The sequence below is a fragment of the Poecile atricapillus genome, chromosome 3 (assembly GCF_030490865.1).
Source record: "Poecile atricapillus isolate bPoeAtr1 chromosome 3, bPoeAtr1.hap1, whole genome shotgun sequence".
Classification (NCBI taxonomy): domain Eukaryota; kingdom Metazoa; phylum Chordata; class Aves; order Passeriformes; family Paridae; genus Poecile; species Poecile atricapillus.
This window is the reverse complement of record NC_081251.1, coordinates 65,474,633-65,546,721: the sequence shown is the minus strand read 5'-3', so window position 1 is coordinate 65,546,721 and position 72,089 is coordinate 65,474,633. Positions and strand designations below refer to the sequence as shown.

Here is a 72,089-nt window from a genome sequence, read left to right as displayed (position 1 = left end):
AGCCTGTGTCGGGAGCTGGGATTAAGCCGTGGCCTGAAGCGTGAGCCTCGGGGCTTTGCTTTCCTGTTTTCTGACACCTCTGGCAGGAGAGACTTTTTGATGTTGTTCCCCATGATCCACTACGTGGGTATTTCCTAGCCACATTTGACAGTGCTCGGCCCTGGATTCCAGGTGCATTGATCAGTATCAAAGCCGTGTCTTTGCTTTACAAGTTGACGGCAGGCTGGAGGTTTTACACCGAGGCTCTGTTGAGCATCTGCCTCGATCTGAGGCGCAGCCCTGCAGCCGTGCTCAGAATTCAAATCTGATCTGGAGCCAGCCCTCTGCTACGTGCTTTAAAAGAACCCTGCGTTACAGATGCCGGCCCGGCCTTGTAACTACCTCTTGCTTTACTACGAATTAGCCAACTGACATGATCACACCGGCAGTAAACCATTTTATTACGGGATCAATAGTTTGCTACGCCAGGGCCCGCCCCCGCCGGGCGGGGTGGAGAGACTACAGCTCCCGGCAGGCTCTTCTCGGCGCGCTCCCGTCGGGCACTGCGGCAGGAAAAGCGGCGGGAAGCGCTGCTGCGGCCGCCGGAAAAGGTCCCGGCGCCGAGATCCGTCCTTCGTCGCCGCCCGCCCAGGCCCTTCGTCGCCGCCCGCCCAGGCCCGTCCGCGCCGCCCGCCATCCCGCGCTCCGCCCGCCCGCCGCGCCATGACGGACCGCTACACCATCCACAGCCAGCTGGAGCACCTGCAGTCCAAGTACATCGGCACGGGGCACGCCGACACCACCAAGTGGGAGTGGCTGGTGAACCAGCACCGCGACTCGTACTGCTCCTACATGGGCCACTTCGACCTGCTCAACTACTTCGCCATCGCCGAGAACGAGAGCAAGGCGCGCGTCCGCTTCAACCTGATGGAGAAGATGCTGCAGCCCTGCGGGCCGCCCGCCGACAAGCCCGACGAGTCCTGACCCCCCGTCCTCCTGGTGCCGGCCCTCTCTCCTGTGTGGTTCCCGCGAAGGACTGACCGGGAGAAGCCTCGCAAAATGCCTGCTTCTGGACTCTGACTGTGCAGTCGTTCGCCCTTTTTCAGGTGGAATATAATAAAGCTTCCTGATCGTTCCTAATGTTTGGTTTGGTAGCCTCCTAGTACGAGCTTTTTGTTCCCAGAGGAGGGCTGGTGCTCGGTATTGAGCGTTTCAGTGCGACCATCCGAGGTGAAAGTCTCGGATATCCCAGACAGCATTTTCCCGACCGGGCAGATTGATGCCTTCTTACAAAACTCGGTCTTGGGGGGAGAGAGATGAAGTCTGTTGGTACTCAAAAGCTTTGATTTCTTGGTAGCAATATTATGTGGGGTGGTTTGTGGTATAGCGTAAGTCAGTTCCTCTAGTACTTAAAAATCCCAAAACGGCTTTTCTTTAAAGACTATTTTCTTGTCTCATCTTCCTCTTTCCCTTGTGTTTGAGTTTTTCGAACTTCGATTCTTTCTGATACAAATTAGCTACTTTTTTCTCCTCCTTATGCTTATCTAGTAACCTAGCATTCCGAGTTTTTTCTACCTTACATCAAACAAAGATACTAATATTGGGTTGGGCTCTGTTAATACGGAGTAAGAATATAAGGGTAACTCACTACTACATAGAAGTAAAATGCAGTCTTAGATCAGATTGCATACTGAACAGATGTTGATTCTGATTTGTCACTTAAAATAGGATGTTTGCTTACAGTAAAAATAAGTTTTGAGTTCTAAAAGATGGAAACAGCTCAGCCCAAAACTCTTCAGATATGTTGCCTGGTGAAATAAAATGCTCTAATTTTTGGCATGTTTGTTTGTATTAACATTGGAGGGGAAAGTCCAGTGTTTTGTGATCCTATTAAGACACTGTGCAAGCTTATAAATGATTTTTTTTCTGAAACCAACGATCTCAAGTAGGTACATCCATCTTCTGAAGAATTCAAAGATGCCGTTTTTCAAACTTTGTTGCACATAGTAAGATGAAGGCATGGGTGAAGTGGTTGGAAAGACATTTTACCTGCAAGTTTTTTGGGAACTATTTCAGTTCATCCAATAAATAAGGGGAATATGTAGAAAACTGGTTTTCAGTTTGCCTGCAAGCTGGTGCAGGTAATTTGAAAAGCATCTGTTCCTCACATGCTGGGGAGTAGGGCCGAAAGGTAAGTTGAGTTCAAGTACTTAGGCATAGGTGTGCAAGGCAGTCTTGTAAAAAACTGGGCAAAATTTGCATCTATACAAAACAGGTTTCCTGTTAAGTTTAACAGTTCCTGTTAAAAGTCTGCTCTAGTGCCAAATCTTAGAAACTTGCCTTCCATAAGGTGTCTCTGCTGGCAGCCAGCAGGCAGTTGGTGTGTGCAAGAGGGGGTGGCAGAGGGGCTTGAGCCTTAGTGCTGGGCCAGCAGTTGGAAAAGCTGGACTGAGGATAACAGGTGCTTTTGTAATGGTTTGCAAGCTGAACTTGAAACCTCTTGTGAACAGGTTATCCTACAGTAAGGATAAACAGCAAGCGTGCAATTTAATCACTCCTGCATAGATTAAAACTATTTCACAGGAGATTTATCTTAGGCTAAAATAACAGTTAGCTCTATCTGTGGATATTCTACATTTTGAAATGTGAGCAACAAATATGTGACACATAAGGTTAACACTTCTTTGTGGGCCAGCTCTTCACTATAAAAGCCAACAGCCCTCAGGGACAAGTCAAGATTCATGTGGTGAATGAACTTGCTGGTTCTGGGTATATTTGCTTGGATCCCAGTTGGCCATGTTTTAGCATTATTGGAAGATGTTTTCAGCATGTCTGTACTAAATAATGATTATGAAACATTATAAACACTTCCTTAAGAAATTGAGAAAACCAAAGGGAAGCTATAATTCCTAAGAATTCTAAATAAACTTGAAGGGAATTGGGAGACACTGAAGAGTTTGTTTCTGGAGTATGTATTTTGCCTAAATCCCAAATAATTTTAAAAACCAACAAAGGCAGTGATTTCTTTTACATTTTATTACTGAGAGGGTAAAGCCTACAAAGAGCAGAGTTGATTACCTGTCCTATTGGGATGCATCTGATTTTTACCTCTATCCTGATTGAAAACTGACAGATACTGTTAATAAATTGGCTTGATATTTGCATTATGTTCTTTTTACATCTAAGCAATATGGCTTTAATTGAAAAAAAACCAGCCAGATACTTAAAAAAACTGATAAAGCTTTCCAACAGGAAAAAGTCAATAGCTTTTGTCAGTGGGGTAGTTCTATGGTTCCAAGTGTGTATTTCACCTTTTTTTCATAATGGGTGAATAGAACATTGTGGGAATCCCAGCACAATACCATCACTTTATTACTCGGAATACCTTGATCTTTTTTATTTTCTGATTTATCATAGCATGATAGCAGGATATTAGTTAATATTTGAACAGTGCAGCAATTGCACTAGTAAACTGTTTTCTGCAAACTGTGAGTCTCGGGCCAATTCCTTCATTTTAGCCATGTTCAGCATAAAACTCAGTTGCTTTTTAAGATCATTTGCATATATTAAATTTTCATAGATGTTGCACTGTATTAGGAATGGCGAAAGTGCCGACGTAGACTCTCTAGCTTTAAATGCAAAAGAGAGCATTTTTTATTCTTCCAGATCTTCTTTTGTAGACAGTTCTGAGGTCTAAAAAGGTAAAGCTTTCATTGGTCATCAAACCAACACATCACCATCACTGGACAGTTGGGAACAACACCCCTTGACCGTTTCTTGCAAGTATACAACAAGGAGATAAACAACACCTGCAAAAGTTGTTTTCCTTCTCCAAGGACTGTTTGGATTCCTCCTTGGGATTTCTCAGCCCAGAGTGAGAAAGTTGTGCACCTGACTTTCCCACAGGCTCAAGCTAGTGCCTGGAGCCTAAAAATCTCTTATTTGACCACTGTCAGTTCACACACATAGATGATAACATTTGTAGTCTGTTTTAGCATCAGGATTTTACTTCAGCACATGAGATAATTCCTTTCTAAAGCTGAGCTTTAAGCAACACTGATTTTTTTTCCCCTTCATCACAAATCAATTAATGCAAAACCAGCACAACAATCCTCATCAGAGCTCCATTGATTCTTTGATGTTGCACTACTAACTCCATAGGTTTTTTTGTAGTAAAATAAAAAAAAACCAAAAAACCCAAACATCATCCCCTTTCTCTTGCCCCTACAAGATCTATTTGGTTTCATGGTACACAAAGGGGTTGTTTCTTGGTTGTTAAAATTTAATCATGCAGTATTTCATTTTAGAACTGCTGTTATAACACATCCGTAAATACAGGCTCTGTGTGCTTTTTACTGCCCTGATGCTAGCTTAATTGCCCCAAAGAACTTAATTACTTTTAAAATGGATTAAACTGTGGCACATTGCTGCAAGTTAGCCATTCTTGTTTGAAAATCATATTGTTTCTTTATTCCTTGTGTATTTGCCATTTTCCTTCTATATTCATCTCTTTGTTAATTTCAATCATATTTGATTTAGGAAAAAATCCCTGGGAGTGTAATACAGTTCAGTGTATTCTTTGTTGGAGTTTGAAACTGCCATCATTGTATGTTATCATGAAGAAATGTATCAGGAGGCTGACATACCTGAATGCTTCTGACTGCTCTAGAAGTAGAACTAGAATAACATTTTTTCTTGGGTTCAGAACTTCACCATTTTTCTTTCTCATTTTTATGCCAACTTGGTAATTACTTTTTATTGCAAAAATTACAAAATATATTGGAATTCCCCTTATAGCATGTAACAGAATGGTCTCTGCCACAGATAGTTCACAACTAGAATTTACTTTGAAACCCCCATCAAATGGCTGGAATAGTTTACCTCATATGTCTACTCAGACTTTCTGATTTTTGTGAAAAAGATATTTAATCCAAATAATTGATACTCTGATCATGGATGAATAACTGTTTAAACTTCTTGTAAGTTGCAAAAAAAAAAAAAAAATCCATTTTGAGGTGATACATGTGAAATTAGACTTTTAAGCAGGTGAATGACAACAGCATTTACTCAGATTCAAGAGAGGCATGGTTGCCCCATGTTTTTTTCCTGCTAGACAGCTGGCTTAGAAGCTCTCAGAATCTGATGCATCACAGGTAACGTTGATATCGGTGCTTGTGGGGCTGCGGTGTAAATCTCATTGCTGAAGTGGAGTTAAGATTAAATTTGCAAAGTTAAGGTTTGTAAACATCCTACAAAACCCTGTGGTTACATTTAATGTTTCTCTTCTCCCATCAGGTTTATAGCTTGACTACATGTGGCACTGGCATAATTGAGCCATGAGTTGCTGAGGACAGACTAGAAATAAACAACTGGATGTGAAAATGTCTTCAGCTGCCTTTTCCCAAAAACCTGTGTGTTTTAGATTCTGAGCCAGAAATCATTACGATCTGTGCAGAAACTATGGGGTAATAACCTGCTGGCTGCTACCTGATTTGCTACATGAGCAACGTGTAAAGCTGAGCGCACATATAAAGCCCAGAGAATCAGAACTGAACATGATCACAGTGCACAACTGAGCAGACGTCAGCTGGCATAGGCAAACAAGTTTTGCATTTCCTCACGCTTGAGGAGCGTGTGAGTGATGTTCTTTTCATACAGCATTAAAAGAAATTGAATCTGCTTTCTAGGTTTTTTAAAAGGGAAATTCTAATAGTTACTAGCCTACCAATCTTCCCTACACTCAGTCCTCAGATTTTTAGTATGCATCACAGACTGAAATTTTATTACTTTGATTACTGTCTGAGCTATAGAAATAATGGAGAAGCCAAGGGTATTTTGAGGAGGTAGAATGTTTTTGTTAAATACAGTTTTCCAAAAACAAGCAGTGAGCTTCCAATGTCACGTTCAGGATGAAGACAAAATTAAATTTGAAGCATGTTTCTTCACATACTACCTTTTCCAGTGATAGCATGGCCCCAGTGTTTTAAGTATTCATCTTAACCTTGCTGTTCTGATAAGATTTCCTGGAGGAACAAGGAACATTAGGAAACGGGTGACTCAAACGGTTCCTGTCCTAATAACAAATGAAAAGTCAAGGAAGAAAATGAAGCAGGCTCTTTAATTCTGTGCTGATCCATGTTTGCGGGGAAAGAGAAGCTAAAGGAACTTATAAGAAAGATAGGGACAAACTGAAAATAGGGTCTGTTGTGATAGAACAATGGTTTTAAACTGAAAGAAAGTATATTCAGACCAGGTTTAAGGAAGAATTTTTTTTTTTTATGAGAATGGCAAAACACTGTAACAGGTTTCTCAGAGAGGTTGTAGATGCTCTGTCTCTGGAAGGGTGCAAGGCCAGGCTGGATGGGGCTCTGAGCAGCCTGGTCTAGGTGAAGATGTCCCTGCTTATTGCAAGAGGGTCGGACTGGATGACTTTTAAAGGTCCCTTCCAGCCCAACCACTTTCTGATTCTATGATTCTAATGTGAGTGGGAAAAAAATCTCATCTATCAAAGTGTCGTAGTTGGTACCTTTCAAGCTGAGTGAAATAAAGAGTACTTTGTTTTGCTCTGGAAAGGATCAAAGCTATTGCTAAGGTTGTGGAAGTGCTCTCAGTATCTCTCACGTCTTTCCAGTGCAGGGCATGTGACAATGTCACTTGTCAAATGTAAAACCCACAGGCTTTTATGTCATTGTGCTGAAGGATACAGCTTTTTTTCAAATGTCCTTCTGCTGGATCACTGACAAGGCAACATTGCATCTAAAACTTTCAGGCCTTTAGCTTTTACTTCTCTGATGCCCATTTCACAGAACAACCATAGCATGAAATTAATAAAACAAGTTAAAAAAGACAGAGGATGAAAGAATATGTGGCACCTGCCCCCCCTCATCTCTTTGTGGAAATTGTCTTCACAAGATAAGACTCAGAAAGCTCTTGTTCGATCTGTGGAGTAACAAACCCAATGAGAACTAGAAGGAAATGTATTTCTTTGGAATTCCTTTAATCTTTTTGGTGTGTCTGTAAAGCAACCATCTGGTGAAAACCAAAATAAGCTCTTTTCTGCCATCTTAGCATGATACCGTGATTTCCTGACACACTGATGATTGCAGATGAGGCTGAGCTGAGACTGGTGCAGGAATTTTCTGAACTTTGCAGCATTTGTGTTTTATGTCCTATTGGATAAATAAATAAATCAGATAAATAAATAAATATGAAATATTTATTATATATGTATTTAATTATATAAATATTTGAAAAAAACAAATATGCTGATGAATGGAGAATAAGAAATGCTTGTGTTTTCTGTTTACTGATGATAGGGTATAAATGCTGATTAGCATAATTCACTTCCCACTTGGACATCTTGAGTGATACACATGCAGATTCAGTACTTCATATTTTAAAAGCGTAAGAGTGCCTTTGGCATTATCAGACCACTGTTTGTGATGGTTTAAGAGATGACAATAACTTGGACAGCTCACTGCTCACCTGTAAGTGCTCCACAGTGCCTTTTGGGGCACATTTCCACTCATGAGACTGGACTTTGCAACGTATCAGTGGGTCACACTTGGTTGAGCAGGGCCTCCTTGGGCTATCCTGGGAGTTTGGCAGACCTATCCACAGGCTGGGAAAGTGGTCCCACACCAGAGCTTTAGGACTTTGCTAAGGACCTGCACTGGCCTTCATACAAGTGTTGTTTAAAGAGCTATGTCCTGCTTTTCATTGCCTGTTAAAATGTTTTCCTTCTAAGACACTGATTCCGAATCAGCTATTTTCAAACAAATCTGTGAGCACTGCAGCTGGCCTGGGATGAGCCTGGGACGTTGCAGCGAGTGAAAGCTTTGGCAAACAGTTTCCCCAATGCTCTACTTTGTGATTTTATTCCCAGTATTTTGATTGCTTGTTTATGATGAGGCTTTAAAGGAAAGAGACTATCCATATGGTCATCAAACATGTCACAGGAAGCAAATAGGCTGTATAGGCCTGTAGGATCTCAGCAGCAGGATGACTGTCTCAGTGGAAAGTGAAGACTTTGTGGGGCAGTGCAGGCCCACGGGCTGGCTCTGTAAGGCTTTGCTCCCTTGCAGGCTGGGATTTAACCAACCTGCTGAGCAGAGCACTTGAACATTCAGTCTGTTAAGATCCAGGCCTGGATCTTATCCAGCTTTCACTATCTCATCTGGAGATTCTCATTGAATTACAGTGTTTAACCACTCAGTGTCTCTCTGGGTCAGGCCTTTAGATAGCTTCTCTGCCGATGAAGGCTTGTACCCTGCCAGGTACTTTGCAAGCAAGGGAGGAGCCCCAGTAGGACCTGCAATCAAGTCAGAAGAAATGTGTATGTGAAGCTCAGTGGAAAAGAGGATCCCTAGGAAGGCTGATGTAATAATGTCCAGGGACATCTCTTTCTAGCTGCATGAACCTCATACCAAAGTTTTGTGGCTGTGAGCTACTGAACATGGGCCTCATCCGTCCCAGGGTATCACTCTGAGCTGCTGCTTGGCCCTCAGAATATGAAGCATGGTGCAGATGAGACAGTGAAAAACCAAACTTAAACCACTGGAAACAAATTGAAGCAACATTCCTAACACATGCGCTGGTGAGACTGCCAGCACTGGCAGAAAGGTGGGCTAAAGTCAGCAATGTACAAGAACTGTATTATCTGTTGGACATGATGTGTGTTTTCTAAGAAATTAGACGCAGAAGCATTGAGAGATCATAGGGCTTAATAATTCTTAGAGGAAGAGATTTCATCCTTCATGCTGTTCTTACGGCAGTTATCTGTAAGCTTTTTCTGAAAGCTTATCTACCCCCCTTCTTCTCCAAGGACATTGCCAGAAAAGCTAATGTCATGAACCATGAACAAAGCATTTTTCTTGCCAAAGCTGAGAAGGGACCTTCAGGCGTTGTCACAAAAAGAAAATAAGGGAGGAGGAGAATAAAATGCTTGTTCCTGGCTATTGCTCTGTGGGGATGCACTTTTCCTCCAATAAAGATAACTTAAACTGAAGATAAGGGCTCAAGAACAAGTTACTTATGGTAAAGTAACAATGAGGACCTACCTACTGCTCTGTAACTAGTGGGCATTGCACATCCTTTCTTTAGGGTTAAATATGGGATCTTCAGCCTCTTTCTGGGAGGAAATTGCCTTTCATCACTAAGGCACTACAAGGAAAAAATACGGCAGAAAAGCTCCCTCCAGAAGTTTCCCTGAAGTAGGTAAATAGTGTGCAGCAAACCCTGAGTTCCCTGGCTGCAACTTCCATGCCTTTGGCATGAGCCATTAAGGGAATCAGTTGCAGTAACTCAGGGTAAGTCTCTTCTGCAGAAGGGTAAAAGTGCCTCGACAGACTGGAGAGCACAGGGCTGCAGAGAATTTACCTAACCCTAACCCCTAACACTAACCTTAAATCCTAACTCTAACCCCAACACTAACACTAACCCTAACCACATGGCGGCGACTATGTGGTCACGTGATACGGGAGCAATACGGCGATGGTGACGTTTTGTCGGAACAACGTGGCGGTGTCCATGTTGGGCCGCCGCCGCCCCCGCTCACCGCGCGGCAGGGGCAGCGGCGGGGGCGGCAGTTCGGAGAAAAATGGCGTGATGTACTTCGGGAAAAATATGGCGGCGGCTGTGCCGGGGAGCCGCTGCATGCGTCCCGTCGTGGTGGTGCGGTGCGGCGGCATGGTTCTGCAAAAAAAAGGCTGCGCCCAAGAGTGATGGAGTTCTGGAAAAAGTGGCGCCCATGTGGCTGGCTCCCGCCGTGCTAGTCCCAGAGCAGGGGGATGGCAGCCATGTCAAAAACAGGGTCTGGACTCTTGATGGATGTTAAAAAGGCAAGTAGCCAAACCCTTTATTTGATAACTCCAAAAATACCAACAGGAATTGGAACCCAGGCTAGCCTGAATTCCCTCAATTGATAACCCGAAAAGGAGAGCCCCCAAACACAGCTGTGCAAGAGGTTAAATATGGCCCGATCCCCAGGGGAGGGTACAACCCAGGGTCCAATGGGAGATGTCAGGAGGAGGAGTGAGGGGAGGTGGTTACACTCTCAAGGACCAATGGGGATACAATGAGGGCAGGAATGTAACACAACCACCAATAAAGTATCAAGGCAGGAATGGTAGACATGGAAGGGTCTGGAAGAAGAGGTGGGGTTTACAATGATGGATAGGGGGTAGGGGCAGGGTTAAGGTGATTGATAAGGAATGTTCAGCAAAACTAGGAGAGGTCTACATAGCGGACAACTGGGGTCAAAACCAACACAGTTAATAGGGGGGGAACAAGAACATACCAACAAAACCAACAATTACAATCATTCGAACCCTAGTTTAACAGTATATAAAAGAGTTCATTTAAAATACTTATAACAACTCCCCCCTCTAAAATTTTTATCGGGCTTAAGCCCGAACCCCGTAAACAGTCCTTAAAACAGTCTTTGCGAGCTTAAGCCCACATCAAAACACTTATTGTCAAAACACTTATTGTCCCAACTTCAAACATCTTCTTCGTACGCCTGATAGATTTTCCAGAGCTTCTGGAAATTCTTGCAGAGGGACACTGCTGATTCGGGTTCATGACCTCTGTCTGAGTTCTCAGTCTTTATCAGGTAGATGTTTTCACTTAATTCTTGTTTTAAACTCAGCTCCAGAGATTTTTGTACAGTTTTTGTGATGGTCCGGATTACGTATGGCATCAGACAAGGAAGGAGACACTGATTAATGCACAGCCTACGACAATTAACAACTTTCTCCACCATTCTCCATTAAATAGATCATCCCACCAACTGGTCTTTACTAGTGAGGACCACTTCTGAACCGGGATGTGTGCTAGTTTCCGGATGTTGGTAGTTATGTTTTTAATTACCTCACTGTGGTCATCTATTTCAATGCAGCACTCAGAGGAGTTGAACTTCCCACACACGCCTCCTTCTTGTGCCAGTAAATAATCCAGTGCTAATCAATTTTGGTATATCATGGTCCTCATTTGTCGAGCTTGTGCAGATAGTAAATCGATGGCCAGGCTGGACTGATTGGAGATAATTTCTATCACCGCTTGTAATCATATTAGTCTGTTGAGCATGTATATTGGTGTTCTATACCCCCATGATCCGTCTTGCGCCCAGGTAGCCGGGCCATAAGTGGCTATAATCCTTTCTGGTGGCCACTCATCATCTCCCCATTTTTGGGCTCCTCCAATTAACACTTCTCTCCTTTTCCTTTTAAGTTCATCATACAATGGAACCCCCAAATGCTGTCCCTCTATTCGGGGAAGAAGGAAAAAGGAAGATTTAATGATTCCAAGTGTACAACTTCCCGCCGAGTCCTTAGGCAGCATGACATAAGCTGATCTTCCACAAATCCAATAAAAACTAGTTGGAGCCCTCCAGAAGCCCGGGGGTTCTATAGTGTCCATTCCAATATGGTGCCAAAATTTGGCTAACCTTTTGTCCCCTTGTAATGGATTTGGATCTGCAGTTGCACACTCATATAATTTTTCCCTTTCTACATAGCAGCGTCTTTGTTTCCTCTCCTTGGACCAGTACAAATGAGGAGCCAGAGGAATCCACCATTTATGCGTGTCATTAGTTACCAAATATCTTTTGCATGGTAACTCACCTACATAAAACTTGAACCAGGGTCCTTTCCTCCAAATACATTCGTCTTCGATGACATCTAACCGTAGGCTCCAGATTTCCTCCACGGACCTCATATCTGGGGTTGTCTTTCCTTTTTCTAATGCCCTTAATAGGTTTTGAGGGGTCAGAGGTATCCCTTCCCACGGCCAAATTACCGCCATTTGGGTATCCCCACAAATCCAGCAATTAGTGATATTAAATTCTCGACTTATCCTCTCAGCTAAGTCCAGGAAAAGATTCCTCCCTCCCAGTGTCTGTATTCCAGGCCCCTGTTTGATGATCCCTTTTATTTCTTTTTCCTTAACCCAGTCTGGTCTGTAGTTTTTAGCCTTTTCATTATCCCTTTCTTTTGGCTTTCTTTCCGAACAGATCCATTTTTCTTTCATAGGACATTCCCCCAACAATTTTTGCTTAAAATCACCTACATTTTCGGACAGCCAATAAATCTTACCATCCTCATCACAAGTGGTTAACTCTAAAAAGTTGATACATCGGGGACTTGGGTTCGTATGGATCCTGAGGATGGCCATCTGAGATTCTCCCGCGTATATGGGGTAATAGCATTTGTCACAAGGAATCCCTTCTCCTTTTTGGAGAATTAACAGGAGGAGTACCCATGGGAGTCTGATACAGATAACTTTCCCACCCATCGTGGCAAAAGTGTTTCTGCTCAGTCTTGCCTCCCTTTTTCCGCTCTTCTTTCCAGTTACTTCCTTGCTTCTTTTTTGCGGGAGTTTAAATTCCCTTTCCGTATCAACTTGTTAATTTTTCTTTCAGGGCCCAATCTCTAGGTGTGTGAGGGAATGTTCTATTTGTCTCCCAGGATCTGTCGATCTGTAAGAAGAAATACAGATATTGCAAATTATTTACAACTCATAACACCTCAAATTATTTACAACTCAACATCTCATCTCATATCATAACTTATTCCACTTAAGTCTTTCTTACATATAATTGGCTTATAATACAGTTATATCTCTCAACTTTTATTTCTTTAAAATAATAAATAGACAAATAAACACCCATTCTCTCAATTACATCTCTCAACCTCTATTTCCTTAAAGTAATAAATAAATAAATACTCATCTGTTCATTTTGGAATCTTTCTAAATAAACTAGTCAATAGGTTATACAGTTAAACCCAGTTTAAGGCTTCCTTCTGAAAATTAGCTTGGTGTCTGTTATTTTCTCTGTAGTCCATTCATTGGCAGTTGGAGCCGATCCTTCTGGAGCTGGAACTGGTCCTTTTATTCTGGTGGCATGTGTCCATCCTTTCTCACGTGTATGTACAGCAGTCTCTGTAACCAACAGAACCTGGAAGGGACCTTCCCACTTCGGTGTCAATGGTTGTTCTTTCCAAACTTTGATGAGGACCCAATCTCCTGGGTTGACTCTATGAATTTTAAAGTCTTTTGGGGTGGTCTGGGGAAGGTATCCCCTTTTTCTTAACTCCTGCAAGGTATTAGCTATTGTTTGTATATACTTCTTCAGACTTTGCTCCCCCTCTTCATAAGTTCCAATGCCATCCAAAGTGGTCAAAAAAGGCAACCCAAACATCATTTCATACGGTGACACCCCCAAGTCTGCTCTCGGTTGTGTCCATAACCTCAATAGAGCTAATGGAAGGCATTTAATCCAACTCATCTTGGTTTCCTCAGCCAATTTCATGAGAGCAATCTTCAGTGTCTGATTTACTCTCTCTACTCTTCCCGAACTTTGTGGTCGCCGGGGAGTATGAAGTTTCCAGACAATACCTAAAGCTGCTATAATCTTATGTAAAATGTTAGCAGTAAAATGGGGACCTCTATCAGAATCAATGATATTTATTATTCCATATCTGGGGATAATCTGTTCCAACAGGATTTTACTGACCACTTCTGCTGTTGCCTTTGCAGTTGGATATGCCTCTACCCAATGGGTCAGATGATCTATTATCACCAGCAAGTACTTAAATCTTTGTACCTGGGGTAGTTCTGTAAAATCTACTTGTATGTTCTGGAATGGCCTTTTGGCCAACTCTCTTCCTCCATATGATGACCTTCGCATTACCTTCTTATTTACTCTCTGACATATCATACATTCCCGTGTAATTGTTTTAATAATTTCAATACCCCAATGCAGACATAGGTCCTCATGAAGTGGTCATACATTGCTTGTGCCCCCCAATGGGTAGAGGCATGTAAAGTCTTCGGTATTTTTCTTGCTAACGCTTTGTTCAAAACTTGTCTCCCATCTGTAATTTCCACTCCCCCTTCTCATTTTTACTCGCACCTATTCTTTGTAACTCCTTCTGTTCTTTCTCATTAAATATGGGAACTTCCTTCTCACTTCTGTCTAGATCATCTCCATCTTCAATTCCCACTTCTCTCAACTGGAAGATTCTCTCACTTTGTTCTAATGCTGCTGCCTTTGCTAACTGATCTGCCATGCGATTCCCTCTTATCTCCATCTAATCCCCTTTTTGATGCCTTTTCACATGAACCACTGCTATCTCTTCTGGTCCCTTCAAAGCTTTTAACACAGCTTTTATTATGCCCTCTTGTATCAACGTCTTCCCTTTTGAACTTATGAATCCTCTTTCAGTCTATACTCTGCCAAAGGTATGTACCACCCCATAGGCATATTTGGAATCTGTATAAATGGTTCCTTTCTTTTGATTTAGCCATTCCAAGCCCTTTAACAATGCGTAGATTTCACAGCATTGTGCTGACCAACCATCAGGTAATCTTCCTTTCTCTACAACGGTCATATTTTTCCCATTAACAACTGCATAACCGCTTACCCTTTTTCCATTCATCATCCTAGAAGATCCATCCACAAACAAAATCTCCCCTTTAGTCAATGGACATTCCTGTAGATCTTCCCTTATTTTCGTTTGTAGATCAATGATTTTTAAACACCAGTGTTCCAATCCTTCTTCTATTGGTTCCCCATACAGGAATTGGGATGGATTTTGAATTTTTGTCACTGCCAGTTCCAAGTTCTCACTATTATTTAACATCAATTCATATTTTAAGAGCCTACTATCTGATACTCAATCATTGGCTCTTCTGCTCAAAATAGATTTTAAATCATGTGGTGTGTATACCTTGATTTTACTTCCAAAAGTTAGTTTGTAGCTTTCCTCTATGAGGACTGCTGTTGCTGCCAAAGCCTGAAGACAATTTGGCCATCCTCTGACCACAGGGTCTAATAATTTTGATACATAGGCAATAGGCTTCCTAACTCCACACCATTCTTGAACTAGAACACCATAGGCTATGCCTTCCTTAACACTAACAAATAACTCAAATAGCTGGTTTAAATCAGATAAACTTAAAACTGGGGCACTAGCCAATTTTAATTCCTTTAACCTACTTTCATCTTCTTCTCCCCAAGTAATTGGTTCCTCTTCTGCCAATTTTTCATATAAAAACTTCACCAATTTCGTATGTTCTTCTATCCAGAATTTGCAGTATCCAATTAACCCTAATAATTTTCTTACGTCCGTTTTAGTTTTTGGTGCTGACAATGACAATATTCCTTGTACCCAAATTGGATCCAACTTTTTGTATCCTTGCCCAATTAAATGTCCCAAATATTTTACTTCAGATTCTACAAATTGTAACTGTTTCCTGGATACCCTTAGTCCTTTCTTCCCCAAATAATTTAATAAACTGATTGTAGTTTTTCGTACTTCGTCTTCCAATTCCCCTGAAACCAATAAATCATCAACATACTGTAAAATTTTAACAACTTCTATAGGTTTGAATTCACTCATTAGTTTTTCCAGAGCCTGCCCAAATAAATTTGGGGATTCCGTGAAGCCTTGTGGTAACCGAGTCCATTGTAATTGGTGTTTTCTACCTGTTTCAGCATCAGTCCACTCAAAGGCAAACCATTTTCTACTTTCTTTTTCCAACGGGCAGGACCAAAACGCATCCTTCAAATCAATTACGCTGAACCATTTATGGTCTGATGGTATCTTATTCAATAGGTTATAAGGATTAGCTACCACTGGGTATCGAGTAATGGTCTGTCTATTGACCTCTCTCAAGTCTTGCAGCAGCAGGTAAGTACCATCTGACTTTTTAACTGGCAAGATGGGAGTGTTGTGGGGGGACATACATGGTTCTAGTATTCCTTCCTCAATCAACTCACTAATGACTCCATTCAGCCCTTGTCTCCCTTCTACTGATATGGGATATTGTTGTATTCAGATAGGTGGTATCCCAGGCTTCATTTTTACCTCTATCGAAGGAATGTCCAACAACCCATGCTGTCCCTTTTCTGCCCATACTTTTTGATCTATTTCATTTTCATCTTCTTCTCTTAACATCAACATCTTAGCTACCATTTGTCCTTCCGCTGGTATTACCCCTAGTTGTAGCTGCACTTGTAGGTCTCTGCCCAATAGATTGCACTTTATGTCTGGAATATATAGCAGATCCACACACCCTTCCTGGAAACCCCCTTTAACTTTTACCTCTTCTATAATAAAAACCTCAAAAGGACTATTTTCAGCACCATTTACTTTACAGGTTCTTTCACTCAAACTATATCCTTTTGGAACTTTGGAGACACTGGACCTATCTGCCCCTGTATCAACTAAAAATTCATATTCCTCACTCTCAGGGCCCACTTCCAATTTTACCAAGGGTTCTTTTCGATGTTTCACGTCATCCCTCAGAGCATAGAACCCTTGACACCCCTAATCATCACCTTCTAATATTTTCTCTAAAGTGTCTTGTTCCTTTGCTATGTACTCATCCTGCTGCCTTTTCTTACAAAACCTCCTAATATGTCTTCTCCCATTGCAGTAGTAACATATTAATTCTGACCTTTGTACCTTTTTCCCCTCTCCATCCCTCCCTTCCTTTTCCTTCTCCCACCTCTTCTGTCATCTCTTTTGGCTCCTCCTTTTTCTCCCCCCATGCTCTCTTTGGCCACCGCTATCATTATTTTTGCTTTTGCTTTTGTTTTCTCCTCTTCCCTCCTTAGATAAACTTTTTGCACTTCTCTCAGCAGTTTATTCAACCCCTTTTCCTGCCAATCATCCAATTTTTCTAATTTCCTTCTTATATCCACCCATGCCTTGGTCACAAATTTTATTTTTACTAGAACTTGTCCTTCTGGGCTCTCTGGATCAACACTCGAGTATAACTGAAAGTTTCTTCTTAACCTTTCTAGTCACACACTAGGTGTTTCCTCCTTTTCCTGGTGGCTATTGAAAGCCAACTTTGCATTATTAGCTCTTGGTACCGCCTCCCTTATATCCCTAATTATTAATGTTCTGTAGTCCCTCATATTTCTTCTTCCCTCTTTCTCATTAGGATTCCAGCCAGGATCCTGATTTGGAACTTTCTCCTCCCCTTTGGGGTCAATTCGATTTTCCCTCTCCCATATTCTCATTGCAGCAGCTCTAATCAGCTGATTCTCTTCTGGTGGAAACAATATATTCAATATGGAATTCAATTCTTCCCACGTATACACACTGGGACCTAGGAATTGATCCAACTGATTAGAGATTCCAATTGGATCTTCCAATAAGGCTTTCATCTCTTTCTTAAAGTTTTGTACCTCCGAGGCAGTTAGAGGGGCATTTACAAACACTATACCCCCTCTTGCACCCCCCATGGGTACTTCCCGCAATGGGAACAACCTTTCTGATATTCCACTTTTGTTCTCATTCCTTTCTGCCTGGAATCTTGTATTATATCTATGTCCCTCTTCATCCCAACTCTGTTTATCAGAGACCGGGAGGGATCCAGGGATGTTTGAGTTAATTGATGGAGAATCAGTCGATTGGGTATTCGGAGATCCTGCTGGAACCGCAAGGATGTTAGGAGGAAGCATTGGTGGAGGAGTAGGGGTTGAAATCTCCATTGGTAATCTTAAAGAGGGTGTCAACATCACGGGGGAGACAACAGGGAAATTAGAAGCCTTGTATGAAGAAGAAGTGGGTTCTAATATTGGGTATGAGGGTACAGATGAGGGTACCAGAGGAGCTTGAGGCAGCATGGGGTAAGATGTTAATGGTAGAGGAGGAGGATGATGCACTATAGGTGGAGTTGGTGGTGGAGGTGGTGGGAGGTTTTCTAAGGGATCCCATTTCCTCTCCAATTTATCTTCCTCTCCTTTTTCAGACTCTTTAGTTACCTTATATACTTTAACCTCTCCCCCTTTCTTATCATCAGAACGCAAACAATTAGCGTATTTTATTTCCTCTTCATTTGATGTTTCCCTTAAACTTACATGCTTATTCAAGGCTAGACACAACCATCTCTCTCCTGACCTATACCAGGGCCAAAACACCAGGCCCTCAGAAATTCTTTCTTCTGGCCATATTTCCGTGCAATATCTTATCATTTTTACCTTATCCAACTCCTTTAGCATTTCCTCTTTTTCCCACTTACTCAACATTTTCCCCAGTGGGCTATTTGGAGGTATTTCTCTTGGCACCCTTTCTTTTCTATTTTTTCTATTGTTACTCTTCCCCACACATTGCCCCATGTTGCCTTTTTATATCCTCTAGGTAATGTAATTGAACTAAATCAATACGTATTTATATAGATATATTCAAACAAAAACAAGATAGCACACTCGTAAACCCGCAATTTAATAACCAGAAGCAAAATGCCTATGAAGTATAATCAAGATATCAGAGTAGAAACAAAATGGCAGGCAATTGAAAATAATAATTAAATATAAACATGATCTATGAATATAATCGGGTAGAAACAAAATGGCAGACAATTGAAAACAATAATTAAATATAAATGTAATCGAGTAAAAACAAAATGGCAGACAATTGAAAACAATAACTAAATATAACTGTAATCAGAGTAAAAACAAAATGGTGGACAATTGAAAACAATAATCAAATATAAAAGTAATTAGGTCAAAACAAAATGGCCGACAACTGAAAATAGTTAAATGATAAAATTGATATGTCCAACCAGCAAGCGACCTTCACAGCTCAAAATGGCTGCCTTCTCAGCTATATAGCCACAGTAACAAAATGGCCACCCTTCCAGCCACCTAGCCTATTATACCAAAATGGCTGTTCTGCCAACTACACAACCAGCAGCGAGATGGCTGCCCTGCCAGCCACCCAATCTACAACAAAATGGCTGCCCTGCCAGCCACACAATCCACAGCCAGGGGATGATCTGGAGACTCTCGGCTGAGCCTCACCCCAGAACAACAACCCCTGGAGCGCCGAAACTACTCCAAATATTCAGCCTAATAACCAATTACTAAATTGACCACACAATCCACTGTAACAACAAAAGAACTTGCAAATGACCAACTCAAAAATTTTGTTGCAGCTTAACTCAAAGAAACTTATGTAAAAATCCTACAATGACAGGCTCTAAAACCATACCCACCTAATCCTAATGACTAGGAGGCCCTTCCCACAATTGGTGGCCCTTTTTCCCTTCTCTAGGGTCTCTGTATTGTGAGGTATGGACTCCAGTCCTTGTCCCTTATCTTAAGGGTTCCCTGAGTCCTCTGTTTCCCCCTATGAACCCCAAAACACCAGGTGAGGTTCCTAGTTTGGGGTCCTAACTCCCCAGGTTGTCCCTCAACCCTCGAGGAGCACAAACCCCAGAGTGAATACCCCCTTTCTCGCCTGTCTAGAGAAAGGTTACCTCCCCACCTCCGGGTCCTAATTCCCCAGATGACCCAACTCACAAAAATCTTCCCACCTCGTCCTAACAACCAAGGGGCCCTCCCACAGTCGGAGGCCTCTTCCCTCTTAGGTCTCCACACTGCAGTGTACGGACTCCAGCACCTTCCCGGCCTTAAGGACCTCAGAGTCCTCTCCCAAGCTTCCCAAGCTCAGGACTCTCAGTTGGGTTTCTGGGGAACCCCTCTCTCAGGTACTGTTCCAGGCCCTTAGGGGTCCCTGGGGGTCACCCGTCTCCCTTCTCTGGATCCCTGGGGTTTGCCCGTCTCCCTCCTAGCCTAAGGGGGTCCCTCCTTCCCCCTCCACCCCAATACCTTACCGGTCAGAGCTGCTCCCTGGAGAGAGGGGGTCCTCCTCGCCGGGTTGTCACACCTGCTGGCCTTTGGGTTTTATCCAGCAACCCTTCCGTGGTCTCGACGTAGTCCAGGGGTATATAAAAAGAAAATGCGCGCCACCCAAATCAGCAGCAGCTCCAGGACCACCTCTGGGCGTGAATATCCCGGACGAGCCCCCCAAAATTGTCAAAAGCAGGGTCTGGACTCTTGATGGATGTTAAAAAGGCAAGTAGCCAAACCCTTTATTTGATAACTCCAAAAATACCAACAGGAATTGGAACCCAGGCTAGCCTGAATTCCCTCAATTGATAACCCGAAAAGGAGAGCCCCCAAACACAGCTGTGCAAGAGGTTAAATATGGCCCGATCCCCAGGGGAGGGTACAACCCAGGGTCCAATGGGATATATCGGGAGGAGGAGTGAGGGGAGGCGGTTACACTCTCAAGGACCAATGGGGATACAATGAGGGCAGGAATGTAACACAACCACCAATAAAGTATCAAGGCAGGAATGGTAGACATGGAAGGGTCTGGAAGAAGAGGTGGGGTTTACAATGATGGATAGGGGGTAGGGGCAGGGTTAAGGTGATTGATAAGGAATGTTCAGGAAAACTAGGAGGGGTCTACATAGCGGACAACTGGGGTCAAAACCAACACAGTTAATAGGGGGGGGAACAAGAACATACCAACAAAACCAACAATTACAATCATTTGAACCCTAGTTTAACAGTATATAAAAGAGCAGCCGGGACAGCAGCGTGTATTCCAACAGCACCATGACCATTTGTGGGTCTCCCTGCATCTGTGTAAACAGAAGCACTGTATAAAACCAAACAGGTTAAATTAAAAGGTCTACTGCCAAGGGAAACCTCTTATACCTTGTAAACGGCTTTATTTTTTATGTGTTAACTCCAACACAAAATCGATAATGGTAAGAGACTTTTTTTGCCCCTTATAGGAAATGCATACGTCCCACATAGAAGAGCTGTTTCGGATGCTTGAGGAGGATGAAATGTGAGTCTGCTCAGTCAGTTGGAAAGAATTTTACTCTAAAGTTTGAGAATGGCAGTCTCAAGTTTAGGTCTGGAAATACCCTAACACTTAGGTATTTTCAAGGCAGGAGAAAGCATATACATGAAATAAAAGTATTTGGGATTTCTGAGCTTCCCTCTTAGGATAGCAAAGATGACATCAGACTTTTACTTCAGCTGGCAAGATGGCTTTGCAGCCAAACATAGCTCAGCAATGAGTAAACTCCAGGCTGGTTGTTGTGTATATAAATCATCTCAGTGGATTTCTGGAAATGATCCTCATTACTTGTTTGCTTTACTTGTACCTTTAAAATATAGGCATTTAGACTGAGCACAGGCTCCCATCCTGGGCTCATTCATCTCCTCCTTTGCCTCAGAAGAGGATTTTGTTCCTAGTTTGGTGAGAAAATTTGTGCATCCATTTTCTATGCTCTCCCTTAGAATAAAGGCATGACAAAGATATAGGACAGTAGAAATTATTAATTTATGTAATACCTGAATTAAGACAGTCCTCACTCATGTTGGGGATTGTGTTGTTTATTATTTAGTTGTATTATTTCATTGCAGTCAAGCACCTAAGCTTTTGCTTTTCTAATTCTGAGGGACAGCAGGCCAGTGGTTTTGTTTTGCCTTTAGTCCTGAGCACTGCCTGGCAATGCAAGAGAAGCAGCACTCAGGAAAGGCCAGGAGGGAGGCTCAGGCCTGCTCCTGCCCTCCCTGCTCAGATGCGTAGCGAGGCATCTGTCCTGGCCACACCTGTCCTGTCCCAGGACATCCCATTCCAAAATCCCCTGTGCCTGGACTGGACTAGGTCAAGCCCCCAGCAGCCTGGGCTGGGACGGGGAATTTGCTATGCTGTGCTTTGCATTGCCTTGCATTAACATGTAGATACCTTTTACATCTTTGGTTGTGTCTAGGGCAAAGTTTGGCAAAGGAGTCCACTTTGAACCCTGTGACTCAACAGGAGGGTTTCCCTTATTCCCTTGAATCCCTACCCTTTCTTATCCTTACCCTTCTCCCTGTCTCTGCATAGATAATTTTTGGGTAGAGTTCACTTTTGTGGTGATTGATTTCAGATTTCAGCTTGCTTTTTCTCTGTGTGCTTTTACCGTCTAATAACCAGTAGAGTGAACCTTGTCAATGAACTCTATCATGCTTTCTCTTTTACCTGCTTTTAGTGATGAGAACTTTTGGGAAATTTAATATGATGCATTTGCTACCTTCTTAGTAGCAGCCATACCTAATACCTGTCACTAAGAGATTGTTTACAAAAAATACCGACCTTCGATTGTGTGATACTTTAGGTGTGATATGGAAACTGCTCAGATAAAGGGACAGTTAAAAATCACTATTCTGGAGTTAAGAATGTTCCATATAGAAAGCTACAGTAAGCCAAGTTTTGATATGCTGATGTAAAGAAGACTTTTTTGCCCCATGTTGCTTCTTACAAGGTCCTATGACTTACAGTTCTTCCGATGTATTTCCCATAGTGCATAATATGATCTGCTGACATTAAGCAATTCCTGAGGTTGATAATCACACTTTCATTACAGCTAAAGATGTGGCAATATGTATTCCAGTGTCAGTGTCACCAATCTATTTTTTCCTGTTTCCTGGCAGTGCAATTTTTTTTACAATATTTGGACTTTACTCATTATTACAGAGGCAATGCAAGTCAGGAGAAGCTAAGGAATCCAGGCCTGGGGATCTGTATGGTCCCAAAACAATAGGATGAGTTTTGTCTGTACTTTGATGCCTGTGAAATAGACCAAAGAAAAGAAAGCATGCTCCAAACACAACACATCCTGCCTGAAAGCAGAGACAAGTTTGAAATTCCTATTCTGCTAGAAGGAGATAAGCGAGGCTTTTGAAAAAGTAATTATGAAACATTATGGATGCATAGAGTATTTTAATGGATTCAAAAGCACATGCTCACTGTGTTCACCTGATTTTTCAGTTGCAGGGGCTTCCTATTATCTTACGTTTGGTATGTATGGGAAGTAGAAAGGGACATGAACAAAGATGGCATATTGTAGTACACATGTAGAAAGTTTTTAGAGGTCAGATGTATTCTGAAAATCTTGCAGGAATTCTAGAATGATGAGCAATAGATCAAGGTTTTGGTCACAGCCTTTCAACAAAAAGTGAAATCTGTCGCAATCAGGGACAGTCTCTAGGTGGCACTTGAGTATAGAAAGTAAGAGCAAGATTTGGGATTGGATAACCTAGGAGTTTTCATGATACAGCGCTATTTTGGGAGAAGTTAATTGTTTAACTGATTAATGGGTTATTTCCTCATGGCAGAAAATATAATCAAGCTTCTGGTATTTGGTATTCTGAGTAAACGATCTGATTGTCTGACATAAGTTGATGCTTGAGTAATTTATGGGACTACCAAAAGAAGAATTTTAAATATATGATATTGATAAGAAAAAGAAATGTCAAAAAGTTCAAGTCAATCTCCAATTTCTTTAATAATTAGAGACCAGTTGTGCAAGATGTCCTGCAATAAGATTATTGCATGTTGAGTTCTAGATTTCTAGTGCTTAGAAAGCAAGTCATAGGGACTAACTATGCCAGAAAGCTGGTGTGCCCCAAATATGTGGATATTGTCAGTAGAAATATCTGCATGTACTTTTTTTGGAAATCTAAATGTCTGTGGCAACTTCTCAAAGATCTGAATGTCTTTGAACTGAGAAGATTTCCATGTTAGTTCAAGCCTTGAATCATTTCCTACTCCTGAAGCTAGTGTCCTCAGTTCAGGGGGGTACATAAGCAGTCCTTCCTCAGAAGAGAGTTTTGCATGTGTTTAAGAATGTCCTTTATCCTCATTGACTATGTTGAGCCATGTTACCATTTCAAAGTGTTTCCCAGAATAGGTACAGGACCTATTATGACCGTGGGTCTTCTTTTTCTTGTGTTTTATCACCTTTTACTGAGTGATTGTTCTTACAAAACAAATTCTGTAATGCATAAAACTTATTTCACAGTCTACTACAGTTTTTACTTACAGGCCAAATGCAAAAGATTCTTACATTAAAATTCAGGAAAATATTTAAAAAAACCTACTATTTTTTCCCTCCTATTTGAACATATTTCTAGTTTAAGGTTTTAAAATGTTTTAAGGAAATCAAGTCTTAGTCATCTTATTTATGCAGAGATGCGAAGCAAGGCTGGACCTACAAAGTGGCACAATCCCAGGATCAGATATTAACAGGAAATGTAAGACTCTTTTCATTTTAAATGAGCTGAAGTTATTAGGAAAGTCACATGAACACTCCCTTGTATCTCAGATTGTGTACCAATATTTTCAATATACTAGAATATATATTTATTTTGCAACATGAGGAAATGAAGGTAAACTCATTTTATTTCACTGCCAGAAAAATAGGTTTCAGAAGCCATAGGTTCAAATTTTATGTCCAGACAATGAGGTCATGAACCATCTGAAGAAAAATTTTATTGTGTTTTCACTTACGTTAGTGCTTCTTGAGCAGCATTTCCTTCAGTAGAGCTAAATCTCTACTGAAGTTTTCCTGTCTTCAGGAGCAGAATGCTAAGTCTTCTTGAAAGGAGGTTATCATTTGGAAAACTCCTACATTCACAGAAAACTTCTGGTACTTTGCCATAGGATGGCAGTGTAACAGCACATGGTGTTAAGTCTGAATTTTCTGAAGTGTCCTTGAAACGCTGGATATTGAAGATAGAATTTGTCTGCAACTAAGTGCAGCCGTGTTGCTTTTTAACTTTTCAAAATACCATTGTTCCCCTTGTATGGGTAGTGCATCTTTGCATATGTTTTAATTAAATTGTTTTCCTTTTGTGCTGTTTATTAGCTATACAATAGACTCTTATTAAAGAGTAATGAATCTCCTGGATATCCCTATTGTATCATATGGTTAATAGTATTTTATTTGTAGACTACTTCCCATCATTTTTTTTTTTCCGGAAAAGTAATTTATTCTTTAAAATGTACGTGTTTTGTTTCAGAATTTAATTGTTAATGTGATTCATCTGGTGTATTTTCTGGTTGTTTTTCTTTAAGGGTTGGGGTTTTTTTTTATAAAGTCAGTTTGGAGACTTTAGTTTGTAGTCCTTTATTAGGTTCTCATAACTCTTTCAGTCCTCAAGCCTATCTTTTTAAACATTATTGTTTATCTCTCTGGGATATTTTATTTTTCAGTATTTTATTAATTTTCAGTTCTTTCCATGTTTTCACTGCCTTGGATTCTTACTCTTACTTGAGTAAGAATCACTATTGTCAGCAAAAGAGTAGTCATTTTTTAACTTGGGGAATACTTTAATAGTTGTATTGCAAATATGGTGTTGTGAATCCTTGCTGTTACCTGTTTCTAATCAACCTTTTGTGGAGTCTTGCTAGAACTTCTCTGAAGATACCTGAGAGATAAATGAACCAGTGTAAGTTTGTTTGCCTTCATGACAAATTTTCAAGACATATTTATCAAGCACATTAATGTTTTGTGCAATTTATATCAAAGCCATTAAAATTTTTAATCCTTTTGTGATTAGCCAAGGGGTAACACAATTTTGGACTTGTACTGAAGTCCAAGTCCTTTCTAGGTGGACTCTAGGTGATCCACTTGAACGTGTTGCCCTTGGCCAATGCATAAGATGGAGCTGGTGTTTGTAGAGAGCACTTTGTGCTTGAGCATGTCTAAACAGCAGTCAAAGGAAAAGATAGCTTGCAGCAACTTTTAAAATTTATTCAGGCTCCAAGAAAGATGGAATGGGGACCAAATTGACTGGGACCAAATAACCTGAAAAAAATCTCATCTTAGTTTTGTACAAAAATTTTGCATCCAACCTAACATGCAGTTTATTTCTGCAGTGATAGTCACTGAGTTATGTGTTAATTCTGCCTCTGCTAGTGCAATGTGCTGACACTGTGCTGTAGTCAGTTTTGGTATCTGCCAAGCAAAAATAAAAACTTCAGCTTTAATTTGCCTTACTTAAATGTACTGCTCTGTCAAAGTTACATATGAGGTTTATTGAGAAGCTTTAGAAGTCAGTGTAAGTTGACATTCAGAGTAATTCTGAGTAATATGAACTCAAAATGAAACTTAGTGAATTACTAATGAAATGTCTAAATGGTTTGATGATTGAAAGCAAAATGAACAGAACACTATTTTTCATAACATGTTTCTCCTTAACTACTGTGCACAGTAAGAACACAAATTACTTGTAAAGATGCTTGTAGTTTTTAAAAAATCCTGCAATTCAGATACTCAACATGGACAACATCTGAGACTCTGTTCTGCCTCTACTGTTCAGAAAGAGATGAGGAATTGACTGAAGATACTTTTCTACTATTCAGTTTTCAGTGTTCACTAACCTTACAACCTTCTGTTTCCACCCCTAGAGATCTTTAAGAATCCCATCTTTTTAGGGGCTTGTAATATACCTTTACCTTGTCACAATTCATTATGAATACCTATTTTAGCTATTGTTTCTATGTACATTTTTAGCAAGTGTACATTTTCTAACTCCTACTTACATGCCTATCTTGATTCTGTTACCTTCTGAGTATAGGCATGACTTCATTTATAAAAAGCATTATTGGTGAAAAGTTTTTCTTTTCTCTGTTTCTCATTTCATTCTACATTTATTAACTCAGCTATTTTGTTTCTGAAAGCAGAATTCTAGTAATTGTCCTTGATCCTTCTACTTTTCCTTCTGTGTGATGTTCTTCTGTCAGGGTTTTCTGTCTACTCTTTGAACACTGACAGAATTTGTACTTAACATAGTATTGCCGCTTTTTTTCTGTGTTTGTAACTGATGCAACTTCGTATAGCCTTTCTATATCTTCTTCCTGTTTATCCAGGTAATCTAAAGGCAGCTACTTCTTCTGGTTGCTTGTTTTTCGCTTCAGGATGAAGAATTTAATACCTATGTGTTTTGCTGCTGGTTTCTTGTCATTGCAGAAAGGCTTTTTAAAGCAAGGGCATAGCAACCTGACCACATCAGGGACAAAAATCTCAGATGGAGGTACATAAATCACTCAAATAGAAAACATATTACATAATACAAAAGTATTGGAAAATAGCAGGATCAAGGTTAATTGGTTTACTCCTGAAATACTTACTAGATACTTTAACTTATGTCTTTGGTATTTTGATAAGCAAGGTTTCTTGATAGGTATTTTTATGATTTTTCAAACTGTTTCATGGCTTAGGTCATATTACTATCAGTCTTTACCTAAGATCATAGGTAGTCTGGTTTTACCTATCAAATACAGTAATTTTCTATCATTCTCCATTTCAGCTCTTGATTCAATTATTCGGCTTTTTCGTGGTAGGTCTCTGATCTCTTGATCATTTCTCTTACTTGGGCCTGCAGATCCTCAAAGAACTAAAGATTATTTTTGTATTACCCACTCACTCAGGCTTTCATATACAGCTTATAGAATCACCTTCTCTAAATGGGTTTGGTTTTCTATTTCCCCACTGCAGCTCACTTCTCTGCATTATTACATAAAGCTGGAATACATTTGAATCTTCATTCTTATATACATATATAAGTCCAGTTACTAGTGAATAGTTATGAAATTGCATATAGTTCACACTGTGCTTTTCACTGTACTTGGAATTATTATGTAATTTTGATATTTCATAGCTCTCATCTTTTGTTTGCACTACCCAAACTTATTTCTTTTTCAATAAGCTGGTAGAGCCTGCCTTTCTCAGCCTGCCTTTCTGAGCCTCACTCAATACAGTCTCACTGTATTACTTCTACTTACCACTTTTAGTAGTTGCAGCAATTGGTACTAATCAAAAGAGTTGTGTAGAGAAAAGTCTATTTGATATGCTTGCCCCAGAATCATAGAACACAGGACTCTGAAGTGACCTGCAATCTCTTTGGCTTCTCTAAGGCAAGGCAAATAATGTACACAGCATCACAGACTGTTCTTAAAAATCTTCCAGAGCTGGAGTTTACACATCCTCTTCACCCACTGTTTGCTGTTGCATTTTTACTTGTGGTCTGAAAAAGTTCATAGAACAGCATGTGTTGGAAAAGACCTCAAAAGATGGTCCAACTTTTCACGTGAAAGGGAGCCTACCTAGATGTGCTTATCTAGCACCTTGTCCAGTCACATCTTGAAAACCTCCAGTAGTGGGGCCTCTACCATGTCCCTGGGGAGGCTGTTCCAGTGATTGACTGCTTTCACAATTTCTGTTTTATAGAGATAAAACCTCTCCCAGAGGAACCTGAACCAATTGCCCTTTGTCTTTTCCATGTGGCTCTTTGTGAAGAAAGATCCTCTGGTCTCCTTGTAGACACCCTTTAAGTACTGTAATACTCTATGAGGTCCCTCTGAGCCCTCTTTTCTTCAGGGAGAAAAGACCTAACTTCTTCAGGCTTTGTGTCTCTTCTTTGGACCTTCTGTAGGCTGTCTGCATCTTTCTTCGTTGGGATCAGGACTGTCCTGCAGGTGTGGCCTGTCAAGTGCTGAGTAGAGTGGGACAATTGAATCAACTAATAATGCCTTTTTTTGCTGCCATTCATATGCATATTATGACTATTACCTGCAAATACAGTAGATTATTGCCTTCCTCTATGCATCAGTCAGGAGGAGCATTCTTCAGAATTTGAACACTAAAACAATTTTTCCCCTTGGTCTCTTCTTCAGCCTGAACAATCTCAGTGCTTTTGGTCTATCCTCAGAGATGATGTGTTAGAGATTTCAGCCGTTCCTGTTGCTTTTTGTTAGGCTCTGGAATTTGTCCAAATCTCTCTTAAAACATACCTGAATTAAACACAGTACTGCAGGTAAGCTCTTAGAGTTGAAAAAGGTAGAATAACAACTTTATCAATCTCCTACATGGTAGTCATGTGTGCTTTTTACCACTGGCACTGATACTGTTGACTCACATACAGCATGTCAGCCCTGGAGGTTCAGATCCTTTTCATCACAGCTGACAGCTAAACATTCCCCAACTTCTCTGTACGCTTGTTGCTCTGCATCTACATCTTGCACATGTCCTTACTGAATTTCAGTCTCCTTTTTCAGACTTATTTCCTGTTTGTCAAGATCACTTTGAATTATAGCCCTCCTGCCCAAAATGCTTGCAGTTCCTCACAGGCTGGTGTAACTGCCAGTTTAAAAAGCTTCCTCTTTACTTCATAACCCACTTCAAGAACAAATGCATCTAACGGTATCAGCCCCAGGGCAGACGCCTGGAGATGTCACATTGGTAGTGAATTAATGATAGCTACTTCTAAATAGGTTTTCTAACAGTTTTGTACCTTCAGTGTGCATATTTCCTCTAGAGTAGGTAACATTTGCATAAGCAAACTAGGGATATGTGAAAAAGTGTCCAAAACTCTACAAAAGATGGATATATATGGCATCTGCTGCCTCTTCCTTATGCACAGTGTTACCCTCTCAAAGCATGTTACTCTTCCCAGAAACTATGATCTGACTCAATTTATTTTCAGCACAACTATGATGAGTGCTACTTCAGTCATGCAGTTGTTTGATTATTCATTCCCCAATTTGTTTTTCTTTTTTAACAGGAGATGCTGCTAAACCGATGGTTAGGTAATTTCCAAACACTTTTAATCTTTCTCCTGTGCTTCTCTAGTTGTCCTTGCTCAGCCTTGAAGTTCCTTGAGATGGTTCAAAGGAGGATCACAGCAGCACAACTGCAGAAGAGTTACCAGGTAGGACTAATTCTCTTTTTTAGAAGGAAAGTTGGGCTGAGGTACTTGTGCTGAGGTACTTTCAAGGCTGAGGTGCTTACTAGGCTCATATTAATACTCTCAGAACGGGGAAAGAGTTTTGTCTCTGGGCAGACAAGAACTTTTGCTTCCTTCAGCAGTTACCGGTATGGTTTGCCTGCTGATATCATTCATCTTGGCTTAGCTAGCATCTGTCACTATGGAGAGCCAAACCCTTGTCTATTCTTGGGACATACAGCTTAATTATCTGAGAGTGGAAACATTTTTATGAACAGATTTATACTTTATATTTACCAGTACCTGGGTAAAATCTAAAGGTAAGATCAAATTAGATTATTTCATGCTATTTTAATAGCTTCCAGCTATTAAACATTATGAAGTTTAAGAGTAATACATCTAAGAAAATTTATTCAGATTTTATGGTTTGTTTCATTTCCTGGCACTACTAAGTATGCCCCTTTTGATTATTTCACTCCAAGTTTATATTAATGTGCAGTTCTGAGTTTTGTGGGAGACATCCATATTTCACAGAATAAAAACAAACATTTCTTTGCAACCCCTGATATGAAGCCACATACTGGCAAATTATAGTTGTGGCTTGCTGATTTGGAAATTCTTTTCATACACTTCAGCAACACAAGATCCATGTGAGAGGCAAATAATAATTTGGGTCAAATTCTGCTGGTTCAAGTAAACTGAGAGACTTTCTTGCTTTACAGACTTAGTCTTCTACATGTTAACTTCTTAAAAAGCATGGATTTTATTTACATAAAGCTGAATCACAGAGTCTTAAGTTAATTGTAATATTAAATACTAATATTTCTTTTATGCAAAAAAAAAAGTCTGAAAGCTGAGATATTTTCAGGGTGATGAACACTATACTCATTTTTACTAATTCATAGACAGTCCAAAAAAACGTTGGAAAAACAACTCCAAAGGCATACTTTACTTTCTTGTAACCGCTGCACTGCAGTTCCACAAAGCCCTTTTTGTGGAGTAAGAGAGCTGACTTCATCTCTTAGAGGCACCTTGAAAAGGAAAATTTGTCAGATTGCATACATGAAAATGGAAAAATATATTGAATTCTGTATGTTTTAGTGAATTAGCTGCTGACTAGGAATGGCTAAAGATACTCCAATTTAACAGTCCTCTTTGCTCTTAAAAAAAAAAAAAAATAGATCACTGCATACTCAAAATAAAACCATGTTTCTTAGGCAGAGGTGTACTAGATTGTCCCCTAGTATGCACCATTGTTCCAGTGACCCACACATGCTGTGGAACTTCATCATCTTTTAAGTGGTTTGCAGCTGATAACATTTGCTTGCTTCAGACTTAAATTTCTCTCTCTGATAAAAATAGTCTTTTCAGATAAAAACAGACTTTTTCAAGAAATGCACTGCTTATTTCCTTTTTAATAACACAGAGATGTAATACTGTATTAAAAATAAGGGGAAGGGGGGATTGTTCACTGGAAAAACCTTGCTCTTTTAAACATTGCTTTAGTTATATCTTTACATATTTATCTCTTTTCAGTTAAAAGACTTTACAGAATTTCTCATTTTCTTATGTTTTTCTGCCCTGTTTTACTCAGCTGTGATATAGGGCAACTTGAATGACAGAAGCATGGATGTCTTGAGCCCTTGTGTCAGATTGGTTTTATTGGTAATACTCTGACGTTTAATCAGACATTTTGTTTGCTTTGTGCTCAATCATACAAACCTCATGCTGGCCTGAGACCAGAGAAGGATAAGAGTTTAACCTGCTGTTATCTGCACTGCTCACGATGTTTAAATGAATTGCTGGACTTGAGCTGAAACTGTGGTGCCCGTTCCAATGTCTTCCTAAGCTGCTTGAAGGAGCACCCTTAGCCCCAGGTCAGGCTTATCCTGGTCATCTCTGTGGTGCTTACCATGTCTTGGGAGACAGGCCACGCTTGCTCCTTACCACTCTGGGAGCCTGGATTGGTCTCAAAGCCAGAAAGGGATAAATAAAAGAGCCCATCTGCCTGAGGGAGTTGTGTTTTTCTTAACCTGTGACTGCTAGAATGAGTTTCTTCATGGTATAGAAGATGAAATGTTCTACATGATAGCTTAAAGAAAGTAGAGGTAAGACAGAGAAAAGTAGAATGAATTTGGGGACAAATTTGTTTTGGGTCCATGTACTTGACAAGTACAGAAGAAAGAGCTCTTACAAAAACTAAAATTTTCTATTTTGCTAAGGTCGTATTTGGAATAAGACTAGCTGTGATTAAGATACAGCTAATAAAGGTGTGCCTTACCTCCATCATTTTCTCATTCATGATCACATGTAATTGTTAGAGCCAATAGAAATGTTATGCAATTATACTATAGCTTAAGTAGCTTAATAGCTCAAGTGTATACAACTTAGAAAAATTATGTAATGAAATGAGCTTGTGTGTGCAAATTCTAAAAAAATTACCTGTCATGCTCAGTTTACACAGAAAAGCCAGTGTAACCATGTGTTTCTTTGATGATAAGGGAAATATTAAACTCCTCTAGAGCAATCCAGCAACAGGCTACTCTTTAGGAAACAAACTATATTTCATTTGCAGAGAAGTTGAAAATTTTCTATATTAAAATAACTACCAAGATTAAAGATTACAGGAAAGATGCAAAGGTGTATTTACACTCAGGTCAGTTTTCTTATTATTTCTTCATTAGTAGTTCTCACTCAAGAAAGCTGTGCCTGGGAGTGCAGCTCTTTCAAGAATGGGGTCACAATTTCTGTCATGGCAAAAATATTCCACTAAATTCAGGTCTTGGGTCTGCCATACAATCAGAGAGGAGACATTCCAAACAGAGCATCCAAAGGGCACTGTGTGTATTTTTGTAATTTTTCTTTATGTTTTTCTCCCAATGTAGTAATGTATTCTTCATAACATAATATTTGTAATGTATTGAAATAAATTTATTCTTACTTTTCTCTCATGTCTTTTCTGGTCCCTCGTTTGATTGCATGGTGAGAAATAGTAGATGTTGCATTCCCCCAAGAGCGGGAACATTAGAAAGTCCTGACTCCTCTTAGAGCATCATGCCATTATAGAGGTTGGGAAGGCATAAAGAATCTGGAAACATTTCAAATTAACTGAAATATCTTTGTTACTACTGGAAACTTGGGTACCAGATTTGGAGAAAAAAGCTTCTTAATGGGTATGGGTAAATGTCTATCTATAGGGAGAGAGGGTCTGATGTTCTGGGATTGTCATAAATTGTCCTGTTAATACTCTCCATAAGTTGATGACAAGTTAATGAGCAGACATACATTTTTCAGAGAAAAGAAGCTGAGGAGAAGTGGATTTTAGAACAAAAAAAAAAGAGTTGTTTTTTTTTTTCTCTTGTAGTGTTGGACCACTTCTACTGTCAATAAATATTCAGACATGTTCTCTCACTTTTCCTTGTAAAAGATGGTATTGCTGAAACTGTAAAACAAAAGCTTTCTTCAGGAAACAGAAAAGGAGTGATTGTTTTCTGAAAAGAGAAATCAGAGTATACATGTAGTTTTCTCTGAGGCTAGGAAAGGTCTAGAAGTGAGCCAGGCGGGTATTTTAACTATGTGAAAATTGTTTATGAGAACCTCAGGAGCTCCCTGAGGAGTGAAAAGATCCAAGAATGGACTAACAGGAGGAAGAGTAATTTGCAGTTGGTCCTGGTTTTGATATTCACATGGCACTGGGGAGATGAAGGGAGGTCTAACCTGAACACTTATAACATCTCCTTAGTAAAGGTGTCCTTCAGAGCAGTGAGAGGACATTTTGGTGCTTGTAGTTCACTCTTCTCATATGAGGATCACACAAAGGCTTTTAACTCTTTCAGCAGTTTTGCAGTAGCCTTGCCTTTCAGTATTGGTACATAATACACACATGGGGATGTAAACTGAATTCACAAAAACCCATAAAAAAACAAGTTTCCTTTTGAGCAAGAAGAATGCTAAGACAGCATTTCTCATGTGATTTATGTTCAAAATTGCTAGAGTTTTTAACAGAAACTGAATACAATATGCTTAAATTTACTGTAGAGCACTGTTATCATCTTGGATTCTCTATGCATTCTTTTTCACAGGGAATGAGACCAGAAGTTTTTTTTACTTTATGATAATTTTGTACAGCTCTATCCAGTACTAAAGCAGATGATAAAAAAACCCAACCAATCACCAACAACAAACAAAAAAACTCCACAACCCCCCCAACAAACAACAAACTCACTCCTCTCACCCAAAAAAAAACAAACCCAAAAGCATAATACTTCTTTTAAAGCAAATAAATTTTATCTGACTGTTATATTCTGAATGGAAGCTAAAAATCATAAAAGTAAGGATCCTTTTCAAAAGAAGTAAGAAATGGTCTAAGTTAAGGAAACAATATTGTTGCTTGTGTACCTAGAGCTCTGTATGAGCAATAATTAAAAAAGACAATGTCTTTTGGTTTAAAAAAGCAATTTATTTCCACCTTCTATGTGTGGCAGTCAAGCAAAAAGGATTGCCACCTTTTTACAAATTTAAAACATTGTTTCATATGCATCCAGCTTTTGTTTAAATGCCAACCCTTCTCCTCAAGTGCTGCATTATTATTTTCTGAACAAAAGTGTGTTGATCAAGTTCCTGAATAAATTTGTTTCCTGTTTCCTTGTGATTATCATATTAATTTCCACTTATTACGTTCAAAATGCACTAAATGGAAGAGTTGAATAAAAGTTTTACTTAAACTTTGTTCTTTTATATTGTCTTATGACATCTATACTGTACTGTAGAGAGAAATTAGCAGATATTCTATAAGGTGATGAAAGCTGTCTTATTTTCCTGTTTTTTTTTCTCTGGGTTTAGGTTTGTTTTGTTTTTTTTACACTTCCTTTCTTGTTCTGGGGCAAACCAAGGAATACTAACACCTTGGGGAAAACATTGCAGATTTAATGCAGAGATGGAATATCTTTTCAGCTTAAAAATAGTCATAATGAATTTTTTTCTGCATGTATTTAGTATGAAGTGGGACTAAGTCTTCATTGATGCTGAAGACTAATAAGAAGTGGTGAATCAATTCAATACTAACCTGCTTGCTGCAGTTATTAAATTTTTCATATCAGTTTTGTCACCTTGAACTTTTTAAAAATGGGTTACAGGTGTAAATTCATCCATTATTTGATTTTGCAAAAGCTTCATAAAACAGGTTTATGAAGCTTTCTTCTTATCTGTTTCTGAAGGTGCAGTAGTGATGTATTTGCTCCCATGAGCTTCACATTTGGACAGCTTTGCAGTCCTTCTGGGTGAAATAGGACCAACTCCAAAGTATTTTATTAAAAGGAAATGGGAAAACTGCTACAGAGACTTAAACCTTGCATAGTGAAGCAAAGCAAACTCTTATAGCTCTTCTGCCCTATGTCCTAAGCATAACACCCATTTTAGCTATCTACAGCCTGGCGACCACCAGCTACCAAATAATTTACCATGAATCTTTCACTGCTGCTGCTTGCATCAGCACCAAGTTCCTTGAAATTCCCAGGATAAACATTGGTCTTCAATCCTTACTGTCATTAATTCAAAACCTGACACAATCAGACCTGAATCTTGGCCTTAACTGCAGGCCCACAACCCATACACTGTGCCAGATGAACCGTGAGCCAAATCCCATTTGCCATCTCCAGCCTCCTGCCCAGTCTTCCAGGCTCTGAAGAAAGCCTGTCTTTTCAGTTGAGTGCTTGACTGGGAACAATGCCTCCAGCTACATCCTAAATCTGACTTTCTGAGGGAATTTCATGTAGTCTTTGGGGTTCTTTGTGCTCAAGGAACTGTATACTGGTTTTGACGAGCAAATTTAGACTAACTCTCCACATTTCCATAATGCAAAAGAACTCTCATTTTGAATAGTGCCAGTAAAGCAGAACTATTTCCTACCACCATAGGTTAGCTGGAGTATATTTGTACTAACTGAACTCCACTGTTGCCCATTTAAAGTAAACAGAAACAGCAGAGCATACATGTTGTTAATACTTTCCCCATATTCTATTAACAAGTTGCTTTAATGCAAAATTTTGTTCTTGAATTTGACAAGCAGGTGCTAAATTTTAGCTACATACACCTAGAACTAGATTTTATAGATTTAAGCTATACAGCTCATGGGAAAAATAACTGGTGCAGAAGAAAAATTGAAGGTCATCCTTTATGCCTACTGGTACTTTCACATAGTTTCAGAACCACAAGATTAGTCATGTCTTTCTATCTGCAGTGATTATACAATTGCACCTAGGAGCTGGAAAATAACCAGGTACAATAGCACTTTGTGATTTTTAATTACTGGTACTTCTTATTTTCAATAATTTTGGGGAAGAAATTGAAAGTATCAAGTATTTTGCTTCATATTTTTTCTTCTCAAGATATGCTGTTTTGCTCCATTCTCAGGATCTCAGATAAAAAGAATAACTTCAAAACTGTTTACTAAGGTTGCTTTTTTTTAAAAAAAAAGTTTTTGTCATCTTCTAAGTAGTGCTATGTGCAGTTACAGTTTCACTAGGTGAAACGAAAAGCTGGTCATTAGTATTTTGTAATGTGTTTTAATAACCACATAGAGTAGGAATATCTAATGATGCTTTATAGTACTGATGCTAATACCCTGATTTACTGAGAAACTTTACAGTCCACTGTTGTGGTTTTAGCACTAGCTAAAAATCACTAGAATACTTATTCATTTCTTGCTGTGAGATATGGATTAGGAAAAGGGCAAAAGAGGCTTAAAACTTAAAAGGAATAAAGTTTATTAACAGAATTACAAGAATAAGAAACCATAATAAAACTTCCAGAAACCCTTTCTCCCCACTACCTAACTTTTCCCTTGTCTAACTGACAACCTAGAGACAAAACCTGGTGGTTAATGCAGTCACAACTATACAATAGTCTTTTCATCAGTCTTTGTAGAGAGAGGAGTTCTCTCTTGTTATTTCATGGAGAGTTCTCTACAAGAAAACAGTTTTCTCATGCATTTTCATTCCCATGATTGGCAGCTGCCCGGGAAAAAAACTCTGCCCTCATGCTTTCCTCCCATTTTCACACCACCCTGAGGGGTGTGTTCATGGGCCATGAACTCAAGGGGTATTATTTTAAGGATGAGTTTTTCAAAGGCAAAAGTCCTCTTCATCTGTCTCTGTGATCATCTCTGCGAACAGAGGTTTTCTCCTTTTCTCCCTGGGGGCCAAAGGTCTTTATCAACTCTCACGTATCTTTCTCTGTTCCAGCATCTCATGGGATCACAACTACTCCACCATCTGCTTAGCTTCATCAATGGATACCTTTGCTCAGATCTACATTTTGAAATACTTAATTCCTCCCAAATACTCTTTCGTGAATTAAAGGAATTTTTTCAGAACATTATTGTCCATCTCCATGGCCTTACCAAAAGAATATTTTAGATTATTAAAGCATCTCTTCATTCTCCTTCTATCTGAAACTTGACTCCTTCTTTTACTGATTTTGATGGTTTATGTTGTTTCTTTACATGTTGATCACTCTTGCTTTCTTCTCTCTGGGAAGGGATTAAGTCTGCAGATCTCATCTGGGTAGTGAAAGGGTTTAAATCTGGCCCACACCGCAGCAGGTATTCATGATGTCGGATTTCAGGTGTCTCTCTCAGCCCAGCAGCCGCAGGGAAGGAGCAGACAGTTCTTGGCTTAGAGCCGTCTGTGCAGGTCATGGTGGGGATGTCAGCAGCCCTGGCCTGGCCCAGCCTAGGGCCAGGGGAGCCTCTGCCTGGGAAAGGCTTCAGCCACCCTGCTGGAATAGGACCCAGAGGGTTTCCCAGGAGAGCCAAAGCAGAGTCTGGCCCCAGCCTGGCTCAGGGAAAGCTCCTCAGTCCCCATCGCCCGCCCGGGAGCTGCTGGAGTCCGGCTCAGCCCCGTCCCCCCAGGCCGGACAGGCCGTGGGGAGAGCAGGGGCCAGCCAGAGCTCTGTTACCTTTCAAAGCTGGAAACAGAGACAGAAACTCCCAGGCATAGGTTTAAAAGGTGGTATTCACAAAGGTGATCGCACTTTTCTGTGGTGAAAAATGCTGTCAGTTCTCAGAACTGGCCAGCTATTGGCCAGGTCTCAGGCAGAGAAGAAACTCCCAGCAGCCTCTCTCAGACTCATCACGTCCGTGTGTATTTCCGACTTTTTTTCCTAAAAGCCAACCCACCACGTCCACAAACTAAGACAATGTGGTTTTAACAAAGTGTCCACATAAGTTGCTTCTTGACAAAATCATCATAAAAGGCTCATGGTGTGATGCATTACAAGACTTCCATTTTCAAGTTTTACAGTGAATTCTTTCAGGTGTACACAAAATACAAGGGGACTGTTTGGTTAAAAACACTTTCAGCTCCTGGCAGGGGGGAGGGTAAGCCAGAGCTAGTCCAGCTCACCTGGCAGAGCCTGAGCTTAGATGGAGCTCCTGAGCCAATGGACAGGGGATGTGTGAGAAGTCCCCAGGTGAGGCCAATCACAGCTATTAGGCCCTCTCAGAGCACTTAGGGTGCTGGCAAAGGCATCATCTCCTTCTCCTGAGCCAAAGCCATGTGTTAGCATGTGAGCTTGGCCCAGCCTTCTGTGCTGCAGAAGACAGAAAGTGTATGACTGCTGTGGTGCTCACAGGTTAGCAGCCAATGCATTTGCTATGTGTGTTTCCAACAGTTCAGTTGTGTACAGCATTGCCCCAAGAAACTCCTTAAACTCAAAGAGCAGCTCAGCTTGCATAGATAAGTATCTTTCACACATTCAGAGTCTGAGTAGCCTCAAAGATTTTCACTTTATATGATGGTGATATTGGAGATGTAGAATGGGCCTTCACAGAGCTTCTTCCTTCCTACATTCTGTTTCGCAAAGAACTCATAACAGGAGTAATTCCAAGCACTGCATCCCAATGCACTTCTGAGCTCAGTACATGCAAACAGTGTCCAGGCCTTGGGCTCACTCCCTGAGACTACAGAAATATTTGTTTGTTGTTGAAAACAACAGCTGAAGTTTACTTTAGCCCTTTGTGTTCTAAAATACGTGTTCTTGTCCCTACTTGCATCAAATAGTTGTATTTTCTTTTGAAATGGCCTTTGTGCTAACTAGTGCAAGCTGGCAAACCTAATTTCAGTTCCATGAAAAATTTCAAGATTTGGAAATATTTTTCATCCCACATTGGAACAAAATGTGTAGATGGTACTCATGCATGAAGAACTAAAACTCCACTAAAATCCCCAAATATTTTGCTTTGGAGACAATACGTCAGAATAGTATACTGAAAACTGCTGAATGCTTAAATTCAAGTTTTAAGTCTCTAGTGGCAAGACGTAGATGGCAGATTCTCACTGCTTATATTGTCTGGGACATCAAGCCCTGTTTTAAGAAAATAGTTTTTTTGTAAATTGAGGTTCCAGCTATTCTGAATTCTGAAATTAAATCTGAGAGGATGCTGTGGCAATGGCTTTATCTGTCATGGGCAATTCATGGCTCCAGATGTGCCTCCTGATGGTATGCAAAGAATATCAGTTCAGTCTCATTTTTAGTCCCATGTAAACTAGACAAGGCAGTGCCTACCTGTAAAGTCAGAGGGCTGAAAGTGGTAGTGGTGAATTATTGCTCCTCATTTTTCTGGATCTTGTCTCAATATTTATGAATTCTGCTATATACAATGAACCACATTGTCTCTGATATATGTACAAATTCTAACAACAGCAATGAGAACTGCACATTCCCCTGTCAAACAGTGTTTCTCTTTCACTGCCTTTTCATAACTTTCACATGGCATGGTTTAGTTAATTTTAGGCTTTTCTTTATTATTAAATGTTCAGTTTGTTATTATGGTTCATTTTAAACCAGACTCTTCTTGTATTTAAAGAATTTTTCCCCCTTATCATATGTGAGAGTCTATTTGGCATTCTGGTTTAGAAATATTTTTCTTACAATATTTTCTCCATCTCATAGTAGTTTGTTACAATCTAGGAGTTTTGACATTTATTTTATTTTATGAACGGAGCTTTGAAATGTTGAGTTTTATTTTGTTTTTACCCTTTTGCCCAGAGAGTTACGTGAGCACTGTATAAAGATAGAAGAAAAATATTTGGTCACATTTTACCTTATCACTTCTGACAATATCTCTCTTAGTCTAAACAGGGTATCAGTATTTTAAGCCAAAGTCTAGCTATCAGTATGCAGGCGACCTTTTCATTGCAGTGGGAGAAGTATATGCATATTGAAAGGACATGGCATAACCTTATATATATAACTTACCTTCTTTTATTACATAGTTTCTTTTTTGTGTGGCTGAGATAATTTTTAAGTCCAAAGAAAGAAGAAGTGGTATTTTAAGAAACTTACTGTCTCAAAAGAAACTGTTATTTGGTGTAAAATGGTAATTATCAAAGATTAGCAATATGTGGATCCCTGCACCGTCCACCACAGGCATCTTAGGAATTTAAGTGACACACCTGAGGTGCTAACAATACCATATAGGCTCTTTAAAACCAACTGCTGATGGAAAGTAGAAAATCTGAATCTGTCATAAATGTCGAGTGATGACTTCTACAAAAAATCCTGTTAGTTTTTGGATGTTACAAGGGCAGCTGCAGCCATGAGCTAAGTGAGACCTGCTTAGAGGGTGTTTGAGCAGTTTCATGGTCTCATTAGCAGAAGCTCTTGGTGTAGGACCTTGGTGAGGTGCAGCCCTTCTTCACCAAAAGGACTACCCAGCATTGGAGCAGGCTGCCCAGGGAAGTGGTTGGTTGATTCTCTATCCCCAGAAGTATTTCAGAGACCTATAGATGAGGTGCTTAGGGACATGGTTAGTGGTAGAATTGTCAGTGTTGGGTTAATGGTTGGACTCAATGATTTTAGAGGTCCATTCCAAACCAAGGCATAGATTTCTATTCTATGAAGGCAATTCTATAATTCTGTGCCTGTGGTGGGTTTCCAGTTACTGTGGATGTGATGTGGATGTGTGGTGATGGCCTCCACAACTTATCAATGCTTTAGGGTGCTTTGCTAGGCTTGCTTTGCAAGAGGGGGCACAACCGATCAGGGTGATGGAACTGTTTCATTGTGGAGAGAGTTGCCTGTGCTTGGCTTCCAGCTGCAGTGAGGGCAGTGCAGAGGAGGGGATTGAGTTCATGAGCACACTGCTGTCAGGACAAGTGGATGTCCAGCCTCAGGAGGAGGTACCCATACTGGAGCTAGGCTAATTCTGTAACAGCAAGGTTCTTTCAGGAACACAGCTCTCTTTCATGAGCTGCAAAGAGGGATTTGGTGTTCAGAGTGGCAATTCATGGGATTGGGAACATGCCATGGAGCTGGGGTACTTCTTGGGCTCTTCCAGTGCTTGCAGCTTGGTGAGCTGCTTTGGACTTTGCATCTATATCTTCTGGGGGTGTTTATTTTCTGGTGTCCTCAGTTCCAGACTCTACTGCTGGGAAAGATTGATCCTGGTTAAAGATTCAAGTATTCATTCAGCTCATGTTAGCAGTCCCAGAGCACAGGCCCCAGGGCACAGCTCTCAAAAGCAGCAGTTTGCTCAGAAAGGCACATGGAAGGGGAGCAGAAATCTGCAGAAGGCCATGTCAGACTCAGCAGCAGCGGTGTCGCACCACAGGGCACATGTCCCAGCATTAGAGTAACCATCTCTGGTACAACCTCTAAACTGCCAAGTTTCTTTGTTTTCCATGTGCTATTTCTCTTGCTGCTTAAGTACATTGGCAGAACTAATACATCTGGAGCAGGAACCTTGAATGTATCAGGTGTGATTGGACAGTTATGGGAATGAGGGCCAAAGTTATGGAGACCCAGGTGATGTTATGTTGAGCCTTGCCAGTGTAGAGGAAAGGCTTGGAGGGGCAGATGGATTCCACGGGTCAATGTCTGGTTGCACAGATGATGTCATTGACAGGAATTTGGATTTTATGAGCCTAAGACATGCTTTGGACAGTAAGAACTACTAGACAGAGATAGCGAAAGCAAAAAAGGCCATGGGAGAATTGTCAGACAGCAAGCTGCACATGAGCCAGCAGCATGCCCTGGCAGTAAAGAAAAACAACAGCTTCCTGAGCTGTGCTAACAGGATCAAGAGAAGTAACTAGCCTTCTCTAGTCAGTACCCATGAGATCTCTAGTCATGAAATGAAATCTGGAAGGCTATGTCCAGTTTCAGGCCCCTCCATTTTAGGAAAGACATTAATAAACTCGAGTGAGTTTAGCACAGGGCAACCCAGGAGTCTAAAGCACTTGCTTATCAGAGAGGCTGAAGGCCTTGTTCAGTCTGCGTGAGAGAGAGCTTTGGGGAAACAAAACAGCCTTTCCCTTGCTATGATCCAACTATTATAGAAAAGCAGACAGATCCTTTCCACCAGTGCTGCTTGGTGGAGCACCTAAGACAGAAGGTAAAAGCTGAAGCAAGAGCGGTTTAGAATGGATATAAGAAAAAACTTTTTTACCATGGGGACAATCAAACACTGGAATAATTTGCCTTGTGGGGCATGCATCTTCTCCATGGCCTGGATAGATGAAGCCCTGAGAAACCTTGTCTGACTTTACAGCTGATCTGGCTTTGAGCAGAAGACTGGAGTATAAATCTTCTGAGGTCCATTCCAGCCTGGATCATCTTGTCATAATATGACTATGCTATGAGCCAATGGAAATTAAAAATAATCAGCCAGTAAATTTACTGATGAACACCAGAGTATTTACACATTGCACCTTAGCTTTCCCTTAATATCTTGTTGCAGACGTCACAGAAAAAGAAGGTATTGGCTGTTCAGATTCAGCCTGGAGGCTTGGCTTTAACAGCAGGGAAGGGGAATTGATGGATTATGCACAGCAATAGTTGAAAAGTGCATGTGTCTTCCAATTTAATTCACCAAGTCTGCTAGGCTTACATTAGAGATGAGAGAGGGATGGGTAAAACGGCTAGAATTCTAAATAGTCTGTTGTAGCTACATCTGTATTTCTCTGCTAGAAACCCTTCCCTCTGTGTACAGGAAACTAGTTTAAATGAACATTAAATTGAGAACTACAGATGGCTTGAAAAATAGTGGAGGAGAGCAGCATACTCTGCATCATTCATGAATTTTATAAAGGTACCAGAAAGACAACTGCGATAGCTTACATGAATGTATTCATTAAATTAAGAATTTGGGTAAAAACATGTATGTATTTACACAGAAATATTAATATTAATATGCCTTATTAATATTATCATGCTAAATGGTGCATTCAAATAAACACACAGAAGTAATGGCACTTGTACAGTTTCTAAAGTTTGATCAGTTGATTTGAAAGCACTTTGCTAAGAATTAAAAATATTGTGCTTTGTTTAATTTGTACGGAAATTGTGGCACATTGAAGTGATTTGTTGAAGGTATCTTGGCACAGGATTTTCTGAGCCTCAAATGTATCTTCTGTTAAACTGTAAGGAAAAAGCAGACTGAGTCTTTGACCTGAAGTGTTCACCAAGCCAATGGTTGGATAGCGTAATATATTAAATTGTGTTTTTATTCAGTGATACTGGCACCAGTTAAAACTGGAAGTTGAGCAATAACTGCATTACAGCATTTGCCACTGTCTTAAAATGAGTTATCCATTCATCTGATGAGTGTCATACTGACCTGTTTACATATTTTTCACAAAACTATTCTCTCTGATTTACAGCGGCTTAAAAACATGAAATTTTGGACAAATATCCCAAAGGATGCCAAGTCTTTGACAGGCTGTTTGGCAAAACAGTATTTTCCTTCATAGTCTCACTCTCTGATCTACAGTAATATTGTCCCTGTACATATGGCTAGACATTTCCCATGGGAGAAGTTTTTGTTTGATATGGCATGTCCACAAGCCCTCCTTCACTTTCAACTCTTTGGAATGAAGCAGGGGGTACTTGATCTTTTTACTGTCCTCCACCTTTTTTAATCTGGACGTTTAGAGCTGTGACATTCATTGTTTTGGGTGAAAATTTTGTTAGTTCCCTTTGAAGTTATCGAATTCTCTTTGTGGTGTTGTTCTCAGGAGTCTCTTCTGAACAACATCAAATATTCATTTTTATGGACAGTCCATGTACCTGCAACCACAGGGTTTTCACCTACTATCAGAGCAGCTTTCACTGGTAACAAGCAGTGACTTTCTCAGGCCAAGAATGACTTTCCCCTACATTGCTGTAGCTATCTCTGTCATGGTATAGGAAAGCTCCACAGTAGATTCTCTACCACATTATATAACTGTACTAACTCTGCCTCACCCATTCTTACCATGTCAGTTACATAAAAAAAGGAGTGTGAAAAACTAAGTGATAAGACTCAAACAACATTATGTACACTGCAATTTACAGTTGTTTATTTCAAAAGCAGTTACTTGTCTATCAAAAAAAAAAAAAAGAGCAAAACATATACACCTTTTTCCTACAGTAATTATTTCCCAATGCTGAAATGTCTGAGGAAATAAAATGTAATAATACAGCCAAATTTTAATTTTCTAATGCTCTCAGCTAGAGAAGATGGTTGGACTAAAGGACTGATTTAACTTCTTGTTTTCCAACTTTGCTACATCAAATTAAGTGACTAATAGTCAGAATTGACAATAAGCAGTTAATCAAACCTCTGAACTAAACAAAATTAGTTCAAGCTGTCAGCAGAGCACCAAAGAGGACACATCTTTCTGTGTATCTTACTCAACTAATATACACTTACACAAATTGGAAAAAATTATTGTAAAGTTATGAAGACACTAAAGACTTGTGCTTTTGACAAAGTTTTTCAGTTGTCAGTACAGGCAGGGCATGTTGATTTTGTATTAATTGTGGGTTCAGTTAGAAGCTTCAGTTTCAGATTTCCCCCTTGGTCACTTTCTTCAGTTCCTATGAAGACCAGCAGAAGGGTGTTCACGTAGCAAATATTTTTGCAAAACCTCCTTTCCAAATTTCTCTGACTGTCTTAGTGGCATACTTTGGGGCCCTTCTGCTGTTTTTAAGGAGGCCTGAAAGGATGGAATTTGGGAACCACAAAAACTGTCTGGGATGGCTGAATCAAGAGACTTGAAGATATGTGGAAGGCAAAACTCCTAACTTATTGTAGTGGTGAAGAGCAGAAAGGCCCCCAAAGGAGGTAGCACCCATGTGGATGAGGTGACAGTGCTCTTTGGTGCAGAAACCCACTGGAGACCACTGCTCATCCCTTTTGTGTTCTTCCCATCCTCCCTGTGCTGGAGCTGGGTATCCAGGGAGTTCTGCTATCTTCAGCACAGTCTTCATACACCAAACCATGGCCAAATTGCTCCTTATTGTTTCTCATTGTTCTTCCTTCCTACGCTGGAGCCAGCAGGACCAGAATTCCTTAAAGCCCAAAGTCTGTGGCACAGCCCTGAAACCACAGACCTATTCCGGCTAAATTTCTGGCTCATTCCTACTCACCAGATCCTCAGTGTGCCTCTTCCAGCTGGTGTGGCAGATTTCACCAGCTCTGTTAACACTTCACAATGTTTCTGGAAGCTCACAGTTCCAGCACAGAAGAGTGCTGATATAGAGGCAGATGAAGAAATATTTATAAAAGCTGTTGAATGAAATCAAAACTCCTTTGTTTCTCTCAAACGTATTCTAACAGGGATTACTAATAAAGACTCAATGAAAACTGTCATTAGTATTTGCTGTTGTATAATACTTCTGAAAGAGTAAGTTGTAGCAGTTCTGTACAGAATCTGCTATTTACTTCAAAATGCAGGTCAAACTCAACAAACCAAGCTGCCAAGTGATAAATTTCTCTTTGACACTGTATGTTCCAGATCCTCTTGAAAAAGGTATCTATCAAAAGTGATGACTGTAGGTGAATACCTTGTCAGTCAAGATTAAATATGGTGCTTTGTGACAACACACAGGACAGGGGGGAGAAGGGAGAAGTTCCTCAGGATGAGAATGGGCATTGTGTGCTTGGGAGATCAACTTTTTTACTTCATAGGGGCCGTACTGCACATTGCTCCAGGAAATTATACTCACTCCTGAGTTACTCCTGTATTATAGAGTATTTTAGGAAATGAAGAGTTGCTTTAGCATCTCTTGTGATATTCACTTTCATTTTCTGTGCAGGCAGCAGAACTATTTCTGCATGCATTCTGCTGTAGTGAACCATATGCTTCTGAAAAATATCTCTAGACTATACAGACTAGGATGTGCTTTTCCCTGAATTGTTCCTGGAGCCATTGTTTAAAAATTGGATTATTGTTCTTTGGAAGTTGTTTTTGCTTTGGTGGGTCTTCCTGGATTCACTGGGTAGTCTCTAGAATGGCAGCTCCTCAATCTAAAATAAGGGATATTATCAGTACAACCTAGGGGATAATCATTCTGCTTCACTCTAGAATTCAAAATTTCAAAATCTGACTTCATCTCAAATTGGGCAAAAGCCAAGTATTTTGAAATTCTCAGAAATAAAAGAGAAGTAAAACATATTGGTCAAAAGATTTTAACTGTAGTATTTGTACTGGAAGTAATTTTAATATTCTAACATAAATTTGATAATATTTGTTATTTCTAAACAGAAAACCCATGTTTTATTTCAGGAGCATGTTTGTAGAATATTTTGAGGCTCTTGGAGCTGTTGTTTTTTACAGGAAGTTTGCATAAAGCAAAGGTGTTGGAAAACATTTTATTTTGTCTTATGAAATATGTCTATTAATGTGTATTTTCCTTGTTTGTTCACTAGACCTTCTATGAACTATCACAAAAATAGAAAGAATTGTAAGGCTTTTTTCTGGAAGCTTGAACAGAAAACGTGAAACAGAACCTCAGCTGAAGTAAAAGCTTTATTGAAGTCTGCCCTCAGAATTCCAATAGTCCCTGATTAGTGTTTTAAACTTTGGGCTTATGGAATAGCAGGAAAGCGTCATTCCTGCAGCATTCAGTTAGATAGGCATTTTATAGACAGTTCTGTAAATGTTAACATGTGCCATCTAATCATGGGCACAAAGCTTAAAGGGTAACTGACTTCTCTATGGGCGCTCCATGTGGTGTAGGCAGAACATCTAAGTTATATTGTGGTCAATATTGCAAATGGTCAGAAGTTTAAGGTTAAATATTCAGGATTTGCTTTCTAAAATTTCTAATGAGCTAATTTAAGCCACAGCTAAAATAATATTTTACATCTCAAAATAAAAAATTTCCCTGCACAACACATTAAGTATGCAGTGGCTCAAGGTGCCTCTACTAAAATGTTAGAGGAAATGAAGACATATAAGGTATTTTGATTCCTAGAAATACAAACCCTTTAAAAATATATGCCCAACTTTTGGTAAACCTAAAAATATGTAATATGCACTTTTTTAGTGCTACATGGACATTTTCCTATTATCTGAATTTAAAGCTGGTTTGCATCAAACCTAGAGCTCATCTCTCTTAGCTGCCTGCAGTAACTTCTTAGTAGGGTTGTGTGTGGTGTGTGTGCTTAAGAAAACAACATTAGGCTGTGCTATCTGATCTCAACATGTTGTACTGTTGTGGTGAATTTCTTAATGCACCAGGGTGTCCATCAGGCCCCAGATACAACCACAAAGCCAAGCCAGTGACGCAAATCAGCAGCTGATATAAACAAGTTGACACAAACCAGAAACTAAGCTAGCAGTAAACCTCTGGAGATGCCTCTTTTTTCTATCTATTTTTTTTTCTTCTGTTTTTTGTGAGGTTTTTTTTTTTTTTAGTAAAGTCAAACATTTCTCAGCAATTGAAATCCTTTTGCATTCATCTCCAGCTTCACAGCTAACCTAAATTTGGCTCTGTAATGTGCAAGGGTATGAAAAAGAATGTGATGCAGCCTGCTTGTAATTAGTTTATAGACAGACTGCGTGTCCTAGACTTAGTATGTTTGGTGATTTTTAAAAGCACCCCAATGACATCTTCTCCAATTTATATGCCATTCAGTAACTCATAAGACTACTTACAGAAGAGACCACAGTGCTTTAAGTCCTATAAGTTTTTTTTTCACCTCTTTACTATAAATTATTAAGAGCATAGAATCCCATTCTTTATAGTTAGAAATATTTCTCCCAGTTTCTTTCTTTCCAAACTGCATCCTTCTTCTAAGGTTATATTTAGCACTTTATTGTTACTATTCACTTCTCACCCCTAAGCACAAGCATCATCTCATCTGGATTTACACCAGGCATGCTTTGCCACTGTATTTACTGTGACTACATGTTGTGTTAGTTGCATTATGTGTGAATACATCTTTGAGTTTCAGAAGTGCTTTGTTCCACCTTGTCCTGCTTTCCTTCTCCATCCAGGCAAGTAGGGTCTTCCAGCCCAGGTACAGGTTTTTTCCATGTAACTGCATCTGCAGCGAGGCTCTGCAGCTGCAGTGTTGCAAACCCCTCGCCTGACAGATGCAGCCAAGCTGGCAGGAGCACAGGGGAACATGGTCAGAACTATCCACCTCCTCTCTTTTCCCAGAATAATTACTGTTTATTCTGCTGTGTGTTTTTATAAAGTCATTCAGTCATCTTATTCTGTATAAATAAATCATTATTAAATGTGATTATAACCCTATTTTTCACCATTTTGTGACTTGAACTAAGTAAATTCCCTCCTGGAAAGCTGCAGTTTTATTCTACACATTTTTTTCTGAAGGTGCAATACTCTGAACTTATTTTATTCATCTTCAAGTTTTGTTTTTTCTTAAAGAGTATGAGCCACACAAAACAGAAGACACATCAGAAGCCTGATCCTAAAGGCTGACAGTATTTAAAATCATGGCAGCACAAGATGTATTAGAATTCCCCAATTTATTTCTGACTGACACTCTTGTTCTAAATGACATCAGTTTAAGTGATTAGCCTTTGTTTGCAAACTAGAATAATTGTATTTACAAAGCTTAAAGACTGTACATATATTAAATAGGTAGCATTCATTACCAAAAATTCTTTTCATGAATGAAAATGATGTCTGTATAACTTATATAATTGCAGTAGAAAATAGTGCTTGTCTCCTACTAGGGAAATGCATATATGACCTTGCTAATGTGTCTCATCATGCTACAGATCTGTTCCTATTAAAGGGATAATAAATAGGATGTAAAAGGTCTTTTACTCAGAGCTTCTGTATCATGTATCCGGGCCTGCTGGAAAATACGAGAAAAGTTGTCAGTCAGGCCTCCTGGAAGTGAATGTTTTCTTTTTCATAGTCCAGATAATACTGTAACAGGAAATTGCTTCCATGTGTGGCACACACATGTTAGGAAAAGCAGGACATTTTTTGTATCTATTAATAGAGAGATGTCATCTACTGAATATTGCAATTTACTGAAGAGTTCCCAAGGTTAGTTAGGAAATGCTGGCTGTTGTTGCAATTATGACCTTTTGCAAAATTGCTTTTAATGCTTTCCCATACAATTTAGGCTTCTGACAGAAAGTGGGTTGATATAAAAAAGATAAGGAAACCGCAGTTCACATGTCTTTTTCTTATGACTTGTATCCACTAAATAAATTACAGATAATGCTGCCTGCATTTTTTTCTCTTTTGTCATTATTGTCCCTTGATCACAATGTAATACAGAAGATGATGATAAATAGGTATCTTTAGAGGCAAAAATGTGAAGTCTTGAGAGGGCAGATCAAGATTGATATTTTCTTCTCTTTGCCATACAATTTTTTTTATTTTATTATCAATTTAAGAAGATCCACAAAAAAAAAAAAAAAAAAATAAATTACAAGTAACTTAAACTTGAAGTCACTGTCATTAGCTCTGTTCAGCTTTTGGAAGGGGTTCCATGGACTAAAACTCAGGTTTGCAGATTATGTATTTAAATTCCAAAATCTATTCTTTTCTACTTAAGCACCTGTTTTGCCTATGCTCAGTTCATTGTGGTATTTGTAATACACAATATAGTACCATCTATTTACTGAATAAAATAATAACCTTATCCTCACTGTGTTGTTGCTTTTAGCTCTGGATTTTACATTTTTTCTGTTGTAAGAAGTGCTCTCACAATTTGGAGGGAACTGCTTCTTGTGAATCAAGACTGTGTTGATGTGTGCGGACTCAGCTGGATGCTGTCAGGCTCCTTTGTCAGACAGAAACAGTGCAGGATCATCGAGCTTCAGCCCCTCAGATGCAGATGGGAGGACATTGAAACTGTGGCTCAGTATAAGCATGGTCAGACTAGAGTGGGTGTTTGCAGAGACAGACTAAGAGGAGGGGCCAAATCATGTTCTTAAGGAAAGGGGCAAGAGGGAATCTCATCTTGAGCTGCAGCTGCTGCAGTTCAACTCTGTAACCACGTTCCTTCAATGTGGCAATAACAGCAGCAGAGCAGCTCTCCTAGACAAGGTTCTCACTGAGTAGCCCAAGCAAAATCTGCATTAATGAGTGCTGGTAGCACTGCCATGTGGGTGCCCAGCCCCATTCTGCATGGTCCTCATCTCCACCTCTTGCAGCTGAAGGAGAGGCTGTGTTGCTCTGGACTAACAGAGTGGTGACAGCATGGGTTATGGAGCTGAGAGAAGTTACTCTGCCTCCAGTATGTTCAGTTTTGCCTACAGTGATGAAAAAACCTGAATTGTCCTGACTTACAAAAGTAAGATAGCCACATCCTTCATGAAGCCAGTTTTCTCCAGAAACTCTGCTGGGGACAGTGGTTTGAATGTGGAAGTCCCCCAGTAAGGAAGACAAAGAAATGACGGTCTAATGCAGATTCTTAAAAACTGAACTGCTGGCAAGCTCAAGTTGATGGGTGGAGAGGCAGCTAAAACATTTTATCCAGGCCATCTTTAGACAGCTGCCCTCAGCACAGCAGGTTTAGTCATTAAGGACAGCACACCTCCAAATGCAATCTCAAGTCAGCAGAGGTACAGCAGGATGTCAGCTACTCCCTGTGTGAGCTGGCCGAGCCAAGAGGACACCTGCAAACAGCTGTCTGAAGAGGTGGATGGGATGCAGAGGGTGCTGTGTTCAGGACCATGATTGCAGAAACCTGTCACACCCTGTGTTGACTTAGCCAGGGAAGCTCTCAGGCAGGAAGCTTAGGAAAGGCAGAAAAACAGAGATAATATTTTTATTAAAGTAGGGACTCTGTGGAGTCATCCAGGAAAGAGGAAAGTATGCTGCATGGAAGGCAGATCCCATGATATGGAGGAGAAACTCTTGCAGTATTAGGGATGGGTTTGGACTGGATTTTTTGTCTCCCAAGAGTCCTATGATCTCACCTGAAAAAGTGCCCAATATTAATCTAAAAAGCATCTACAACAAGGAAACACATGCACATAGTGGCTCAACCTCACATGTTCTTGAAGGATGAATCCTAACAGCGGAGTCCCCAGAGGCTGATGGGAGGACATGTACACTGTCAGCCCTTGCCTGGAAGTCTGGCCTGGGGGACATGCAGAAAAACTAAGTACAGGAAATACTCTAGGGCAGGCAAGGGGAAGCCAGGCTGCAGTTCCACAGCCTGCAGGGATCAAGGGAATATTGACAGTATGCTGGCCTAATGTGACTGTGTCTAATACAGTCTGAACAGTCTGGAGCTGAAAAGGACCTTATCAGCACTGCCTGACAGGATTTGTTACAGGCTGGGATATGCGCTAACGCCGTCTTGCACCAGGGACATTATTCAGATGACAAATGATTCTGTTAAAACTATAATCTGTAACAGTGTTATAAAAAGGTCTTTAGAGTTGTATTTTTGTGCAGGACTCATATAAAGTGACAGAAAAAAAGTACATTGTAAAATTCTGCATGCTTATGGAGTGGAAACAATGTCAAATGTGAACATGAATAGGAGAAAAATGAAGGAAATGGACCAATAAGAGAGTACAGCATAGGGAAAGGTGCTGTGTAGAAGCTTAGAGAAAGTGGAACATTTCCAAAGTGTAATTTGGAAGCAATCATCCAGATCCTATATTTTTCTAAATCTGGTCAAAAATATCTGAAGCAGTTTAAAACCCTGAGGCAGAAGTGTTCAGCGCCTTTTTTGTAATCTTTGCTAACTCATACTCATTAGTATTTCTGGGGAATACAAATTGTCATAGAATATGTTGTATTAATATGTCTTGTTCTAGAAACTAAATACAGTAAAATTAAAATCATTAAATAATGATTGGTAGAAATTTAGCATGTAAACTCATTAGATTTAAGACATTTTAGATAAAAGTGGTAAGTGAGATAGTTACATATTTGTATATCTTCTATCAGAATATGAGCCCCAGGGTATACTAATGGCATTTTAAGGTAGTACATTTAAAATAAATTTAAAAATAATAACAGATTTGAAACTTACTATGTAGAATGGATTTCCAAAAGGCAGAATGATCTAGAATTAATGAGGATTCAAGATAGTATAAACTAAGAATACGAAAAACATTCTAAATGAGATTTAGAAAGTAAAGAAGAGATTCAAGTTTTGCACTTTTCTATAATCTTTTATTCTGAATCTGCAGCAGATCAGCTGAGTGCTACTGCAAATAGAATAGTAATCACAGCTCCTACTCTGACCACCTCTTCTGATTTGGCAAGTAGGTTCCTATGTTCTGTGTTCTTCCTCCAATACATTTTTATGACTGAAAATCTTTGTATCAAATTATTTGAACATCAGTCATGATTACAAACCTCTTAAGAATTTCAGGAGCTTCCTTTAAAAATGTATTGATCTGGTAGTGCTGTCTGGTAGTGCTTGAGTGGTTCTTTCAGTGGGATGAGGACAGGATGGAAGTTTTGCTTGTGCTTGCTGCTTCACTGAAGCTCTCCACAGACTGTGTTAGCTTCTTTTGTCAGTGACTAAGCCCAGCTTAGTGTTTTTCTCAAAGATACATAATTCTCTTAAGACCTAGTCTAGTTGCTCTTGTGTGAGTTTTCATCTTCATGTTTTACTGTCATAGAAAATGTTTTTGCTAAGCTAACTATACCAAATCCAATCTTTAGTATGGGTGCCATCAAGAAGCCATGGGAAGATGCAGCTCTGTAGGAGAATACCAAAGATATCTATGGGATTACAAAGGTAGGAAAACTGTAGGGTTGTTTTGTTGGTTAGGTTTTTGTTTGTTTTTTGTTTTCTGTGGGTGTTTGTTTGTTTGTTTGTTTAATGCCAGTCTATCACTGTATTTAAAAGAAAATACTTTTTTTAAATGATGGGTAAGAGTAATCAGCTTACCAGAGCCACCCTGGAGTTTCAAAAGACCTCAGATATTAAAACAGTGAACTGAGAACTGTGTGTAACATGCCACTTGTAGCAGTTACCCTATCTGAGGAGGTTAAGGAAGAAAATGTGACAGCACACTTTAGAAGTCGATGAGAGCTCTGGCAGCTTACAGACTTTGTCTTCATTAATAGCATTGCCAGCCAAATCTTTATAAATCATAATAATGAATAGAACTAAAATCCAAGGCGAAAATCCTTTTGTAGAGGGAAGCTACTTTTGCTCGTGTTGAGCTCCTTAGAAAGAGTCAAAAGCATGTGGATGGTGGTGGGCTAATGAGTCAAGTGAACTTGTATTTAAAAATAAGTGTTCACAAAATCTTTCACAATGATTTGTGAAAAGGCAAAACTTCTGCAAAATAGATTCTTTCAAGGATAATGATCAAAATATGAGTAAGTTTTCATGGTGTTGGGAGACTTCCATTGGAGTCTCACAAGAGTATGTGCAGGAAAACTGTCCAGCTATTCATAAGGAGACTCAAAAAAGTGGAGGAACAAGGAAATGAAGAAATTTTCCAATAATCAAATATCACTCAGAATGGCCAGAACTAGGGCTAGCTGCCAGAGGACTTTGTGATCCTTAGCAATGGGTAAAAAGATTACTTGTGAGTCTTATCATCTGTAATGTACGAGGGTGGGGGTAAACCTCAATTATGTTTGCAAAGCAATCAATTTTACTGAGCATACTTTGAAGGAAAGACATCTTGGACTCCTTGGGCAGCCCTCTGAAAACATCAGCTCACATATTACTAGCCAAAGCCAAGAAAAGAATGAGGAAAGCAGCAGAGAATAAAATAAACAGAGTCATTACACCACTAAATAAATCCAGGATATGCTCACATCTTGAACATTACTTGTCACAGTTGCTGCCTTTCAGAAAGTAGGATATACTTTCTGAAGTAGGATATAAAGTGCAAAAGTAAGGGGTATGAATCATGGTAAGGAGTATGGAATACAGTGAGTTAATAGGTTAGGAGAGATCCCTCTGGTGTGGAAAAAGACCAGAGGTGAGTTGAGAGGAAAAAGCATAATAAAATCATGGAGAAGGCGCGTAAGGAATCGTTATGCACTTTGTAACACAGGAACTCTGAAAGCAAAACAAAGGAAGCACTCTTTCACACAATGCATAGTTAAGTTGTTGGATTAATCGCCTCAAGATCCTGAGGCCAAAAATATGATTGTTTTCAAAATGAAATTTAAGATTCATATTGCCAGTAAACATAATGACCCAACTATGCCTTCTGTCTCAGAAGGTCCCTTACTAGATTGCCAAAATCCTTTCTAGAGAAAGGATCATTCTGTTTGTCTTCTTTATAATCTAAGCAACTGCTGTTGGCTGTTGCCAGCATTACTTTTGGCACCAGTGTAGCCACTCTGCTCATGAATTCTCTTGTTGTTAATTGAAGTTGAATACCTTTTGAATTTTGAAACTTTTAATCAAGGATTTTCAAAGTGGAGTTCACAGAGGCCAAGGTTTTGTGTACTTAATGGTAAAATTTGAAGGATTCTGCTCATCAGAAAAGGTACAGAAACACACCTGTGGAAAATCTAGGCCCTTGAAGCTATTGCAAAGTAAACATATGAACCCCTGATCTGTTAAAGCATATTTTAAGTATCTGTATATAGACCTCAAAATATTTCTATTCAATGTTAATAGTTAAGGCTTGTTGTAGCCATGTCAGATAAATAGTATTGTTTCACTATGTATTTATGAGCGTCTTCAAATGATAAAGCTACTGAATTCTCCTAGGATTTTTTGTGTCCCACAGTTTCAAAAAGTTTTCAGGCTCAGCTGGGTTTGTGTAATCATCCTCATTTGAGCTGGGGATCTGCAGAGAACAGGAACTCTCATGAGACTACTGGTATTTCCTGTTTCTCATCAGAGCAGAAATACAGTAGCAGAGGAAGAGCTCTTCTCTTAGCACTGTATTTGAGCTTCTGCATGAATCTAGGAAGTGCCATAGTGCATAAAAGTGAAAGAAAACAAACAAGCAAATTTAGTGTAACCTTTTCAAACCCCAGAAAACATTCCTATTTGACTTTTGTTTGGACAGCAGTGGTTCACCCCTCCCTATTCTTTTGTTCAGAATTAAGAACTGTGTGCCTGAAGTTATTGTTTCTAAAGTTAACTATGTGCTTTTTGTACATATGTTGGCTATAAAGCTCTGACAGAAGTATTTTATGTTGTAAAGACAGAGGTATTGTACAGTGGCACTCAACAAACTAAACATAGTGTAAAACTTCCTTGTATGATTAAAAATATTTGTCTAAAGGTGTCACCTAATAAATTATGCATGAAATTAAAATAGGGTATAATTGATTTTTATGCTAGCTGTCTAGCCATGTTTTTATAAAATGTGCAGTTACAGATATAAATTGATATATGTGTAGATTTTAAACCCAGAAGGTCAAACATCAATTTCAGCCAGTTTGAGAACAGACAAGTTTGAAGAAGCACAGAAGGTTTCTGTTGATATAAAGGATTATAGTATCGCAGAATGACTAAATTACTAAATTAAATGTTCTTACAGAACATTTTGCATTGCAATGGTTTTTAAAATTCACATTAAAATAATTGTAAAATTCTGGGGCTTTTTATAGTTGTTTCTTTTAATGGTATGTTTGTGTGAATTGATTATAGATTTATAATAAAATGCAATAAAAACAACTTTTTCCAGAAAAAATAACGATGAGGAGTAGATTGTTTTGTCTTTTTATATTTCAAATGTATTCCAGCTGCATCAGGCTTCAGTTGTTATTTTCACCTTGCTGACCATGTGATTTTGCTGTGGTGAATATGTGCGTAAGTGAGGTTTTTCTTGTGGGTTTCCTGCAGATACTGGGGAGCTACAGATTGTGCAAAGGTAGCAAGACAGTTTATTATTCCGGATGTTAAGAGACGTAGAAGGTTTTTGAAATTTTTTAAAAATATATTCTTCTTTTGGTATATTAGAGGAAAACCTACTGTGAGAGCCCAAAATACGGTACCTAATTATCCTATCTGTGGTGTGTTGCTATGCTTTAAAGCCATTTCCTGTGAATAAATCAGTAACAGAAGCAAATTTGTATTGCTACTGCTGAGACATTTTAGAAACTCTACTCAAGATCTCCTCTTAAAAAACCATGAATCATATATACATCATCAGATTCTTAATTTTCTTTTTCACTAGTTTTACAAGATTGGAAAAAAAATTTCCCCTTAAAGTTAATACTGGAAAGACTTTTAAATTTGGGTGAAACATATAGTTCTTAATCAAAATTCAGATAGCAAAAGTTTGCTATGCTGTGAAGTTACTTTTATTTACCTCAATGATAAAACTTCTTTGGCTTGAAGTGGGTAATTCAATTCAGTAATTACAGGAAATGACTAGTGAATCTAGAGAAGATGAAGGTTCTTCACCATCTGTTGATGGGCCCTCCCATGCTTTAAGCTGCTTCTTGGGTGAATTCAGAATCTTCACTGGCCAAAATCTTTATCATATTTCAGTCCATTTCTCTTGGAGAATTCAGAACACTGAATTGGCATAATGTCTCCCTCTGCAGTGTTTCTGGCAATGGAGTGCACCAAAACAAAATTCAAAACCTGCCATCACTTTAAGACTGTGATTGTCTAAAATCAAGAGGCAGCTGCCCGAAACTAGCAAAGTGGTTGGAATGCTCGAAAAAGAACTGCTGAGAGCAGACAGCTTTTTGAAAGTTTCCCCTTTCTGAAGCCCAGACATAATCTGCTCTGGGCTTTCAGAAGGATCTCCTTATTCTGTACACGTGCAGTTCTCAGAGCATAAGTCCAAATTCTTGCATTAAAAAACATGTGGGCAGGACTTGGGTATTTTTTAAGATACGGCCAGAAGCACAGCTGCTGATGTCCATCTTCTGTACTGTAGGTTACTGCTTAGAGTATTTATATATGAAGAGCAAGGCTTTGGCAAGTGCTTTGCTCTGCTTCAAAGCTTTTATACTGGTTACTTTCACTATCTGTAATAATATTTGATTCAGAGACTAAAGAAAAGTGAAGAAGAATGTTTTTCATTGCATTTATTGAAAGCGTGCAGGAAAAAATTCAAGAATCATTGAGACAGGAAGAAAACCTATGAGGAACCAGGAATCTTTTGTAGTTTACTACTTGTGTTTCTCTAAGAGCAAAAAACTCATGGTCTCTAAGTTCTGTTCTGAGTACCACTCTGGTGTCTCACATAGAAGTTTTAGCAAAATACAACAGCGATCTCAGGTGGTATTTAGCAAGGTCCTGAGTAGAAGGCAACATGTTATTCTACTGACCTTTAGGGTATAATATGGAGAGAGGATGCAGGCAGGAGCTCCTCTGCAGGTCCCCTCTCTGAGCAGAATGCAACGTTGCTACCACATTTGTAGAAACCCCAGTGCTCCAAGAGAGTTTCATGAATGCTTTGAGAATACGAAGCAGACTGGTCACATCGCATATTTTAGGAGAAATATATGTCTTCTGGATCCTGAAATTGATCTAGGCATCAAATTATCCAGTTCTTTGTCACTTGGAAAATTATCATCATCCTCAGAAGAATGCAGAGGATTCTAAGGGAAAGCATGAAGAGTGGAGTGTGCCTGGGTTTGAGAATCAGATTTAAATACGTAATCTCTATCTAAATTTTAGGTCTATGCTAGGGACCTAAGTTGTCTGTTGCATCTGACCCACGAAGCCATTTTTGCTTGCTACTTTGCTTTCTTTTTTCTTCAGTCTGTTCTGCTATATATCTTTTTCTTCCATTTATGATGGATTACTGCAAGGACTTAGGAAAATCCTCAGATTTGCACACATATGTATATACGTTAAGTCATTGTATGTTCCTGCAGAACTTCTTTACACTGGACTGTACAGATTTTACTTCATCAGTTCAAATTTATTAGCTAGCATCCATGTGCTGTAGCTTAAACTGCTTTGTCAAGATATCATGAGTGTACTGCTGGACAGTGTTTTCACTCTTAGTGATTTTAAGATGGCTTCATTTGTTGCAATACTACAGGAATGTGAGGCTTTAAGAGGGGGAATTCCCAGCAGGTTGGAGCCATATGAAATTATAACCAGATATCTAATCAAACTAATATTCAAAATTCTTTGTAAGTTTTCTCATGTGACTCCAGGTGCTCAAAACTAGATAATATGTGTCTGTCTACCTGGCAATCCTTTGTAGGCTTTTAGCTCTAAACTCAGTAGTGCTGCCTTTGGTGTCTTCTTTAAAGGGAACTATATAACCTCTTTTAGCAAAGTGTCTCGATTCTCTGTGGTGCAGAAGGAAGATGTAACAGATAGGCCGTATGCAAGGACAATCTGTATTAATCACTATATGATTCATGATTTCTTTTTACAAAACTCTTAGATTGCCATTACTTTATTCAAAAATGAAACTTGCAAATATCAACCTTCACAGAAAATCCTGTTTGTCCTCAGTTATACATGATTCTTACTGTTCTTAATTACTCTCAAGACATAGCTAGGATTTTCAGCAGGATTAAAGAATTCATATCTGGCAGCTGTCCAGCAACACAAAGAACTTTTAACATTTATGAATTACAAAAATTTCATCCCCTTCAGCCCCACCTCCCAACAATAATAACAATTCCTCCCATCAATATTTTAAAACCAGCTCTAAGAGTTATACAAACATAAGCCTTGGAAGATACTTTTAGCCAGTGCAGAAAATGGAAGAAGGTTAGGTAGTTTGTTTTGCTATGTCAGGAGAACACTGCTTACTCAGTAGAGTCCAAAACAGGGTCTGCTTTTTATGTGGAAGTACAACCCCCTGAGCTCTGTGTTCCCACCAGTCCCATGGTGAGCATTTGTAAATCAGTGATTTCCTGAAGTGGGAGAGAAATGAGAATCCTTTGTTGTGAAAAAGTATGCCATAACCATATGGGAAAATTAAAACTTCCCAGTTTGTTTTATTGTTTCTCATCATGTTTTCTGTTCCTGGCAAGAACTGTGACTGCAAATCGGTGGAAAAAAACCCAAAATAAAACAAAATATTCCAGGAGTAAAATGCTAGATTGCTGAAGGCAGAAGGAAGGAGAGATGAGCTAAGATATGAGATAATGCTCCAAGTGGAGGTAGTGGTGTTTGCTCATTTATGTATATTTGTAGAGAGGGGATAACGGAAAATGACCAAAGCAGAGAGAGAAACAAGACCATCAAGAAGGTAAAAAGCACAAGATATGTTTCTCCCAGATCATCAGTTTGCAGCATAAGCAAAATCTTGGTAATATCAGCAAGCTGTACCCACACCCAGCTCATCCACCTCTGGAGACTGGGATTGAATAGAAGGATTTCCTGGAATGAAATGTGGAGAAATGTTGACCAAAACATTAATAAATGAGTGCCATGTAGTTATCAAACATACATCAGTTGTCAAAGTCATCATGCACCCTGTAAACCAATTAAATTGGTTGGTGTACATTTTTGTTCTTTTTATGGTAAGACAGGAGACAGTCATACAATAAAAGGAAGATGTGCCGGAGTAAGGTCTAGAGTTCAAGCAAAATACTTGAGTGTAGTCTGTTAGCCTCAGCTTATCTGCAGTAGTCCTAAAGATATTTTTAAATCAACTAATCTGCCCTCAATGAGATGAAAAAACAAGAGAGAGAAACAGGAGGATGTCTAGCATGGAGCAAAGATATGGGAGATCTGAATTTTGTCCTTTCTCTCCTGTTAACTTTTGGTGGACAACAATAATGGTGAAGTAAAAAGATTTTCCCACATTCCCACTTTTCCTGCTTATGTTCTCGTCACATCTACTTGGCATCCTCTCTACGTTTCATGCTGATATAAACCACATCCACGCTGCTGTTGCAGTGGCCAGTGAGCGTGTGCTGCACTGACCCTGCTCAGCTGCAGGGATGGGTGCAACCCCACGAGCAGCCTTGCTTCAGGCTGACCAGGGGTTCTGTTTTCCTCCCACAACAGGGACCTTGTAGGAGAGCCCCTACAACAATGTGATGTCTCTGTGAAATCCAGACAGGCAGTGGGGCACAGCATATCATGGCCCATCCACACCTAAAATTGTGAGCTGAGGTCCTCACAAAGGGATGGTATAAACTTGATTTCCCTACTTTGGATGTGATCCCTGAAATAACACTGAGTTTTCTCAGCTGTTCATGCTAAAAAAATGTGCAAGGCAGGCCTGTAAATGATCATGGACCCAGACCTTTACCTGTAGCGCAGTGTAGATGTAGCCATGTGGACTAGCAGAACAGGAGTAAGTACGTAGTATGACTTTCTATCTACTAAATAATAACATGCTGCATAATAATATTTCCTTCTGTACACACATTTATAATCTTTTCTTTTAAGGGAATAATGCAATGAACTCTGTTTTCTACATAGTAATATTGCCTTTTAGATATTTATTTCATAATAATTTTAAGCTTCTTACTTTCCAGGAAAGAGTTACTTCATTATTACAGAGTTACTAGCTGTTACTGCACATCTTGGCCTGTTTCCACAAAAATAGGAAAATAACTTTACCAGATGCTGAGGAATCTTTTGCACAGTGGGAGCAAGTCTATCTGAAACAGTGAAACAACATGAAGAATTGTGCCATCAAAAAGTGTTTCCTTAGGAAAACACTGAGACTCTTCCTTAGGGTTCAAGATGTAAATGCACATTTTTCCACTTCAGTGCTATGAAAAGAATCCTCTGTTCGAACAAGGTGATGATGGTAACATTTTACAGCTACCAAGTAGTTAAATATGAACTAAATTATTTTTGCTAGTGCTGACTATGAGTGGAAGGGTACTCCTTCCTTCTCTGCTTTCTTCCCTTTACATCCTCAATTTTTCAGACCAAAATTATTTTCCTGTGACTACCTTCTTAAAGAGGTTAAATGGCAACAACAGTACCACTGTTGGCACTGAAAGATTTTCAAAATATGTACAAAGGAATATTGCATTCAGAGGATTAAATCTTCAGTTGTCAATCAGTGGTATTTTATAACCCCATTTAAATCAATGGATATAATAGTTACATAATATGACAAAATTTAACACACTTTGTGCAATTACTAGTTTATTCTGCCTATGTAGTTTCTGATAATAAATTTAAATTAAAAGTGGTACATTGGGCCTTTTAAATATCTGGATATTGTCTCCGCAATGGAGCTTTTTATTTTTAATCTCCTCCTACCATCATCTTGTTCCCACATTTCTTTGTTCTCATACCAAAACTCAGTCTGGATTTTATAGCTTATGTCAAAAAATCTTTCATATTAATCTGTAATATGATGTTTAAATTATGAAAAACTGATCCAGAGAATACCACAGAATTTTGTGACCATCTGAATGGAGCCATGTAAGTGAATATTAAGATTGTGTTTTGTAAGATTGAAGGGCTGCTAACAGAAGTAGAAACAGTGAGCAAAGCACTGTAGCTTTCCTATAGTGGGATATCTAGGAAAAAAGAGGAGCAGAAAGACAAGCATGCTGGATTTACATTGCATGTGTTCGTGACTTCTCTAGGTTACCTGAAGCAGTATCTGAACATCTCTTCTAAAGTTGCCAGTCTCCAGGCAGAGTGACATTACTATTCTGAGACTGTCCTGAGCATATGTGTGAGTGGCATGTTAGTATGATGAGCCTGGCTTCTTGAGATAATTGGAGTCAGCTTGGAAAAAAAACTCTCAGTGGAAAAGGAAGTTATTCTAAAACACATATTAAGTGCCACTGCTATTTAATACACACATAATTAGAAATACTATAAATAGAAATGTTAGTCTTCTGGTTGCTTCAGCTGTAGCAGAAACATTTACAGTGAATGGTTGTGTAAGTCCCTTCTTGCCCAGCCATATGATGAAGGAAAAAGTTGGACATGACCTATTCATTAGCATGCTGACATTTGTATCACAAGGTTAGAGTAATGTGAGATAGATGATAACTTACATAATGAACTCCTGAAAACCTTTTTAGAAGTGATTCCAAGAGGTTGGCTTGTTTATTATGGAGAATGGGCTGGGCCCATTGGGGAATTTGAGCAGGGATCCTGAATAAGTTCTCCCAATCCTCTTGCAGAAAAGAACCTCAGGAAAAGTGCTAGAAGATGAGAGCAGGATATCTTTGGAAGATTAATTACTGAATGTGGAAAAAGAATCTTGAAGAGTATCAGTTCTTCCCTCCTCTGAAAAGTATTTCCCATGACCACCAAGATTAGTGGGCTATAGTTCCTCTGTGTTCCATAATCCAAAATCTTGGAGTTTTAGTTGTATACTGCATTATTGGAAAATAGATTACTTTGATTGTTTGACAGATTCAATGTAAAAGTAGAATAAAAAGTATAATCAACAAAATTTTGGAGATAGCATGAAACAGAACCCCTTCTGTTTCACTGTAAAAGTTTTGCAGGATTTTTCTTTTTCTATCTTGTATTTTCCTTTCAATATTTTAGTCCATGGTTTATACTGTGCATAACAAAATGTACATCTAATGGCTTTAGCTGTCTCAGTGTAGTTATTTAGAAAGTCATAAATACATTAACATCATCAAACCTGTTTGTTAAAAACTATTTGTTAAACTAAGTTATTAACAATGTTAATTGTTAAAATACACTACAATGTTTTCTTTCTTCTAATGATCAATAGTTAAATATAGCACAGTTACAACATCAAACATCTGAATAATAAACTGAGATCTAAATTAGTAAACTAAATTATATAAAAACATGGAAACATCTGTCTTCCATTGTATAAAGCGTACTTGCTTTGAAAAAAAAAAAAAAAAGATATCAAATCCTAAAGTTGTAGTTTGGGATACAGTGTGTTATTTTTTCACAGTATGGATCAGCTAATAAGAACAATATGCATATTTTTCTGAGTCAGACTCTGCTTTCAGTTAAATCTGATTTTTAAAATAATTTTAAATCTGAAAATACTGATCCTGTAATTATACTTAGGGGTTATTTACCTTTGAATTACAGGATTTCCTGCAAGGACAAAAACAGTATTCTTGAAAAACATTTTTGGTTTTGTGCAACAGATCTAAATTTTTCCAGCACCTATAGGTCTCAGGTTAAATAATAACACACCTAGAAAATAGAACAAAATTATTCAAGGGATGTATTAATAGGGAAAAAGGGTAAAGAAAATTAACAATGAACATGTGACAGGTCCTTTTTTTCCCCCATCTCATTCTCTAACTGATAAAAAACTTGGCTCTTGAACTGTTCTCACAGGTTTTAAAATTCTTTGAAATCCTACTGTTCTTGTCCTTGAAAATCATCTTTTTCTGGAACTTTTCTGAAAATTTCACAAACTTCTGAGTATTGAATAGTCAAATTGATGTCTTAAGGCAAGATCAAACTCATCTTTACAATAGGATTTATCTAATTCTCTTTATAATAGGATTTAAACTCTAATTAGCATGGAGTGGAAATGGGGGTAGAGCAAAATAATGTCTCTGTAATAAGTCATACAAATTCTAGGACGAGGACTAGTCCTTGATCTTACATCTCCAAAAGAAACCCCAAACATGGGTTTCTTATCACCAAGGTAAAATTTGAAACCAACCCAGGCTGGTTTCAAAAGGACTGTCATGTATTCTGAAGGGTGAAGTCAATCACATGAAAAAATCCACCAGCTGTGTGCCACTAAAGTTATTTCCAAAAAGAAAACCACTTTAAATTAAAGAATCAGAATTTGAACTTAAAGGTGGAGGAGTCTTGAGGAGAAAAGCTCTGTTTAATTGTTACATATTTTCTTTACACATAATGAGTATGTAATTGTTCAAGAAATGAAGCTTTGTGGAAAGTTTGAAAGGTTAATAACTGAGTTTCAGCATTTCAAAAGAAGTCAGGGAAAGAGAAAAGAACAGAATCTTAATCTCTGAAACAATAAACCTTTGTGTTACCAAGGAAGTCTCAGTGCCTTCTTGCTAATTACTTTTAACATCTATACCCATGCTAATGTAAAGCCAAGCTGAACATAATCTCTTTCCTCAAAGTACTTGAAGTTATACATTATAAAATAACTTTTTATGTGGAAAGAATGAAGACGTGCAGGGGGTTTTAGTTGTGGGGTTCCTCCTAAACACTCATCAGAGTAACATTTGAGCAGCAAACCAGTATTTTAATGAGTAATCTCTCTGGAAATGTGGAGACAAGTTTGGCCTTGCTTTTTTAGCTTGTTATTTTCTTTAAATGGTTTTACAAATAAATGTTTTGATTGTATTTAGTAAGCTCAGCTTTTTGTAATTAATAGTCTTTGGAAGGAAAAGTACCATGTCACAACTTAGCATGTAAATTTGTTAATATAGACCGAGTTTTAACTCAGAATTTAATTCTTAGGATCTCTAACAAAAGAGATCATATCTGTGATACCTCATCTTCTATGGAGACTTCGTACATTGGGAATGCAAAAGAAAGTGCCTTGTTATCTAAATATTTACATTAGCTGGAGTTCATAGTAGCATCTCTTAACACTATGAGAGTGTGAAGAAAGGAAGATCCAATATGTATTACCTATAGGAGCCATATTTCACTCTTCCCTGTATTTTATCAATAATATGTTAAAGATAAAATTTATCATAAATATGTTAAAGTCAGTGTTCCACAAGCACCGTGTTGGTTGGTACTCAGAGATTAAATTGATTTAATTATCTACACCCACGATGTGGTTTGCACCTAAGTCATCTTGGACTTTCTCCCCTTCTCAAGTAACCCAGCTGCATGTAGCAATCAATAATTTAATTCATAGCTTTTATTGTATAAGGAAGAAGTTGCCATCCATTGTTTCAGGCATAGGCTTTCCCACATCTTGCCATGATCCTCCCTTTTATTGGAACAAGATTTATATTTCATCTGAAGATGAAGCAGAAATTTTATTGATGTGTGATGTATGATGTGTGATGGTTGGCTTGCAAAAAATGTATTTTGTTTTATTAATGGCAGCTGCATACAAGGACAGCATATGACTTCATCCCCTCCACAGTATAAAATAATTTACCATAACTTAAGGATAGGTTCACTTAACAATTTTACTTTCAGTTTGAAGGCAAAATTTTCTCACCCCTCTTAGCATTAACTTCTAACATTTTTGATACATCTGTATTTCAAATACTTCTGCCAAAAAAAGTTTAAACAGTACAGCTTCTCTTAACTTCAGAGAACATCATCCTTTCTCCTAGTAGAAGTTAGTAATTATGATAAATGGATGTACTTACACGTACTCTCATTTAACAGAAGGGCTTTCTAAATTCACTGTCTTCACATGAGCAATTTACTTATCACTGTCATCTTTAGGTTTATCTAACTGAGGTTTAATCTATTCAATTGGAGGAATAGCTTAAAAACTTATTTCTGAACTTGTAGTGTGGGATTGAGAGATTCTTTTGCTAAGAAAGAGCATTTTGCTTTGCAAATTAAGGGCAAATAATCTTGAGGACATAGGGCCTTAAATAGATCATTCTAAAGATGCGTGTGACTTTGACTTTTGTTAGCAGTTGAATTTCATCCACGCTGAATATTTAGAATAGCAGTAAGACAATTTAATTCTGAGGACTTGTCAGATTTAGGAGTGTATCTCAACAGCACAGTGGAGCATAGCACAGAGATACTTCCACTTTCTCATGAATGCCCAGATTCTGGGACGCGGTTTACCACTACCAGATTGTTTCAGGACCTTAGCTCTGCCTGGCTCGAGGTTATGTGGATGATTTAGATCAAGTTTACACTGGCACTGAAAGGACTCTATCACATGGTAGAGATACACTTTTAATCCTTCTGCAATTGCTGTGTCACTGAACAAACCTTATGTAACATACGGATTCAACAGTCTTGTCACTTTTAACCTGGAAGACATCTGACATGTCTCTGGAGGTTGCCTGGGACGTTGACCAAAGCTCCCTTGCACTGAACAATTGGCACTGCTGTTGTTACTGGCTGATAGGATGATAGCAAACACTAAATAATAGTTTAAGTTTTAAAATTTGTGGTAAGAGTGCCTGGTCTTACATGAGAAACTTTAAGCATTAGCAGTTATCATCAGTCCTCATAATTAGATACCTGATGTACTACAGCAATAATTTTTAGATGACACAACATTTCCTTTTAAAATACAGATACCATTTGTATTCCTTGTGGTTGTCCCTTCTACAGTTTATGCTACAGATATTTTTTATACTATATAGTGAAATACACATCATCTGAAAGAAACCCTGGTAGTATCAGTAAATCTCCCTTTGTTTTGTATCACAGTGTGTTGACCACCAAATGCCCTCCCTGCTGGAGGAAAAAATGCTGCGTATTGTGTGATATTGTCCCTGTGAGGCAGCAGGGAAAAAGGCAGGGTTAATAGAAACATGCACGTGGCCAGTGGATCCTTACAAACCCTAACAGGTGCCGGGCTGCTACCAGTGGAATAATCTGGCCAGCAGCTGATGTCCTCCTATTTTAAGGTCACTCAGTGCTCACTTGACTTTTCAGCCAAGTCCTCTTGGTGTTTCTCGGGGAAGTTGATTGAAAAGTTTTCTAGGCTAACAAGGGCCTGAATGGGATTATCTTTTACAGGTGACTAAGAGCAGTATATGTGATCAGACTACATCTCATTGTCTCAATTAGTTAGAGAAGGTCCTGAGATCTTTTCATCAGCTGCATTCTTGGTCTGTGAATGCTTTTTTCTTGTATTCTAGAAAGAAAAAATTATATATTTGTATGAGACATAATTATGCTGATGTGAAAATTTCTCTCTTGGAATTTCCTTTTCCTTGTATGCTAGGATCTCCTTGTTTCTCTTAGCACTTGAAAGAAACTATAGAAGCCTAAAACACAGTGAAGCATCTTGCCTTACCATTGCCTCTCTGTCAGCTTGTGCTTCTGATCTGCAGATAAGGTGAAGGTGTGGAAATACTTTAATCTATAGAATAATGAAAGTTATTTTTAATATTGCATATGATTGCAAAAGAAATAAAAATATCAGTAGGTTCTTAGCATACAATAATTGATTGTCACAGTCATACAGCTGTATAAGTACTTTTTTGATGTACACTTTATTTCTATATCTGTTTTTACAACAAACCAATAACTACTAGACCAGCCTGGATAATTTTTGAGGGTGCTTTTTGAGATATTTATTTGATAGTTCAGTTTGCAGCCAAAAAAAGAGACAACCTATAAGGATCATTCATTGAAATAAAGTGACTAAAATATTTTCCTCTTTGGCCTACAAAATGATAATTATTTCAACTTAAATAATACATTCTTAGGACATATTATGTTCAGAATAATTTTTTCTTGTAAATCTCTGGTATATACTTTGCCACACAGTCTAGAAAACTCTGGAGGGATTGATAATATCTGCTATTCTTTTTTCAAGTACTTAATCAGAGCCTGGGCAGGGGCACTGTTGGTATTGTATCAAATGGCTGCCATTATTGAAACAGGAGGCCACAATCACAGCTCCCTTTCTTCCATGGGCACCTGACACGGGTACCAATTCTATGTCACATAGAATTAGAATAGAAATCAGAATAGAAAACTAACACCAGAATAATATACACTTCTCAATGAGGATACTCACTGCTAGTTGTGCAAAAACTAGAACTGCTACTGTATCTGAGTTTTCTTCTGGAATAATGCAGGAGATCTTTTATTACTTTTTGGACTTGATGATCTTGGAGGTGTTTATAATAATTATAATACTGTCTTTGTACGGTGCCACATTTGTAGCTTTATACTGAGGAATAAATTATTAGAGCAAGCAAAATAAGAACAAAAGCATGTAAATGTGTGACTTGCTTTTAAAAAGCTACACACTTTTTATAATGTAAAATTTTTTAGCCTCTCTGTTCTAATACTTGATGGTAAAAGGAGGTGTATAACACTAGGTTTTCATGTCATGTTTTTTCAGCATCTCCCTTAGCCTTTCTCACTTTTCTGACTAATCCTTTAATCTTGCTGGACATTTCAAACTTAAGCAATTCAGCATGAGAGGATGCAGTGAAAACTGTCCATCCACACTACTGTAAATTACTATGAGTGCTGAGTGCCTTTCATATATTGAGGCAGTAATTTTTATTAAAACTTTCTATAAAGTTGTATGCAATGAGTGAATTACTGGTTTGAGATGACTTTGTGGCTCAGTATCAGTCATTTCTACCACAGCATTGACTTTCAAAAGGCTACATCTGTCAGTTAAGCAAGGGCAGGAAGGAAAAAACAAATTGTTTGTCTTCTTTAGCTTTCTGTCTTGCATAATCTTGATTTTGTGAGATGTCTTTATCTATAATATATCCATATCTTAGTTATAAGGACCACAAAGCCCTGGTGAAAGAAAGATGAATCCATGTTTTATCACTGCCATGGGATTCTTAATCCATGTTTCCTCCACCTTTAGAGGCCTTTTCAAATTGCAGAAAGCTTTCTGACTCCAATTTTTTAACTCATCCTTCTAAAGCAGCTGTTTCAATCAAAACACAGTTCTCTAACTTGTGTTTGTGTTTTGAGGGGCTCAAAGGGAATACTTGACCTTGAAGGGTGTGTGAAGGAGTGAAGGGCCAGGATTTCTAAATAACTTCTCTATATCATAGTCTTCAAAATAGAAAATTTCCATGTTTTAGGAGTCCCCCAGCCTTTCATGATTCCCTACAATTTGCAACCCCATTAATGTTATAGTTCTTTAAACTATAAGTCTCCCTGTATTTAGTCTTCCACTAAGCCTGCTTCCTTGCACGTTTTCTTCTGATATACCCTTTACCCCTTTTTCTTAGGGTATTTTTAGTACAGCATCTCATGATTGTTTCCCTGGAGCATTTATTATCTAGAAGCCAAAGCAGGTAAATTAATTTAAACAACAATACTTCTTGATGCTACTCCTCTCTGTGGAGAGAGACTCCCACACAGAGTATTGCCTGTTTCGAAGTCGATTTCAGACCTATTTCTGGGCATTTCTCTTTGAGAGAATAAACAAATCTGCTTCTTTTAGCTCTATCACCATCTGAAGGGAAATCCTGTGTGTGCCAGTATTGCAAAGCAGTGTGTTGTAACGCATTAGTGAGTGCCAGGAAGAGCTAGAGGTAGCACAAGAAACATGAAAGACTAACCGGCCCCTCTGGAGCGGAAGACTGATGTTCTTTGCAAGGCCAGCTGGACACCATCTGATCATTTATAGAGATGCAATCCCACAACTGCATGGCCCTCTGAGACCCAGGGAATATCTGGAGATTTTGGAGGGTTTAAGCAGTGGGCTCAGTTTCACTGAATCATGATTGTTCTAATCAGGCATCACGATCTTCGCCAACACCACGTACCGCACTCCCAGCATGCTGCTGATTACCACACATTGCTCAGTGGCTTAGTAGTTCAGTATTGCCAAGTCTATCTGAATGGCCATCTCTCCTCCCCTTTGTTCCATGTTTATCCTCATTCAATACCCAAGACTTGTGCATCACCTTCCAGGGTCATGTCACACCATTCATCCCCACTTGGACAGCTACAATACAATTGTGATGGGCACCATTACATCAGATATTATTGTAGGACACTGTAAGGGCCCAAATCAGTCAATGCCATAAAAATATGTAATAAAAAAGGCAAACTTCTCTTTTTGGGAAACTAGCTCAAGTTCAGTACTTATCACTAGGAATTATAAAGCCTAATGACAGGTGTTTGGTTTATGCTCAGGAAATGTCTGGTTGTGTCTGGCTTGACACAACCAATGTCTGGGCAGTCATTAGCTTGCCTGCCAGAATAGGCTTTGACCTTTGTCTGTCTTCTTTTCTCTGAGTTATTACCACTGTCAGTAGAATACGGTGTACTTATAAGGCAGAATGTATACACAGCAGTAATTTTTCAGAAGTATTTGAAAATACTTCGACTAGGTGATGTTTCATTATAAACACTAATTAGTTACAATTGCATCTCTTTGCAGGAATGGATCAATTCTGACTCCATTTTGATTAAGAAGAATTGAGTCAAATGAAAATTGAGTCAGATGAAATTACCTCTCACCTGAATAACCAATTTATTTTTGTTCAATAGTGACTTACTCTGTAACAAGATTGCAAACAAAAAATGCTCTGTCTTGTCTCAGATTCCATCAGCTGAAATTAGATAATGTTTGTGTTTATTGAAATATTTAATTGTTTTTGCTATAATGTAGACTGTAGCAGTATTTCATACTTTGGCTAGTGTCCACAAGTGTGGACAGTGCTCTGAAGTGAAATTGTAATTGAATTGTAGATTGGTTGAGAAGTCCATCCCTAGTTTGCTGACAGATTTGTAAAAAAATTACAGGAAATTTTCACTCTCCTTGTAGCTAGATATGTGTCTGCATGTATATAATACTTATTCATCTACTTGGACATCTCAGTTATAATTTTGGGGCATTTTATCAATCCTAGTAGTCTGACTACAGGCTTCTATATCAGAGATAATCTTGTTTGCAATGCTCTGGGTGTTCAGTCTTTTTGCTTCTGGCTTCTTTATCTCTTCTTTGTAATTCCAGCATTCTTGTGCGACCTGTGCAATACCTTTATTATTTTCTGACCACCTCAACAGGGACTATGCAGATGTCAATTACTTTCAGTATATAATTGCTTTGCAGTTTTTCCCAGTTATTTTTTAATTTGGGTTCATAAGTAACTTGGCTGATGCTTCGAAATGAGTTGAGAATCCTGTTAATCTGCCATCTTTTAATGCTTAAAGACCGGCTTTACCTAAAATGCAGCTGTGCACACTAGTGATTTGCCTAAACTGTATTTGTGTAGTTTTGGTATTAAGATCAGAGTGCCTCAGAGTTTGTGTGCAGCTCTCAGTAATCTCAGTGGTCATGAATCACTAATGGTCACTTTTTCCTTGAGCATAATGCTTAAGCATTTAACATATGCAAACATTGCATATTAGTTTTTTATATCTGAAAGGCTCTGGGAGTTTAAAAATTATAATAGTATCTTCATTAATTAGTACCTGTAGACCTGTACGTACACAGAAATTCCTTTGTCTTTGGCTTGCTGCTTTCTCTGAGGGGGCTGCAACTTTCAAAACACAGATTACTTTGTTTTTGAAAGTTGAGATTAATTTCCTTGTCTCTTAATGGCATAAACAAGATCTTTGTGCTCATGTATCAGAAACTGAAATGTCTACCTGAGAATGCCTTTATAACTTTTGTTACTGTCAGAAACAAGTAGCCACACTATTAGCAGTCACAGATAATAACAGCAATAGTGCTATTCTTCATTGCAGATTTCTAGAATTCTCTTCTGTCTCCTGAAATGAGTTGAGGAATGATTTTCTCATCCACTTCTATTTTCCATGATATTGGAAAATATTATGTTTAACATATCTGGAATATTAGACACTTGTAGGCATATAATAGACAAATCTGTTTAGTGCTTTTGCTTACACTATTTGGGCTTTGCCTTGTTTCACGGGCTGACAAGCAATCTTGGAGATTTGTTGCTCTAGACAGGAAGCTTTATTTTCATGTGCTTATCTACAAAAATTATATTCATTTACTCCTATTGCATTCACTGTATTCATTAACTGCTACTCCTATTACATGTATATTCCAGAATTCATTAACTGAGAAAATAGTATTGAAGGCAGATGATGTTCTGGGTCAGTCAATTTATTCAGTTTGAGATACAGGAAATCTGAGGATTGAGCTCTTCAGAAATGTCTTTGGAAATTTTAGCTATTTTGCTGCAACTATGTCAGGCTGAGTTGTTTGCTGGGATAATTTTTGGTTTGTTTGCATATCTATTACAGTAATAATTTCACTCAGATTTAATCTTAGATTTCTACATTTCCTTTTTTTTTTTTGTGTGTGTGTGTGTGGAGCTATTGACTATTATAGCTTTTGCACAATTTTCATATTCTTTGTACTTGTGATTAATGTTGCTCCTATGTTCTTCTTAAATTTGATTTTCCATTACTATGCATAGATACATCATCATGGTAGAATGTTCTCTTTTGGGGAGATTTCTGCCACAACACTGTAAGTGGAATACAGGTCATATGAGGTTTGTTAAGGCTTCAGGAAATTGAAGGGAAGTTGCTTTTTAGAACCTTTCCCAGGCTAATTTTGAACCATGTTTGCTTTAAAATATTTCCAATGAAACCAGCATAAATATATACATATGTAAGTATCAAATGCTTTATGTAAAACTGACAATCTGCATTTCTATGTCCAATAAAAATACCACAGCGACTCAAAAACATTATTGATAGAGGTAATTATTGTTACCAAAAGATAGATAAGTGCTATCAGAGTATTCCAGACGTGTAGCTGCTGGGTTACCAAAAAGTTACTGCAGCTTCTGATTCTAGCTAGCCTTTTAGTTGATAGTTTCAGCTTGTGGAGTATATACTGGTACATCATGAATTAAGCTTGTTTCAAGTGGTTGAAAAAGCATAACCAAGGGATAATGTTCAGAAACATTTTGGTATCTGAAATCACAAAATATCTATTAGTAGTAATTTTGGTATTTCATTATTGGCCATAATGTACTGCAAGAGAAAAAATGCTACCATGAATATAACAACACTCCTCTAGGTTCTGGGAGTTTCTATATGGCAGCATTTAATACCAGTTATGAGGATTTTGTCTGTTTGGAATCCCAG

At 38.9% G+C, this 72,089-nt stretch overlaps 1 protein-coding gene and 1 long non-coding RNA gene across 2 annotated transcripts; both read left to right on the top strand.

The window, feature by feature from the left end:
- The first annotated feature begins 604 nt into the window (after nt 1-604).
- Nucleotides 605-1,119, top strand: SF3B5 (splicing factor 3b subunit 5). Its single transcript, XM_058836623.1, has one exon. The coding sequence runs from the start codon at nt 703-705 to the stop codon at nt 961-963; it is 261 nt and encodes an 86-aa protein (XP_058692606.1). The 5' UTR covers nt 605-702; the 3' UTR covers nt 964-1,119.
- Nucleotides 1,120-28,760: 27,641 nt separating this feature from the next.
- Nucleotides 28,761-33,970, top strand: LOC131577464 (uncharacterized). The gene is made up of 3 exons (XR_009277213.1): nt 28,761-28,869; nt 29,260-29,338; nt 32,718-33,970. It is a non-coding gene; the product is annotated as an uncharacterized LOC131577464 (long non-coding RNA).
- The last annotated feature ends 38,119 nt before the right edge of the window (nt 33,971-72,089 follow it).

What these genes read in the sequence shown, in the direction of transcription:
- SF3B5 (XM_058836623.1), top strand. Translation starts at nt 703, where the DNA reads ATGACGGACCGCTACACCATCCACAGCCAGCTGGAGCACCTGCAGTCC.